Source organism: Notolepis coatsorum (genome assembly GCF_963971535.1).
Source record: "Notolepis coatsorum genome assembly, chromosome: 4".
In the NCBI taxonomy this organism is placed as follows: domain Eukaryota; kingdom Metazoa; phylum Chordata; class Actinopteri; order Aulopiformes; family Paralepididae; genus Notolepis; species Notolepis coatsorum.
The window spans coordinates 188,708,369-188,780,457 of NC_140168.1; positions in this window are offsets into that span (position 1 = coordinate 188,708,369).

Consider the following 72,089-nt stretch of genomic DNA (forward strand, 5'->3'; position numbering starts at 1 on the left):
AATAATAATAATAATAATAATAATAATAATAATAATAATAATATATTAATAATAACAATAATAACAATCATAATAATTCATTGCATTTATAAAGCGCTTCTCAGGAACCCGAAGTCGCTGATAGAAAGTAGAAAGTTATCCAGCTGCAAGCTAACCTAGCTTAGCACAAATTAATGGAATCGGTTGCCTAGCGGCTAGTCTACAGTAGCTTAAAACTCTGGGAGAGTTGTTAGTGGCTAGCCACTACGCATCCACTTCTATTAATTTGTGCTAAGCTAGGCAATGACAAGTATTTAGTTTGAATACATTTCCATCCTATTATTGTTCATTGAAATATTACATTCAGCATGAATTTACACCTTTTTCACACCAGAGGGCGACACTACACAGCTCTCCGGCACCTGTTTACAACATGCCACAGTAAAGCTATTGTCATTGATATACCTATGCATTGAGAATATTTTCCCCCAGTAAATCTCATTAAATTACTGAATTGCTGTCAGAACAATCATATGTCTGCAGGTTAAGTATTTAATGTTTGCTATTGTCTATTACTAGGCTATACCAACATCTTATCAACCAGGAAATTCCTTGTTCTATGCCATGGCTCTTTTAATCATCTCTCCAGCTGTGTTCCCCACCAGTCACCTGGATTGCAGTTTGTTGTTTGTACCTGTTCAATGCGAGGGCCAAAAAAGAGAATATGCGGGGAACATTGATCGTTTAACCGTGATCACAAAGATGTGATCAGAGAAATTTGTCTTTGGCTTCACCACGGTTGCAATCAACAAGACAACACAGTACAGTATCGAGCCCAGCTCTCGGCGTTGCTACCGGCTTGGCCGGTCGTTCATACTAACACAATTGGCAGTGTTAGGGTTGGGAAAGCCGGTGGGTGGGGATTGGACGTTGTGGACAGCGACTCCTACAGGTCGGTTGGTGCGCCTGTACAGCAGAATCAGGAAGTATCGGGGGCAGCGTGAGCCTCCCCTGCGCTACTCCTCGCCACTGAGAGATCGTGCTGTTCAGGTGAAAAGATGCGACAGCTGCCTCCTCGTGTACCGGATGGGACACGTGATGCAAGGCTTGGTCCTCACTGCAGCCGACCAGTGGGAGGCATAGTCTAGCAACGTTCGAGACAGGGGAGGGGAGAATTGAAGGGAGAATTGGCGAGGCGAAATTGGGATGGGAGAAAAATTGAGAAATAAGGAGAAAAAGTGGATAAACAACACAGTACAAACACCATACAGAAACAAAAAACATTGGCCCTAACATAGACAAAATAAAAACAACAACAACAACAACAACAACAACAACAACAACAACAACAACAACAACAACAACAACAACACAGACAGAACTTCGGGTACCTAACCAGTAAAATGAATGAAGCTAAGAATTTTTCAGAGCAATGGAATGTGAAAATGAAATGTTTTTGGGGGCTAGGGGAACTATATAGCACCTTCCAGATGGAAGCTTGTCAAACTCAGTATGAAGGGGATGCAAAGGATCAGACACTATTTGCAGAGCCTTGTCCCTATTCCGGAGTACATATAACTCACTCTTATTGTTTTAGTGGTTCCCCTATAACTTTACTGGCCATGGGTAACAAACCCTGCCAGTTTGTTCTCATCCTTGGCCCCAAGGTTTCCACACCAGCTGTATAGCAATGGACTGGAATGCCTGACTGAGACCTTTATATGTCTCATTGTGACCGGGCAGAGATTTGTCCTCTACTGAGTGCACCCTTTCTAATCATGGAACAAGTGCACCTGGTCCAAATATCCCCCGGGTGGTAGTCTGATTCTACACTTTACAGAACTAGAATCACTGTGTGCATGAATTAATCTGAGACAATAGAAACGCATGCAACGTATATATTACCGTACGTCTTGACGGGTGAAAGTAATGCCTTACGGAGGTTCAAAAGAATGCATTTCGGTTGGCGCGAGGCACTGTATCAGGAATGAAAGAAACGGGTCACCGACTGCAGAGAGGCTCAGCCCAGTCGGCTCGCGGTACCTCTCCAGCGCCGCTAACGTATTCATCAGGAAGCCTTGGTTCACGCTTGTTATTACATTATCGAACTTGATCTGAAATTTGCATGATCTTTTTTTTTCTTTTCTTTTTTCTTTCCTCCCCCTTTCAGCGGTAATCGATGGGTGCTACCCCGGTGAGTTTTAAACCCCCCCCTGATTGACATTGATAAATGGAAGGAGGTGTCGGCGCGACATCCGATATAAATTCTAAGAGGGGAGAGAGGAGACGAGTGGAGGAGAAGGACAAAAGGGAGTGAGGAAAGAAGAGAAGCCCGCAGACGGGACCGGAGGGGGAATTAAAGCAGAGCCTTAAGCAATGAGAAAAATGCAGAAAGCTCAAATGTTTGCTGGGTAGAGGGGGAGGGGAAATGTCGGGATCGGAGCCTGTGAAGAAAGAATAAAAAGAGAAAAGGCAGGCACTCAGGTTGATGTGCAGACACCCAGACAGACAGCCCTTCATCCCTTAACCCCCAGCCAAGAGTTGAGTAGCAAGATGAGAGGAGGAGGAGGAGGAGGAGGAGGAGGAGGAGGAGGAGGAGGAGGAGGAGGAGGAGGAAGGGGGGATCAGCTTGAGAAGTGCTGAAACTAGATTTTTTTTTTTTTTTTAGAGAGAGAGAGAGAGAGAGAGAGAGAGAGAGAGAGAGAGAGAGAGAGAGAGAGAGAGAGAGAGAGAGAGAGAGAGAGAGAGGGGAGGCAGTCTTGGGAGGAAAGAGGCGCTAGAGCTAATCTTCTAAAACAGGGAAAGACATGAGTCAGCCGGATTAGAGAGAGTGGAAATGTAAACCTGCAACAATGTTCCCTCCTCAACACTCGAGATTCGCAGGGAAGCTCTACGAAGATACGGGCTACCTCTCCCACAGCGAGACCTACAGGAGGGACCCAGTGGCGGCCGGTGGGTACTTCGCCACTAGGGGCGCTATACCAAATATTTTGCAAACATGTACAGTACAGTACCACGCAACAGACTCATGGCAAGACGTGAGCGATTCGACTCACGCTCACGGCAATGAATCGGCTCTTATGAACGAGTCGCTCAGCTGTTACTACAACAACACACAACCAGTCAAATAAAGTATAGTCTAGACTCTAATTCACAACTTGAAACACAATATATAAATAGAAAAGTTAGAAACAAAACTCGCCCGTCTCCAAACACAGGCAGATCTCTCCCTCTCTCCTTCTCTCTCTCACACACAGCGCGATGTGGAATCGATTCGTTACACAATCAGACCTATTATATACCAAGAATAACTTCAGTATGAGTTCAGGGCTGTACACATATTTTGCATATTGTTAAACGAGCCAAGGCTAGCTATTAAACTATCGATATTAATCGAAAATCTGGGACCCTGATGTAAACAAGACAAACGTCTTTCTCTGGTCTGCATCCCCTTAACAATTGTGTGTATTGAGCCGTACTGTATTGTACCCATTCTGCAATCTGTTAATAAAGTTCTCATTCATTCATTCATTCAAACATAGACGATATTGAACAAGCCATAATCCACGTATTTTCAATCCGAGAGAGCTGCAGTAGTTAAATCAATGAGCCATCGACATAGTCAGTGTGGTAACGACGTAACGTTATTATTGCATCCAAGATTGATACACGGCTGGCTAGGCAGTTGGTAGTCATAGTCTTGTGTTATAAAATAAATAAACAATCAGCAATGTCTCGCTTCATGAATGGCCAGCAGTAGCCTAACAGTACTGCTCCTAAAAAGAACTATTTACAAACGTTAACGAGAGAGAGAGAGAGAGAGAGAGAGAGAGAGAGAGAGAGAGAGAGAGAGAGAGAGACTCACTGTTTAGTTGAAACGTCCAGGGCAGGAGAGCTTGATAAACGTGTATAATCCACTGATGATGTATTCCAGACCACTGTCCACTGTAGTCTGTCTCCAGACTACATCCGCCATATAGCTTGTTAGCCAAGTGTTAGCTCGTTAGCACAACACAAGTACATTCCTTTGTCCATTTCCGCTCGAACAGACTGCAAACTACCTGGCGTTCTATCGCCATGCTCTAAGACAAAATCTAACCTTAACCAACTTTGAAAGAGTGCCTAAGCTTAACAGTCTAAAGAACTTGCAGTCACGGCACGCTCGTCTAAGACAAACAGCTGCCTGCATCATTCTCACAACAACACAACTATCTCCACCGACCAACCTAGGAACCAACCTAGCCGGAATAACCTAGAATTGGAACATTAGAAATTGGATTCGGCCAATCAGAGATCGTCTCTGTGAAATTCTGCTACGGAAAAAAATACTGGCGTCGGCCAATCAGAGAGCGTCTCCGCGAAATGCGGCTACAGATATTCTTGACGCTACTGGCTAGACCGCTTCAAATCGCGCCCGGATTCCAACATAATAGTCATATTTCAACGCACAACGCGTTATGCACTGATTGGCTGTGACGGATACAGCGATCAAACTGTGACGCGCACTCAGAGCGCTATCGCGTATAGCCCGGGCCGAGAAATACGAAAAAATAATAAAAAAAATAAAAAAAACGTGATGTCACTTCCTGCTCTGGAAAACGAGTGTTTTTGAATTGCGATAATAACGTTATATTGTGCTTTGGAAATACAAACATACTTAAAATGAGTAAATATTATTCATTTTAAACATGTTTATATTATTTATAGGGCTATAAAACAAAAAACAAAAAGATACCTTTTCTTGTTCTACTCTCATATAACCAGGCAGGGCCTAAAGGGGGGGCGGTGCCCTAGCGCCCCCCAGTGGCGGCCGCCACTGGAGGGACCTTCCCCGGTGGTCTGGCCGCTCGGGTAGAAAGTGAAGGTCAGCTGCTGTGTACACACTCAATCTCTGTGGCCATTAGTGCTTAATTATAAAGCTGTTAATGTCCATTATCATAATTGCCTCCGCTAGCTCGCAGGATCCGAAGCCGCGGAGTGAAGTCCTGCTAGAAGTCATGTCCCCAACCCACCCCACCCAACCCCCCTGCAGTTCTCTCCCGCCTCGCCGCCATCCATCGCCTTCCACCTGACCGCCCTCACCTTCTTCCTGTTTTTGAAAAAATTAAAACACAACCCGTGCCTCATGCATATGTTATCTTGCCACGAAAAGGTGCACCATTAATATGCAAAGGCGCGCCATGAATTAGTGATGCGGCCCCTCCCCGCTCAGGGTGGTGTGTGTCAGATTCACTCGGAGCGGAGCACCGGGAGAGAGAGGCCGACTCAGCCGGATGTCGCGGCGTCACCTCCCCCGCCGAACCATCACACGGCCCGCTGTTCCCCCTTAAGAGGGCATTCCATCCTCGTACCGCGGACGCGCTACTGGGCTCCCACGGGGACGCACGCTTTCCCGCATGCGGAGAACCCGCGAAGAGAACGAGAGAGCGGTTCAAGAGCTTACTGTCATCACGATGACAACGCGGACCATATGTTTACATTTCACCCCACCCCCCGGTGATATCATGTTACGCCGTTGATATCCCTCTACTTGGCCCTATATTTTGTTTTCAGAGCTGTCATGGATGAAAAGCCTGCTTCACACAGATACTGTATGTGGTGCTGAATGGTATCAACACCTTAACTGCTGCATCATGAGATACTTGGTACTCAGCACCACACTCTGAAACTAGCTCTCCAGGTGGTATCAGATGAGATTTCAAAGAGTTCTTCCAAGAGTTTGGATGGAGATGTGTCAGGAAGCTTTGTCTCAATGTTGTCTGTAAAGGTTTTTTTTATCCAGAGTAACTTGGTGATCCTTTTCTGTGTTTTATTAAATAATGATTTTCAGATTTTGAGAAATGGTATTTTCATGGAGAACAGTGCAGCTGCAACAGATAGCACTTTAGTGACAATTTTCTGTAATCAAAAAAATAAAATAAAAATCTTAATCTTCATTTTTTATTTTTTTTTAATAAATCTCAAGGCCCCCCCCTGTCATGCCTCTGCGCCCCCCCTGGGGGGCGCGCCCCCCACTTTGAGAAACACTGCTCTATACGATCAATCCCTCCTAGACCTCATTAGTGAATGTGGCTGTGCAGAGCGCATCCCGCATAGCTTGGCGGCGGTGCACACGTTGGACATCCACCGTTACTATTTCTTTCTATTTCCCTTGAGTGATTATTTTTCTTTCCCCCCAGCCAAGGAATGCTCTGAGTGGCGCAGTGCCGGAGGTCAAAGGTTGATAACGGCCAACAATCCAATTTCACAGCGCATGCCTCTGACAGACACCGTGTGATCTTGGCTGGGACCCCCCCCCCCTCTCTGCATATCCTCAAGAACACTCTGAACTTAATCAAACTTTAATTAGCCGGCAGCTTTGGTGATAATTGGCAGTCGAGGCAGGGCCAGAACCCCCGCTCCTGCAAGGCGCGGTCTCTGGACATATCCACGGCTAATCATGGAGGGGGCGATGTGGAGCCATGGCCGTAATCTGCCCAACGACCTGATAAGACCCCGTGAGTGCGCATACTTGCATGGACATCGTGAGGGTATCATCCCTATGTTCCCCGGGTCCCATGTTCCCCGGGTCCTATGTTCCCCGGGCAGTGATGGGCAAGCTACTTGGAAAATGTAGCAAGCTACACTACAAGTTACTCTCAATTAAATATAGCTCAACTACAATGGAAGCTATCCCCAGATAAGTGTAGCAAGCTACACTACAAGAACATGGCAAAAATAGCTAGCTACATCGGCACTACTTTTTTTTTTTTTTTTTTACTTCATGATCAAGTTTCCACCAAACAAATAGACAGGCAAAATAAATCCTCAGTTTGATTGTTTATTATAAAACTGAAACAAGCCCTCGGTCTGGCTTTTTGTGTCATCCTTTTAACATGAACTTGTATTATGTACAAAATCCAGGAACGCAAGTTTAGCTGGGTGCAGCCTCTACAAAAGAAAAGAAAGAGACCATTTGGTTTGATTCGTTTTTATAGTATAGTTTGTTGATTACTTTTGATGCAGTAATGGTCTTTTTCTTTTCTATTCTATCTTTATGTATTATTTATCCCTAAACTCTGCATCTTCTGGCTGCCTGATACCCTCTCCTAGCTGAAACCTGCCCACTTTATCAACCAAAAACACACTTCTTCAATATCTGAATTTTAACTAATAATAACTGTCTTACTGCATTTTACTATTATGCTACCATGTCTATACTACCACCAACTATGCTAATATGTCTATACTACTACAGTAGAGTATGTACTCAAGAGTATAACACTCAAGCTCGACACTGCTAGACAAACAATACTACTTATCCTTGGCTGCTAGATATGTACCACTCCTGCTGACTTGTTGTACACAATTTGTAAGTTGCTTTGAATGAAAGCGGCAGCTAAATGACCAAATGTTTTTAAATATGTAACTCACAAAACATTCCATGGCCCCAAAATCATGTGGGGACCCCCCTGGGGGTCCTGACTCACAGGTTGAGAACCATTGCTCTAGGTGATATTTTCCCTCTTAGTGTATGTACTATTAATGGTAGTTTTTTTTTTTTTTTTTTTTTACCCCCATAATATTGTTCATTTTCTGCCTACAGTGAAACATGTTAGTTAAATCTGTTGACAAAAAGTGCACTGACTTGTGTGCTGTTTGGGAACAGTTGACAATGTTTATGTAAAGCTTTTCATCAGCTTACCTGAATATATGTGTTCTCAAGTTAGTGCTGGAAGTGTGGGATGTTGAGAGAAGCTTCGTTTTTGGCTGACACAATAAACACATGTTTTAGGCGTTTTTTTCAGTCAAACTCATACATTTTTCCAGATAGGGCCATGGAGAGGCATTGTTGTTATTGACATCATCTTCATCAATGCCATCAGCCCTGGAAACATCGAATCCTTCTGCTATTTCGCGCGGACTGGTTCATTCATTCATTCATGGTCTGTGTTTAGATTTCTTTTACTTCCTGGTTTGCCGAGCTGGAGTGGCATGTCCCGCCCTATCCTGTCTCTGATTGGCCTACCCGTAATGCTTTCGCCTAATCGTGAGTCGTCATACTCATATCTAAACCAACCAACCAATCATAGTGGGTTTTCTCCAATAGTATCCAGCTGCAGGACAGAAGAACACGACACTCTCAGGACCGAAGACACCCTTTTTTTTTGTGTGTCTGTTTCTCCGGATATGTAGCGTGTAGCGTTTTGCTGACGCTACGTCACTACTTGATTCGAAAACTAGCTGCGCTACAGAGATCGCTACTTGATTCAAAAGTAGCGACGCTACCATCACGCTACTGAAAAATGTAGTTAAGCTATGTAGCGTCGCTGTCATCACTGTCCCCGGGTCCTATGTTCCCTGCTTGATTGATTAATAGATTGAACATTTTATAAATTTGTATTATTTTATTAATTATTAATGTCCGCCTTGTTTCGAACTGGTTAAGCTTAGGCCCTCTTTCGAAGTTGGTTAAGGTTAGAGTTTGGAATCAGGGCTGGTGGTCTAAAATGTTCAATCAATCAATCAATCAATCAAGCGGGGAACATGGGACCCGGGGAACATAGGACCCGGGGAACATAGACATGCTCCCATCGTGAGTATAGGCTATGTGTATTTGAACGTGTCTGTGTGTGCACGTGCACGCATACGTAATAGAGTGCACACAAGGGCTGTCACATTGTATTAGAATTTAGAATTTAATTTAGAATGTACATAAAATCACGAGATTCGAACTTGAAGGGAGAAATCTATATTGAATATTATTATTTAAAGAAATCGGTCAGGTCATATGTGAGACTGTGCTGAAAATAATGATACCAAACATACCATGGTAAAAAAAAGTTGCCAAAACATTGAAAATAGCTTAGACTTTTTTTTTACGTTTCTTTTTGTTTTTTTTACACTGAAATTAGAATTCGAACTCGTCTACAATTCTGCAACGAATTTCGAATTAGATTTTTTGTTAAAGTGACAGCCCTAGTCCACACTCACACACGCATGTTTTTATTGTTATTATGTTATTATTATGTGTGTTTGTGTGCACCCGTGCACACGATAAATCTGCAACTGAGATTGTGTGTGTGTGTGGGTGTGTGTCAGTGGCGGCTCGCCACCGGGGGCGCTAGGGCGCCGACCCACCTGTTAAATGAGAGAAGAAGAAAAAAAAACGTGTTTGTTTTTTGTTTTATAGCCCTATAAATAATATAAACATGTTTAACATGAATAATATTTACTCATTTTAAGTATGTTTGTGTTTCCAATGCACAATATAACTTAATTTTACAAAGATTAATAATAGTTTTCCTGAACAGGAAGTGACGATTCTGTCTGATATAGACCTTTTCATTACCGTAGCTGCAGGCATTTCTCCTCACCGTATTTCTCTCTGGGCTAGGCGCAATTGCGCCTGGAGTGCGCGTGCCCGCCGTGCACTGGTTCATCGCTGTATCCGTCGCAGCCACGCGCTTTGCGTTGAATATGATGTATTATGATGGAACTCGGGCGCTGGTTTGAAACGACCTAGCAAGCAGCCGAGCGTCTAAAAGCTCTCCCAGATAGCAAAAGGTGTTAATTCAATGTTGATTTATGGTCACAATGCTTGATTTTTGGTTAAGGTCGACGATTGATGTTGAATCACCCATTAACCGCTAAAGCAATTGACTAATGTTGAAAACATATCATTGAATCAATATTGTTTTGTGGTTGCATTTTAATGATTGAAATGCCAATATCTAATAAATGTTGAATCAACGTATGGCTGCTGCTCAACGTATGCTGTCGTCATTGTCTCATCACCCAGACTGCACTGCACTTGTGCCCCGCCACCCAGAATGCACCTGTGCGGCAGCTTCCTGGCAGCTAGCTACCTCATGTCTCCATTGTCTCTCTGCATGGTGAGTACTGCATGGCAATAATGTCGATTATGTTGTATGTTGTATGTTGTATGTATGCTTTCGATTGCAAACGCCAGTGGAGTAGTGCCGTGTTCGTTTTTACATGGTAGAGAATATTATATTAACCGTTATGCATGCCTGCTAGCTGAAGCTAATTTAGCTAGTAGCGTTAGCAGTTAGCTATAATGTTTCTTGATTTTGGTGTTTAGTGATATCCACCTGTTGCATATAAGAATATAAGAGGCCAGGTATCAACGTTAGCTCCCGGAACGATAGCCAGTTAGTTAGCACCAGCCAGGTATCAACGTTAGCTCCCGGAACGATAGCCAGTCAGCCAGCACCAGCCAGGTATCAACGTTAGCTCCCGGCTAACTGGCTATCGTTCCGGGAGCTAACGTTGATACCTGGCTGGTGCTAACTAACTGGCTATCGTTCCGGGAGCTAACGTTGATACCTGGCAACATTGAATTAACGTTTTTAAAATCAAACGTTTTCAAGTATTATTATCACTACTATGTCACAAATACATGTAGAATGTAAAACGTTAGGTTGGCAATAGTTTAGCAATAGGTTAAAAGTGAGTTTATATCATTTTAAGTTTTTTTTTCAACTCGCGTTTTTGACCCGGAAGCGGAAATGAAAATGTTGAACGATCAGAATTGGAATCTTTTTGCGGCCATTTTCAAGAGGACCTCGCTAGCTATCTGCCAGTGTTGAAATTTCACCAAACTACACTTCCTGTGGTCCGCTATGGTCGTTCAAAGTTCGGCGTTCTGAATGAAACATATCAATAATTGTTATGATTCGCGATAATAAGCTACAAAAGGTAACGTTTTTGACAAATATTGAAACGCAGTCAGTTTCTCCACACTATTGTAATCATGTAGGAATAATTAGATCTGAAATTAGTTACAAAATGATTACACTGTGGGAGAAATAAAAAAGTACAGTCGATTACATTAAATATCAGTATATGTTATTATGCACGCTTGGTGATACTATATCCAAATTGAACTCGGCCATTTGAAAGATACTATATGTATATATATATAAATGTGCGAATTGGCTATAATAAGGTAATGTATAAGCATATATTCTACATTCTATAATAATATTTCAAATTGCATTGGTCCGGATGGGAGAATTCAGTACTGTATATACAAAACCTTCAATTTGATTCAATATTCCCTTTATTAATGTCCTTAGATCTTTTGTACACATGATCTCAAGAGGGTACTGAATGAGCTCAGTGGCAGTTTTTTAAGTTTGGTCATTATTATCATGGTTTTATTCACTGTCAAAGATGAAAAGAAAAATCATAATTCATATTTTCCTTTGTTTCATCAGAATTTAAGCAAGCCTAGTAATAGACACAATATTTCTGACACTGAGAATACATTCATTGAGGTCCATAGATGTTCCTAGATACCAAGAATATGCAAATAGCCCTTGTAGAAGTGGAGCAATATTCCATTTACCTAGGTATACATTTTTACTGATTTTCACCTGGGGTGGAACAGGTTAAACTGTTAAATGGTCATTTTAAAACTAATATAAGACATTAATGTATAGTGGTATATTTATGAGGGGAAAGCATATTTGCAACAACTTTTAACATTTATACACGTAGGTTATTGATAACTAATTCTGTTATGAGTGTCATATTACAGTGACATTCATACAGTATCCTTTGATTTCACATAATTTAATTATTATTTCACAATAAAATGCTGTAATCAAAATCCTCTGTAATATCACATCAGATTTTGTAATCTCACAATAACATAGCAATATTTCACATTTAATTATTATTTCACAATAATAGTAATCAAAATCGAAAGGTCATTTGCATATTATTGGTATCTAGGGACATCTATGGACCTCAGGGAATGTATTCACATTGTCAGAAATATTGTGTCTATTGCTTATTTTTATAACGTGATTTTTTTCTGTGGCTTATCTAAATACTAATTTGATGCTATGACTATGTTTATATCGCTATATGCTTCATCTCCCCTTTAAGCTTAGGCACTCTTTCGAAGTTGGTTAAGGTTAGAGTTTGTCTTAGAGCATGGCGATAGAACGCCAGGTAGTTTGCAGGCTGTTTGGCGTGCCACTGGTCCTGCTAATGTTGAATGAATGAATGAAAACTTTATTTAACAGATTGCAGAAGGGGTACAATACAGTATGGCTCAATACACACAATTGTTAAGGGGATGCAGACCAGAGAAAGACGTTTTTGTCTCGTTTACATCAGGGTCCCCCATTTTCAATTCATAGTGACATTTATGACATACACATGATGACATTTATGTCTCCCCCCTTTTTTCTTTCTTTTTCCAGAATCACGTACCAGTTTCAAGAAGCCGCACGTTGCAGCAATTGAAGCAAAGACCTGTTCTAGCCAAGTAAATACCACAATTTATGTACCATTACATTGACTACAGCACCTCATCACTATGTCATCTTATTCTCGGGCTAAAAGACGTAGAGTCAACAAATTACTGAGAGAGACAGAGCAGGCTATCCTCACTGATTATAAGTTAATTGTTGCTGCTAATTCAAGGACAAACCATCACTCTTTAGAGAACTACAACACCCCATCTGGTGTTTCACAGCGTAGACAGATGGCCGGCGATGACGGGCAGCTTATGAAAGGCAAGTCTATTGGACATGGTGTAATTCCTTGTGTGATTTGCTGCTTATTTCTATTTCTCACTTAATGATTTTAACTCTTCTTCTGAAGACCTTACCATCCAGAAGAATAATTCAATGCTGGCTGAATTACTTGTCGTGGTGAAGGATCTATCGAGAGATGTGCAGTTCATCAAGACCGAGTTGGCTGAGGGCAACATATCTGGTGGGACCAGGGGACACTGGGTGGCCACCACAACCACTATGCTCCCCTTCCAGCTGCCAATCGCCAGTGAACAAGACTTCAATGAGGCAGAATCATTACTGATGGAGCAATCAGTCCGTCAAAAGATGGTAATTTTTTGAACTGCATTCATTTATCAAATGTAGATCGTTTCAGTGTGGTCTTGTTCAGGGGAAAAATGTGTTTAGCACTTTCTAGTTCAAAACGTGTTAGAGCTTGTATATCTGCTATTTATGAAACGTTTTGAAATTGTTCAAATATACCGTTTACATATGGACAGGAGGGTTAATGTGGTTAAACCTAATGACTGGCATGGGCTGGAATATCAGTGCATGCATAAAGTGTGTGTATAAACAAGTTGGTTGCTCTGTGTTCATAAAATAAACGTTATGCTGTTTCTAACGCAGGGCCTTCATTTTCTTCTCTCTGATTTAGATTTCTCGCCTGGCTTTGGTAGGAGGCACCAATTCAGAGAACCTGATCAGACTGATGTTGAAAACTGCTATGACCAATGCCCTGGCCAGTGGGTTCAACTGGGCTGGAAAGAAAGACAAGCGTTGTTCAGAAAGCAAGAAGCCATTCAAGCACACCACACTACAAGCCTGCATGTTTGGTGAGCTTCCTCCCCTGCAAACTACTTCATAGGTTAAGTTTAGGTAGTGAGGTGGTGATGCTGGTGATGCTGGTGATTCAGAATATAATTATGCTGTTGCAAAAACTTAAAAAAAAAGTGTTATGTTGGAATAAAGTGATGAAAGTGCAACCTATAAGAAATGGACAACGTAATTGAGCTTTAGAGGTGCATGGATACACATTGTATTGCCTAGACGGTGTCAGGCTAGGCGATTGCTTAATTCTCTTTCTTGTCCAGTCTAACTGGATGCTGACTGTAGCTTGTTACTGTAGACCTACAGAGTGAGTAATTGAGTGATTAAAAAAAATCGCACTCGTGTGAAGTGAGGGCCGGGTGCTCTTATCATCGTACATCATCTCACCCACCTCTCTTCCTCCCTTTTTTATTTTTGTGTCTATCAGCTGCTGCTCGACAGTTTGACCCCAAGCTGACCGACCAGGACTACAGCGAAACTGTCAAGAAGTGGCTTCGTTATGCGCCAGACCGGGAGGGAGGCATCTCAAGGAATCGAAGTGACCCAAACTTAAGTCAAGCGAACCAGAGTCAAACTTAGGGTACCCCAGCACAGCACAGCACACACTGTTTCCCTGGTTCATACAGTACAAGGAATTACCCTGGCATCTACTTGAATTACTTATGCTGCTTCAGCCTGTTCTTGGAACCGAAGTGACCCAAACTTAATTGTCAAGCGAACCAGAGTCAAACTTAGGGTACCCCAGCACAGCACAGCACACACTGTTTCCCTGGTTCATACAGTACAAGGAATTACCCTGGCATCTACTTGAATGACTTATGCTGCTTCAGCCTGTTCTTGGAACCGAAGTGACCCAAACTTAATTGTCAAGCGAACCAGAGTCAAACTTAGGGTACCCCAGCACAGCACAGCACACACTGTTTCCCTGGTTCATACAGTACAAGGAATTACCCTGATGGACACTGTTCTTCCATGGACGGCATCTACTTGAATATGCTGCTTCAGCCTGTTCTTGGAACCGAAGTGACCCAAACTTAATTGTCAAGCGAACCAGAGTCAAACTTGGGGTACCCCAGCACACTGTTTCCCTGGTTCATACAGTACAAGGAATTACCCTGGACACTGTTCTTCCATGGACGGCATCTACTTGAATGACTTATGCTTCAGCCTGTTCTTGCAGTGTTTATTTTTTTTATTTTTTATTTTAACCTTTATTTACCCAGGGTAGGTTCGCTGAGCACAGATGCTCTTTTTCAGCTACGCCCTGCTTCACATTCACAGAGTTCCATTCACACCTGGGAGCTGCCCAGGCCTAACAAAATTAATAGTTGGTTTCAGGTTGCCGACCGACCCTGCCGATTTAGGTGCGACCCAATATATTTTATGAGTTTTTAGAAAAAATTATATAAAAAAAAAAAAAAACGTTTTTTTTATTTTTTTTAATAAAGTTTCATAGAAATCTTAGTCAAACATTTAGTATTATGGATATTAAACATGCTGGCAGAGTACATGCATCCATGTTGTTGTGAACATTTTAATTAAATAAAGAAATTCCCTATCCATAGTCGCCGTGGGAAAGAATAAAATAAAAAAATAAAATAAAATAAATTCCCTACCTACCCATGGCCAAACTGACAACCAACCTGAAACCAACTATTAATTTTGTTAGGCCCCAGTACAACCACAGTCTGACACTGTTGGCCACTGAGCAACTCCACTGGAGCAGTTGGGGGTTTAGTGCCTTGCTCAAGGGCACTTCAGCGGTTGGTGTTAAGGGTATGGGAGAGAGTTATATGGGAGAGAGTTATAGAACCATTAGGGGTGTAACGGTACACAAAATCCACGGTTCGGTACGTACCTCGGTTTTGAAGACACGGTTCGGTATTATTTTCGGTACAGTGGGGGGGGGGGGGGGGGGGGGGGGGGTAATCCAAAAAAAATTGCTTTTCATTTATCTATTTATTTAACTGTATTAAACAATATAAAACGAATTGGCCATAATTGACTGAGCAAACTAATGCTTACTGCTGTAACCTACTAATAACACTTAAGTAAATCTGAAGATTATTATATAGCAGATGCCTTGGAGGATAAGTCGTGGACAACTGTAGATCATCTAAGCTCCACTGTGTTTAAATTCAAATCCTATGCCATTGTTTATATTTAACCCTTGTGTCTGAAAACTAAAGTATTATACTCTTATTAGGGGACTAAATTGAAAAACTCCATAAAAAGATTATGTTGAAATAATTTCCCACTTTCTTTTCCATAAATATTTTATTCAACTTCAGCCCTGATCATAACCATTTTTTATATTATTTTTGTAATGAAATACTCCCACTTTTCTGAAAAGAGTTGTTAAATATGACAAAAAAAAGAATATGTGGTGGTTATGATCGGGCTGAAGTGGAATAAACAATTTATGAAGAGTAAAAAAAAAAATACAAGATAATTAAAAGATTATGCCACATATTATGTTGGCTCATCACTGCAAAGTTATCAAACAAATACGAATCTGATCAGACACAAGGGTTAAGTTGTTGTTCCCTTTCTAATTTCCTCAAACATCTAGTCTAGTTAATGTGATCAATATTATTTGACAATTGATGCTTTTTGTTGGACATTTCAGTCAGTAGTGAGCTCATACTTTGAGCTCATAAATTTATAGTTAAAATGATTGCAATCTTGTCTTCGTTGTGCATGAATGCGTGTGCTCACCACACACAATATGTGTGTCACTATTCTGGCAGTGGCTATATTGTTAATGAAAGCCTGTTATAAGGTCTGTTATTTGTTTTTTGTAAAAAGTTTTAGTCACTGGAAGTTCTGATACCCTAGAAAAAAATTAATTTTCATATTAAAGCCATGTTGTCATTTTTGTTCACACATTTTTGGAAATATAAGAATTTTATTATTATTTATTTAACAATAGTGTGTTTAACAGCAGGAAAAAAACATGTAATGTTATGATGTATACATATCAGCAGCAATATTTTAATGTAAAATGTACATTAATCAGTATTGATTCCTTAACTTTACAAGTTACAAGTAGATGTACAAGTTACAAATGTACAAGTAGAGTACCATTTAGATTATGGTTGAATAAACATTGATGTCTAACATTGATTCAATATAAAATCAACTAAAATGTGCATGTAGATGACCATTTAGATGATGGTTGAATCAACATTGATATAGTATCAGCTATGGTTGACACCTAACGTTGATTCAACGTTAGGGTCATAGACAACGATCTATATAATTTAGATGTCAGGCTTCAACATAGATTCAATATTTCTGCTGAACCCTATTTCAACGTTGATTCACTCATTTTTTGCTATCTGGGCTCTGATTGGCCGATGCGGTACTTTCCGTAACCGCAGTTTGCAACATGAGTTTATGCTGTTGTTGTGTTGTGTGATGCAGATATTTGTCTTGGAGCGTGATGGCAAGTTCTTTCAACGGTTAGGCTTAGGCACTCTTTCAAAGTTGGTTAAGGTTAGAGTTTGTCTTAGAGCATGGCGATAGAACACCAGGTAGTTTGCAGGCTGTTCGAGGCGGACATGGACAAAGGCACTCACAGTACTTGTTGGCTATTAACAAGCTATATTATGGATGCAGTGTGGAGGGACATGCATGGACAATGGATGGACATCAACACAGGCTGGATGGACAATGCCATGGAGTGGATAACAAGCCAACAACAAGGTAGCATCTCTCTCTCTCTCTCTCTCAGCCACTCAGATAACGCTTCTCTCTCTCTCTCTCTCTCTCTCTCTCTCTCTCTCTCTCTCTCTCTCTCTCTCTCTCTCTCTCTCTCTCTCTCTCTCTCTTTCTTTTGGATTGAAAATACGTGGATTATGGCTTGTTCAATATCGTCTATGTTTGAATGAATGAATGAATGAAAACTTTATTAACAGATTGCAGAATGGGTACAATACAGTACGGCTCAATACACACAATTGTTAAGGGGATGCAGACCAGAGAAAGACGTTTGTCTTGTTTACATCAGGGTCCCAGATTTTCGATTCATATCGATAGTTTAATAGCTAGCCTTGGCTCGTTTAACAATATGCAAAATATGTGTACAGCCCTGTACTCATACTGAAGTTATTCTTGGTATATAATACTACATATACTAGTTCTGATTGTGTAACGAATCGATTCCACGTCGCGCTGTGTGTGAGAGAGAGAAGGAGAGAGAGGGAGAGATCTGCGTGTGTTTGGAGACGGAGCGAGTTTTGTTTCTAACTTTTCTATTTATATATTGTGTTTCAAGTTGTGAATTAGACTATACTTTATTTGACTGGTTGTGTGTTGTTGTAGTAACAGCTGAGCGACTCGTTCATAAGAGCCGATTCATTGCCGTGAGCGTGAGTCGAATCGCTCACGTCTTGCCATGAGTCGGTTGCGTGGTATTGTACATGTTTGCAAAATGTTTTGGTATAGCGCCCCTAGTGGAGAGAGAACCAGCAGCCACTACTGGTGTGTGTGTGTGTGTGTGTGTGTGTGTGTGTGTGTGTGTGTGCAAGCGGACCCCAGGAGGAAAGTTCGTTTTCCTCTACACCCCTAGTGTCCACTCAGTTCAACCTTCATCCAACTTTCAACGTCTCCGCTCCCCCCTCCCCTGGGCGGTGCCGCGGTGCAGGGAGGGGCTGCGGAGGGGGCGGCCAGGTGCTCTGGCAGACACGCCAAGCAGGAGCGGTGTGGCATTTGTCTCCGACGCCGTATGCCAAGGGTCACTCTTCCAAGAAATGCCAACTCTCACGCCAGCGTATGTCATCCTCCTCACAGAGGACGCCGCGCCTCGATCCATCAGCGTTTTCCCCGCATAGTCGAGCGGCGTGGGATTTCTTCTCAAAACGAATCGCTTTTCCGGACGTCTCGGTGAACGAGACCGCCGCCACCAGTCTTTTTTCCTCTTTTATTGGACGTGAGAAATCTATGGTGTGCTGTTCATAGGGCTGATTTCTCCAGCGATGACATGTTTTCAAGTGAAAATCCTCACAAGTTTTACAAACAGCCAACTTACAGTGTGTTGTCTTTTATCTTGAGCTGATGGAAGAAAAACGACAGAATACTAGGCGATATGATAGAAGGATTAGGAGAGGAGAAGAGAGCAGGAGGAGAGAGAGAAGAGGATAGGAGAGGAGAGGAGGAAAATAGGATGGGAGGGGAACAGAACAGAGCAGAGGAGTGGAGGAGAGGATGAAAAGGGGAGGGGAGCAGAATTGAGGAGAGAAGTGAGGAAAGGCCACTTTAAATTAGTATAACAACAGGAACAGTGTATTGCACTACTAAAGCTACCTAGCATGTCCTATATGCTCTGTAAATACTATGTACAGATACCGAGATGTCACACCATGTTACCTGTTACCTGTTTATTGCACAATGTTGTTTTTTTATTGGATTCTATTATATGTTGTATCACTGTATTTTTATTGGATTCTATTATATGTTGTACCACTGTATTGCACATTGTCGCGGGCAAGACCACCCGCATTTCATTGTATACTTGTATGCCGTGACAATTAAAACTCTTGACTCTTGACTTGACTTGAAGAGAAGAGGAGAAGAGAGGAGAGGAGTAGAGGAGAGATGACTGCCTGTGGTGTTGGCGTCTTCACAGCTTACTCTGGGCAGTGCGGTCATGGGGCCTATCTACCTCCATGTGCAACACAAAGGGGAAAACCACCTTTCAGCAGCGCCTTCAATGCTCCTACTGTACCTCAGCAAGACTTCAATGCTCCTTCCTCACCGAGACTTCAATGTTCCTTCCTCACCAAGACTTCAATGCTCCTTCCTCACCGAGACTTCAATGCTCCTTCCTCACCGAGACTTCAATGCTCCTTCCTCACCGAGACTTCAATGCTCCTTCCTCACCGAGACGTCAATGCTCCTTCCTCACTGATACGTCAATACTCCTTCCACCCTGAGACTTCAATGCTTCTTCCACCCTGAGACTTCAATGCTCCTTCCATCCTGAGACTTCAATGCTTCTTCCTCACAGAGACTTCAATGCTTCTTCCAACCCGAGGCTTCAATGCTCCTTCCTCACAGAGACTTGAATGCTTCTTCCAACCCAAGACTTCAATGCTCCTTCCAACACTGAGACTTCAACGCTCCTTCCACCCTGAGACTTCAATGCTCCTTCCTCACTGAAACTTAAATTATCCTTCCACCCTGAGACTTCAATGCTCCTTCCAACACTGAGACTTCAATGCTACTTCCACCCTGAGACTGAGGCTAATCGAATATACAGCAGCTTCTCAATATCACACAGTATGTTTTATTCTTTTGGGAGCCTATAGATAAGACAATAAAAAACAGACAAAAAACAAATAAATATATAATACATACTGTATATATACAGTATATATAGATATGAGACATATACTGTGTATCCAGGTGTGTTGTGTGTGATATTGACCAGCTGACATAAATATGATATATGGATATATGTTTGGAGAGCCACACAAAGAAAAAAGTAATAAAGAACCATTATGGTTGGACCCTTTTTGACCTGATGGAGAAAATCTATGCCAACCCAATCTCACTGTGGGTGTTATGATCCAGCGTATCGAATGCCCCGTGAAATGAAATCAATGGGAGTTACTCACTCCCGAGCCTCGTGTCAATCTGCAGAGATTGAAGTGGCAGTGGATTTTACGATGCCCCCCCTGCACCCACTAAGAAGATCTGGGTCAACAGCGACTTGCCGTGGAAAGAAATTTTGAGGAGGGCGACAAGGGGGGCGCAGGCTGAAAGGCAGACTATTACTATGTATATTTTGTACAAATACAGTACAGTTTGAGGGGGAGAGTGTCAGAGTCAGAGATTTATTTGCCATGTATGGACAAATCCACATTGGAATACAGGTACAGAGCAACACTGTGTCTACAACTAATCCCATACAGGAGCAGAGTAGAAACAGTATAGAAAAAGAAAAAAAACACAGACAGTATAAAAGGGCAAATGCAATCAGTCATAGTAGTCTCCCTCCTACAATCGTTTGACCTGACACCCACTGCCATGCCTCCCACCCACAAAGCAGGCAATTCCTTGGATCTCATATTTTCCCGTAACTCCAGCATCATTAACACCACGGTAACTCCCCTACATGTATCTGACCATTCCTTCATATCCTTCTCACTAACTCTCATGCTTAACCGAAAGGTCTTCACCCCAACTCAAACAGTCTCACTCAGACGCAACCTGCCCTCCCTATCCCCCTCCACCCTCTCCTCTGACATACTATCCGCTCTACCTTTGAGTGACACCTTCTCTGCTCTCTCCACAGAGATGGCAACCTCCACCCTCCTTTCAGCCCTTGCAACCTCCTTCAACAAGCTCTGTCCCCTCGTTGAGAAACCTGCCCGCCGTTCCCCACCCAGTCCATGGCTGACAGATCCAGTGAGAGAACAAAGACAGGTCCTGAGAGCAGCTGAAAGGAAGTATAGAAAGTCACGCCTCACTGCTGACATCGACACATATCACAACCTCTTGTTAACATTCTCCAAAACCATCACTAATGCCAAAGCTTCTTTCTTCCACCATAGGATCGAGGCCTCTGCCAAGAATCTTCGCAAACTGCATGCTACCATGTCCTCCCTCCTCACTCCCCCCCACCCCCCCCTCCCTCATCTTTCTCTGCCGAAGACTTTGCGATCTTCTTTGAGGAAAAAGTGGAGAACATCCGCAGCTCCTTCTCCCAACCCCCACCCATTCCAAATGCTGAATCGAGAACCTCATCCTTCACTCTGTCATCTTTCTTACAGAGGCAGAGACCCTGACACTGGTAACGTCGAACCGTCCGACTACTTGCCAGCTGGACCAGCTACCCTCCCCACTCCTCCAGACCATAGCACCAGACATCCTCCCATTCCTAACTGCAACCATCAACTCCTCACTCAACTCGGGGGTGGTCCCCTCCTCCCTAAAACAAGCCAGAGTCACGCCGCTCATAAAAAAACCAACCCTGAACCCTACCGTCATAGGCAACTACCGTCCTGTCTCTCTTCTCTCCTTCCTTTCTAAAACACTTGAACGTGCTGTATCCAACCAACTTACTGCTTATCTCTTACAGAATGACCTCCTAGACCCTAATCAGTCAGGCTTCAGGACTGGTCACTCCACAGAGACAGCCCTCATTGCGGTCACAGAGGCACTTCACTTAGCAAAAGCGAAAGGCCTCTCCTCTGTCCTGATTCTCCTAGATCTATCTGCAGCCTTCGACACAGTCAACCACCAGATCCTCCTTGCGGCCCTCGCAGGAATGGGAGTGGCTGGCTCTGCGCTGACATGGCTGTCATCATACCTCAATGACTGCTCCTACCAAGTGTCATGGAGAGGGACCCTGTCGGCCACCCGCCCCCTGCGGACGGGTGTCCCCCAGGGCTCGGTTTTAGGACCCCTTCTCTTCTCCCTCTACACTAAATCACTGGGTAACATTATCACGTCTCATGGCTTCTCCTACCATTGTTATGCCGACGATACTCAACTCTTCCTCTCCTTCCCTCCCTCAGATATCCATGTCTCTGAGCGGATCTCGGCCTGTCTGTCCGACATCTCCGCCTGGATGACGTCCAACCACCTCAAACTGAACCTAAGCAAAACAGAATTGCTCCACCTGCCGGCCAAATCCTCCCCCCTAACCGACCTTTCAATCACAGTCGAGAATGCAGCTGTGACTGCGTCCCCAACCGCCAAGAACCTTGGTGTTGTCCTCGACGACCAGTTGAACTTCTCTGCTCACATCGCAGCGACAACCAGAACCTGCCGATTCCTCCTGAAGAAGGATCCGCCCCTTCCTGACAAAAGAAGCCACCCAACTCCTCGTCCAATCAACAGTCATCTCCCGCCTCGACTACTGCAATGCACTGCTCGCTGGCCTCCCGGCCACTGCCACTAAGCCTCTTCAACTCATTCAGAACGCAGCGGCCCGCCTGATCTCAAACCTACCGAAGTCTGCCCATGTCACCCCACTTCTTAGGGACCTGCACTGGCTCCCCATTGCTGCACGAATCCGCTTCGAGGCCCTCGACCTAGCATACCGTGCGGCAAAGGGAACCGCTCCCGCCTACCTCCGGTCAATGGTCTCTAACTACACACCCTCAAGACCCCTACGCTCTGCATCTTCTGGCCGCCTCAGACCTACTCCTATCCAAGCTCCGGGAGGGTCATCTAAGAGAAGTCGCCTATTCTCAGTCCTTGCCCCACAATGGTGGAATGAACTACCCACCCCAGTTAGGACAGCCGAATCACGTCCAATCTTTCGCCGTCGACTAAAGACGCACTTCTTCAACCATTATCTGAAAAAAAAAAAAAAAAATAAAAAAAAAATATAACCCTAACTAACCGTACTGTCATGCACTTGTCCTAATAAACTAACCTACACTGTAGCACTCAACACTTTGATGAACATTGTTGCTCAGCTGATAGAGTTGTGCCCTTCCTGATGGCTTGTCGTACAGAACTTGTAAGTCGCTTTGGATAAAAGCGTCAGCTAAATGACTAAATGTAAATGTAAATGCTAATGTTGATATCAACATCCCCTAAAGTGGTAAAGTGCATAATACATAGAGGCACAATTTACAGTAAAAGTGCATATAATCAAAGTGCGTAATGCACAGACACACAGAAACAGCACTTCCACAACCTGACTAAATAATACACCAAAATAAAATAGGATAATATACAAATCTAGCCGTTGTCCCCAAAGCCCTATGTTCCCCCAGCCCCATGCTGTAGTGCAGCACAATGCGCACAAAGGGGATCTCTCGCTGCGTCCACCAATGGCTCCAGACCGCGGTTGCGACCATGGGAAATAGTTACAGAGGATGAAAGCTGCTGCTTCTGAAGCCACTTTCCTGTCACACCAGAGGCACAGAAGTTGCCTAGAGCTAGTGTGTTAAAGCTCCGGGGCTTTGAAAGGGGAAGTGGATTAGCTAAATAGGAAGGACCGCCTTCACCTGGAGCTTGTTGGTCTCCAAGGGGGGACAGATACTACCTGTCTACACTTCCAAAATCTGGGTTCATGTTAGGGTTCCTTCGGAGATCTGGAAAGTCTTGAAAGGTATGACAATTATTGTTTGAAACATTTTGAGATATTTGTTTGGGTATTCCACTAAATAGTCTGTTTGGATGACGTATCACAAAGGTATCCGTCGAATGAGGACAGGTGGCCGGCTGTGCGAGACTCCTCGTACTACGTGAAACAGTGAGAATCCCTAAAGAATAGAGACCTCCTATTGTATCTCATATTCACTGAACGAGCACAAATTAGCAATAGCTGAGAGCTTTTTAGGCGATATGCCACTCCCGTTCCCACACACCCTTCCAGCCAATCGGCATGAACACACACACACACACACAAACACACACACACACACACACACACCTAACCTTCATGCTGAATCACAGCCTCATAGGGGCAGAGCCTGTGGCCGCTTGAGACCGGAGAAACTTTTGTGGACCAATCGACAGAGTGACCTCTAGAGATGCTGGTCGCTGGTCAACCCCAAATCGCTGGAATAAGTACATATGCACATGACTCTCCCAGGGCTGTCTGTCCTCTTTCTCTTCCTCACCCATGTCCAACACCGGTTGCAAGGGGGAAGAGGTCTTGATTGCCAAGTCTCACAGAGTATTTCCCACCCCTTTTCAGTGGCTGGGCTGTGCGAATGACGTTTAGTGAGGTACGTGAGATCTTCTAAAACACATACACATATATATACACCTATGAACACAAAATATGTTAAAGGGGACATGCATTGCTATTCCTAGCACTATTTGGGCAACTTTACACAATTCCTGTGAGTCTATTGAACACATCAGTAAGGTTTTATTCAAAAAGATTCATTGTTTTATATTTCTAATCAAGTACTCAAAGCCAAATTTTTCTCACTTTGGATTTCAGGCTGTGTTGGCTCCGCCCATAAGCACTTTGAGTGACAGTCATCCACACAGTCTGCGACTGGCACAGAGAGAGATAGAGAGAGACTGAGGGGGATACTAATTAATTTCGCCGTGGGGGGGGCATAATCCCACGGGACGATGCATTGGTAACTTGTTTCAAATGACAATATATACCTCTGTGATTATTATTGTACGGATCGGAATACGGGCATGCGCGTGGGAGCATGCGCAAAGATATTACAGTGATATGCTAGTGCTCCCGACTCGAGAGAGAGGGAGAGAGAGAGACAGAGAGAAAGACGACAGCACGACCCACGTGTGTGTATGTGTGCTCTGTCGCGAGTGTGTTTAAACTAAGCAGGGGCCGACAGCTGAGGAGAGATCGCTCAGAGAAACGCAGCGTATGAGCCTCTCTCTCTCTCTCTGTTTCTCCCTCTCTCTCTCCCTCTCTCTCGCTCGCTCTCTGCCTCTCCCGTTTAAGGAAGTGTCATGTTTCACTATGCGCTACAACCACAGAGCCAATAAGATCACAATCAGCTCCACCATCTCCCAGTTACGTCACTGAGCGAGTCAAATCAGAATGACCCAATTAACTGGAGGAGGAAATGGTCTCAACTGAATGAGAGCAATCCGCCAATATGGTATTTAGAGACACAGACCCATTGATACTAACCCCTATTACTATATAACAATGCTAAACACTTAAAAAAGCCATTTATAATGCATGTCCCCTTTAAAGATGGGGACAATCTGTGAGGGCTGGTCCAGTACTGCACGCTTCTCAGTGCCAATTACCATCACGCACCTGAGAGGAGTTTCCAATCAGCTCGGCGGGAGCACTCAAACTGGGTTTGCTGATCATTTCTGTGTCGGGTCGTTTTGTCACCACGTACTCTACTGCTGTTCCCTCTCGTGTTCCTCCAGTGCGCCCTTGGAGGTTGTTGCTGTGTTCTCTCTCTGCCTCCGTGGACCCGTGCCTCGTTTTCCCACTTCGACCTTGCTTCTGGTGAGTCTTTTGGAAGACTATTTTTCTATGAATTGATATCCTCGTTTTTGCCCTGGACTCACGGCCTTCTTCTGTTTTTTGTGTGTTTCCTCAAACACTGAATATTTGTTGATTGTGTTGTTACTGGACTCTGCCTGTGTGTTTCCTCAAACACTGAAGAATTGTTGATTGTTTTGTTACTGGACTCTGCCTGTGTGTTTCCTCAAACACTGAAGAATTGTTGATTGTTTTGTTACTGGACTCTGCCTGTGTGTTTCCTCAAACACTGAAGAATTGTTGATTGTTTTGTTACTGGACTCTGCCTGTTATTTTCTACGTTTTGGAACTAATGACATTCTCCGTTTCTATTTTCACCGCGAGTGGGATAGCATGAAGCTGCAGAGCCGCAGAGTCAACTCTGCTAAGGGCAGTGCTGCAGAGCCACAGAGTCAACGCTGCTTAGGGCAGTGCTGCAGAGCCGCAGAGCCCAACTTGGCTAAAGGACATTCCCCTCAAGAGGATTAACATTGTGGTTGCACATTTCTGTTTTGTGAAAATAAATACGCCCTTCGGTTTTGGCTAACTCTGAACTACCTGTCTGTGTCGTGCTGTTGGGGTTGTTTACAAACCATAACATTACGACCCAACCATGTCGACCTCAGCCGACACAGACAGTGTTAGAGCAGCCTTGGCAGGTCGTCAGATCCAGCTGACCAACGGCCACACCCACCAGCTAGTGGCGGCTGCGGCTGCTGTGCGGGGCCTCCGGGCCCAGGTCCAGCCACTCCAGACTTCTCTGGACATACTAATCACCCAGCAGACTGCGCAGGGAAATCAGCAGGCAGATGTTCTACACCAGCTGCAGACTCTCAGTGCAGCATTTAACACCCTGCTTTTAAACCCACCATTGGCAGGAGTCCCAGCCGGACCACCTCCCACCGCCGCAGCTGACCCTCCACCTCCCAACCCCGCTCCCCGGGAGCCTCATCTCTCCAGCCCACGACTGTTTGACGGTAACTTCGAGGACTGTGCCATGTTCATCATGCAGTGTTTTTATTTATTTTTTTCAACTTCTTTTTATTTGAATAACAGGTGTACAGCATATACATGTCCCACAGCACACGGCAATTATCTCACCCTCTGGTCCCTTCCCCCACCTGCGGCCAACAAAACGAAATAAAGACAGGACAATAATAAAATTAAAATAAACAATAATAAATAATAACAACAATGACAACAACAACATCATTGTTGTACAACAGACAGGCCTCTTACGCGTCTGTTGTACAATTTCTTCCACTAGGGAAACCCACCTCCAAAAAATACACAACCGGGGACAGACATCCCAAGACCCCCGGCCCCCACCCCTCCCAACCAAACAGCAAAACCACCAATCGACACGGCCAGCGACAGCATGCGGATATATTCACATACCGCCACTAGCCGTATCAATCAATCAATCAATCAATCAATCGAGAAAACAGCGGAGACCAAAGGTCCCGGAACATCCGCCCCCGGCCACGCTCCTCAAAGGTCAATCTCTCCAATGGAAGAAGCTGGGATATCTGATCTTGAAACATCTCAAAAGTGGGCAAAGAGTAATTTTTCCAAAACAGGAGAATACATTTCTTGGCAAAGTATGTTATAACAATCAGCAATCTATATTTTTTTGGATCCATCTGGATCTTGGGTCATTCATTTAGTAAGTAGGCACATGGAGACAAGTCAAATTCCGTTTCCAATACAGATTTAGTAAATGAATGAATACAATTCCAGAATTCTTTTAGTTTATCACAGTGCCAAAACATGTGTAGAAATGTTCCTTCGTTAGTTTTACATCTAGGACAGTTTAATGAGTTATCTCTAGACATTGTATGCATTTGTATTGGAGTTAGATACAATTTATGGCTTCTTTGATTTTGTTACTTGTAAATGGAAAGTGTATTCTATCACAAATATTTAGCCATGTATTGTCTTAAAATTTCATGGTTAGGTCTGTCTCCCAGATCCTCAATAAATGCAAAAAAGATGAGTGACATTCTTTGGAGAAGATGTCATACAATTCACAAATTTTACCTTTAATTGTGGTCGATGACATTAGTATTTCTTCTATTTCATGTAATTCTAGTCTTAGTTTATTTTCTCTTCTCAGTATATGTATAATATTTCGCATTTGTAAATATTTAAAGAAATCAGTATTTGGGATGGCATATTCTGTTCTTAAATCCATAAATGATTTTAACTGCATATTTGTGTGAAACAGGTCTTTGAATCGACTTATCCCCAACTGAGCCCATTTGAGTATATTAATTGATCTTAGATGTTTATCTAGATCAGGATTGTGATAGATAGGAGAGTATATGGAGGTACAATTGGTGATACCAAGTTTTATTGAGCAGTCCTTCCAAGCACATAGTGTGTTAAAAACAGTGAAACAATTACCTATGTTTCTTATCTTTTTTAATTGTTTTATAAATATGAGAGAGTCCAATGGTAACGGGTCAACCAATTTAGCTTCTAGCTGAAACCACTGTGAGTCCCGTCTTCCCAACAACCATGACAGTACATTTCTTAATTGGGCTGACCAAAAATAATGTTGGGGATTGGGGAGACCGAGACCTCCCATGGATTCCGGCTTCATAAGTGTCAATAACTTTATCCTAGGCATTTTGTTGCACCAAATACATTTTGAGATGGGTCTATTCATAGATTTGAAAAATTCTGTAGATAAGTAACATGGTAACATTTGAAAAAGGAAATTTAGTCTTGGAAGGACGTTCATTCTTATTACATTTATTCTTCCCAGCAGAGATAATGGGAGCTGGACCATTTACACAAATCAGTTTTTATCTTTTCTATAAGAGGACAATAGTTTTCCCTGTACAAGTTCTCTAGTTGCGGTGTAATGTTTATTCCCAAATATGTAAACCCTTCTGGAGACCAATTAAAAGGATATGTTTTATACATAGTTTCTGTTGGGGTCATATCCAGGAGACAAGCATTTGATTTATTAAAGTTTAACTTATATTTAGTATTTTCCAAATTGCTCTATTTCGTTATATAAGTGTGATAAGGACTGTTCTGGGTCTTTTATGTATAAAATAATGTCATCTGCGTATAAGGATATTTTATGTTCCTCATTATTCATTTTCAGTCCTTTAATGTTAATATTGTCTCGTACACATGACGCCAACAATTGAATCACCATCGCGAAGAGTGAACTCGACAGTGGGCATCCTTGTCTTGTCCTTCTCGTTAGGGCAAAAAAATCAGAGGAAGCGCCATTGGTAATGACAGCTGCGTTAGGATTTTTATAGATTGCTTTAATCCAAGCGATAAAATTCTGTCCCATATTAAGCTTGTTATTAAAAGAAAGTTCCATTCAACCCTACAAAGGCCTTCTCTGCGTCCAGCGATAGGAGCAGAGAAGGGCTCCGACTGGTGTCCAAATGATTTATTACATTCAAAAGTCTCCTTATATTGTCAGTAGAATATCTCCCTTTTATGAAACCTGGATTAATCAATTTAGGCAAAATATCTTCTAGTCTTTTTGCTAATAATTTGGTTATAATCTTGTAATCGTGATCTAAAAGACTAATAGGTCTATATGATGAACAATTTAAATGATCTTTGCCACTTTTGTGCAATACTGTGATATGTGCTAGATTCATTGATTGACAGAAATTATACATCATTGCCATAAAAATGGGATGAAGTTCAGTCCAAAATTCTTTATAAAATTCAGCAGAAAAACCATCTGGTCCCGGGCTTTTATTTATGGGCATTAACTTAATTGTGGCCAGAACCTCTTGTTTTGTAAATGATGAGTTGAGGTATTGCTGGTCTAATTCAGACAATTTTGACAATTTCTTATTTTGTAAGTACTGGTCCAGTTGTTCTTGTGAATGAGAACTTTGAGATTTGTAAAGTGTATTGTAGAATTCAAAGAAAGCTTGATTAATCTCTTTAGGTTGATATGTTATATTATCATTGAGATGCATTGCTTTAATAGTTCTTTCAGTTTGTTCTTTCTTTAATTGATAGGCCAGTAATTTACTTGGTTTATTGCCAAATTCGTAATGCTTTTGTCTAACGTAATTCATTTTTGTTGTAATTTCATTTGAAATATTAAGGTTTAATTTGGCCCTGGCCACAATTAGTTGTCTCCAATTGTCCTCTGTAGACGCTGTCTTATGAAGCGCTTCACATCTTATTACTTCTCTCTCAAGTTCTTGTGCTTGTGCTCTCTTTACTCGCTTTTTAAATGAACCATATGAAATGATTATTCCTATTAAAGTGGCTTTTGCAGCCTCCCAGATAATGTTAGGGTATGTAAGGGTTATTTTCCTTTATGTAGTTTGTAATCCATGTTCGCGTTTTTTATTTAAATTCTTCATCTTGGAGTAATGAATTATCAAATTTCCATTGTTTGGTGAACGAGTTGTTCCTATTAAACTGAATAGTCAGGTATATTCTGGCATGATCTGATAAAATGATTGGGCTAATTTCACAATCCTTTATCATGTATATATATTTTGAGTAAATAAAGGCATAGTCTATTCCAGTGATTCCCAACCTGGGGTCCCCGGACCCCCTGGGGGTCCGCCAGGGGGCGCAGGGGGTCCGCCAGACCACAGATGATTTGAGTTTTTTATTTTTTTTATTTAATTTTTTTTATTCTTTCAGATAAATATTTAATTAGCATATTTTTATCATCAGAAGCATGAATAGTCTCTCCACTACAATAAAAAATAAAAATAAATAAATAAACATCTAGACATGATTGAACTTTCTCGGCTCGTCTGCAGTCAGCCGCCAGAGGCGAAAATGTGTGACAAACGAAAAGGAGATGATGGCAGCTCATCTGCAAAAAAAGTTAGGACCTACAGCAATTGCGAAAATTACATCACCATGGGCTTCACTGAGGGACCAGACAAACGACCTGAGTGTGTGATTTGTGGAGAAAAGTTGGCAAACTCGAGCCTGAAGCCCAGCAAGCTGAAGAGACATCAGGCGTCTAAGCACCCAGAAACCGTTGGGAAGGATCCAGACTTTTTTCGGAGGAAAGAACAGTCTCTCAAGGCATACAAGCCTGTTGATGTTAGAGTAGCGTGGAGCAGGGGTGGCAGTGATTTACAGAAGGCTACCGAAGCCTCCTTTAAGTGTTCGCTTTTAATTGCAAAAGCAAAGAAACCGCACAATATTGGCGAGCAGCTCATCAAACCAGCCTGCATCAAAATGGTTTAGAAACTGTGCGGCCCACAGGTGGCGGATAAACTAAAATCAGTACCACTCTCGAACAATGTAGTGAAAGACCGAATTGATAAGATGTCAAGTGATTGCGAGCAGCAGCTGTCAGAAAAGCTTAGAAAGGGTCCATTTGCCATATAACTTGATGAAACTACAACTGTCGCAGATGAGGCTGTGCTCATCGTTTATGTGCAGTATATCGAAAATGAGGATCTGAAGCAGGACATTCTCATGTCAGTCAACCTTACTACCACCACTCGAGGTGAGGATATTTTTACTGCAGTGGATTCTTACTTCATTCAACATAAATGCAAACCGTTCACCATTAGGGCCTGATTTGAGAGGATGAATACAGGATTTGAATATTGGCCAACATTTTGAAATACATATGGTTCAAGATGAGATTTGTTGATTGAAGGCACAAGTCAAAGAAGCATAGTGGGTCTAATTATGATGCATATGCCTGTGTATAAGCAGTTTGTTATGAAAATGTCATTAAAATGAAAAAAAAAAAGTATTAAAATGACAAAAGAATAAGTATTTTATGGTATTTTATTAGGATGGGGGTCCAGGAATTTCATCAGAGATGTTTGGGGGTCCCTGGGGGAAAAAAGGTTGGGAACCCCTGGTCTATTCTACTATACGAGTTATGTACATTTGAGAAGAAGCTGTAGTCTTTAATGCCTTGATGTAATTCACGCCAGACATCAATTAGGCCACTTTCTGCACATAACCCTTGAAGAACTTTTGAGGATTTGGAGCTATGGTTAGTCTGACTACATTTATCCAATGCTGTCATTGTCAGGTTAAAATCTCCCGCCATCACTCCAAAACCTTTACAGTTTTCATTGAACAGCAACACCATGTCAGACATAAATGTGGGTTTGTCTGCATTGGGGGCATAAACGTTCAAAAAAGTAATGGATGTTCCCCAAATGCAGCCTGAAACCAAGACAAACCGTCCGTTTGGGTCTGTAATTGTTTTTTCTACTGTAAATGGTATTGTTTTGTTAAAGGGGAACTATCTTATAAATGGCCTTTTTCAGTGTTTAGCATTGTTTCCTAGCTATGTGGACTTATATTAATAGGATCTATGTCTCTAATTCTCATATTGGCGCATTCTTCCAATTCTCCTCTCACAATATTCACCCTCACTGAACTGAGTCATCTGAAAATGTGCTGATTTGTGATGTCAGAGAGACACCGCTGCATGATAATATTCAGGCGGCGCAGTGGTTTAGGTGCCCAGGCTCAAAACGGCTTAAGATCTTGAGGTAGAAAAATGCTGTTTTTGAGGACTTCATTAGAAATACAAAACAATGAATTAAAAAAAATTTAAAATTACAGAGGTGTTCCATAAACTCACAGGAATTGTGTAAAAGTGCCCAAATAGTGAAAGAAATAGTAAAATAGTTCCCCTTTAATCAAAATAGCCGTTCCTCTGCTATGACTTTTATATGATGAGAAATAGACCTGACCTACCCATTCTCTTTTTAACTTTGCATGTTCAGTGTCTGACAAATATGTTTCTTGTAAAAAAGCCACATCTACTTTTTTTTTTGAAGGGATACATTTTGTTTCCTTTTAATAGGATTTCCCAAGCCTTTAATGTTCCACAAATGTATTATTATATCTGACATGGTAGTTGGTGCAATCTTTGAGGATTATCTGTGACTGTATACATTTGCCTCAAAAATATTGCTGTTGCTTTTATTAATAAACATAACCAAAAAAAACAACATAGAATACAAAACATACATAGAATACACATACATAGAATAAAAAACATACATGAAATACATCAACCCACCCCAGCCATGGTTTTCTGAACCACAACATTTACCCCCTTACTCCTAGTAGGCCATAGAGAAACAATAATGGAAAGAACTAAATAACTGAAAAATAATTAAATCTTTCTTATATTGGCCCCTGGAGCACTTGTCTTCAGTGTAATCACTTCCTTTTTATTTATTTTTTATTTATTTTTACACCCCCTCCCCTCTTCACTTCCCCCCATGTTGTTAAATATTAGTTGGTCACCTGATATTACTGAATGGGGAGGGGTGTTTCTTATTAGGCAGACTTTAAAAAAAAATTATTATACTGCTGAGAGTTCTCCTCTCTACATACTTTTTAACGTTCAGTCATTGTGACCTTCTAATGCTTGAGAGAAAAATATCAGTGCAAAACAAATACATATAACATGTGTGCCATTCCTTGAACCCCCCTCCCTTCTTTTAGTCATGGTATCGTCCGTATGGTGTCACACGTTGTTGCAAGAAGTACCGCTGCCAGTAAATACATGTTGAGAAGAAAAGAAAGAAAACAACCGATCGCGACTGTATTGGCAAATCAATACCCCTTCCTCTGGGGTTTCAAAGTCAAATGATTTGTCCGTATTATAACAGTAATAATGAGGGGGTGCAAACAAACAAAAAACAAACAAAAAAACGTAAATGTCATCTTATTACCTCCACCCTGGGTAACAGTTTACAAGGCAAAACTCAGTCCAGCTCGTCAGCGAATGATTCTGCCTCTTTTGGATCGTCAAACAGGACAATTTTGCTTTTATGGAAGATTCGAAGCCGGTGAGGGTATGCAAATCCTCGAAACATGCCCTTTTCGATGAATATCTTGGTCATCCGGTCAAATTCTCTGAGTCTTCGACGCACCTCTGCGGGCAGGTCCTGGCGAATGGTGAGTTTGGCTTCCCACTCTGCGATTGTAGACTTCTTTGCTGCTTGTAGGATCAGCTCTTTGTCCCCGATTCGTAAAAAGCGGATTAGGACTGGTCTGGGATATTTCCCAGCGTGTGGTTGTGATTGTGGTCGTGCTGGGCGAAACACGTGTTCCAGTTGAAGTGTTTTTTCCAATGAAAGCTTGAGCCAGCTGGGTAGTTTGTGCTGAATGTACTCAGGTAGAGTTTGGTCACCCTCCGATTTCTCTGGAAGCCCCAGCAAAACCCTCTGTTTTCTAATTAATCCGTTTTCATCTCCATTGTTTTTAATATCTTTTCGGCTCGGTGTAACTCTCGCTGGGTTGTTTGCAGGGTGTCTTCTAGTGTAGAAAGCCTCTCTTCTGCTTCATCCAGGCGCTGCTTGTGTTTGTCGACTGCTTTGTTTGTTTTAGTCAGTCCTTCTTTAATCGCAGATACTTGGTTTGTCACCTTTTCCAGACGAGTATCGATACCGTCTAATCGGCCCAGTATCGCAATGCGTTGAGATTTTAACTCTGACATAATTTCGACCAGAGTGGGGTCGTTGTCATCTGTTTCAATTGTTTGGTCGTTGACACCTGGTCGCTGGCCTTTCCTTGTTGTTGCCATCTTGCAAATCACCACGTTTTAACAAAAGCCTTTACTTAGTTTAAGTCGAAACAAAATTATTGAAATTGTCCTTGAGTGGAGGTAAGAATTGTAAAATGAATCACTGAGACAGTGTAGAGCTCTTAGTTCAGGCATCCATCTTGTTTCCCAGCAGCCGTACCTCTTGATGAGGTTTCATCATGCAGTGTGAGTTAGTTTTCATTCATCAACCCAGCAGATTCACGACGGAGGCAGCTTAGGTGGCTTACATGACTAACCTGCTCACAGGCCGAGCAGCACGTTGGGTTACTGCTTCCTGGTCCATGAGGGCTAACTTCTGTTTTTCCTACCCAGATTTTGTGTCAGAGCTCCGAAGGGTTTTCCACCACCCAGCTTGTGGCCAGGATCCTGGAGCCCGGTTGGGCACCTTCCAGCAGGGCAGTGGCAGTGTCACCGACTACGCGCTGGAGTTCAGACTGGCTGCAACCGAGAGTAATTGGAACGACTGGGCGATTTGTCTCACTTTTCTGAAGGGTCTCAACGAGGCTGTGAGAGACCAGCTCGCCACCCGGGAGGATCCCGATTCGCTCGAGGCCCTAATCAGCCTCGCCATCCGCATCGACGGACGCCTCCGGGAGAGAAGGCGCAAGCAAGCCAGACTAGGACCCCCAACCGTCCCCCAGATCTCCCGCACTTGTGACTGGACTGCTGCTCGTCCTGCCTCCTCCGCGACTGGTAGCCCCTTCACCTCCCGGCCTGTGACCAGGGAGGAACCCATGCAGCTGGGACGCACACACCTTAGGTCCGGCCTTTGCCTCTACTGTGGCCTTGTGGGACACCGTGTCTCAAATTGTCCTACCCGGCCAGGAGGACTAGGCTTGCTGGGACCCCGGGAGATCCTGGTGAGCCGTTTTTCCTGTTCCCACACCCCTGCACCACCTAACCATCTGACGAGCGTCACCCTGGCCTGGGCGGACCAACGGGCGACGGTGGGTGCACTCGTTGACTCGGGGGCTGATGAGAGCTTCCTGGATTTTGAGTTTGCCACCCAGGCTAACATTCCGCTTGAGAACCTCGAGAGGCCCTTGGAGGTCTTCGCGTTGGATCAGCACCGCCTGGCCGACATCACTCAACGCACCTGTCCTGTCCTCCTCACCATTGCTGGTAATCACGTTGAGAGACTCCAGTTCTTTATTACCAGGTCCCCTTCAGTCCCAGTAGTTCTGGGTCGTCCCTGGCTCGCGCTGCATGAGCCCCACATCGCCTGGTCCTCTGGCACCATCATGGGGTGGAGCTCCTCCTGTCATGCCCAGTGTCTTCAGGCTGCGTCCAGTCCATCACCCCGGAGTTCCCCTAGTGTGCCGCACCCAGACCTCTCTACTATCCCCCCTGATTACCACAATCTCAGGGAGATTTTCAGCAAGTCCCGGGCTCAGGCCCTTCCTCCTCATCGGCCTTACGACCTCCGCTCTGGGGCTCCCCTTCCCGGCAGCCACCTTTACAGTCTGACCGTCCCAGAGAAGGCAGCGATGGAGGAGTACATCTCCGAGTCCTTGACAGCAGGCCTCATTCGGCCCTCGTCCTCCCCGGTGGTGGCCGGCTTCTTTTTTGTTAAGAAGAAGGACGGAGGTCTCCGGCCCTGCAATGACTATCGCCAACTCAACGAGATCACCATCAAGAACAAGTATCCTCTTCCTCTCATGAACTCCACCTTTGAGCCCCTCACCCAGGCTACCGTCTTCACTAAACTGGATCTCCGGAGTGCCTACCATCTGATCCGGATCTGAGAGGGTGACGAGTGGAAGACCGCCTTCAAGACTTCCAGGGGTCATTACGAGTATCTGGTAATGCCGTTCGGCCTCACCAACGCTCCGGCGGTATTCCAGGCGCTCATGAACGACGTCCTTCGTGACATGCTCGATGAGTTTGTGGTGGTCTACCTTGACGACATCCTCATCTTCTCCAAGACTCTCGAGGAACATGTCCATCATGTCCGCCGAGTACTTCTCCGCAACCGGCTCTTCGTTAAGGCAGAGAAGTGCCGTTTCCACTCCGACTCCGTCGATTACCTTGGCTTCATCGTGGAGAGTGGCCAGACCTGAGCCGACCCTCGCAAGATCCAGGCCATGGTAGAGTGGCCGGAGCCCTCTTCTCGGAAGGAGCTACAGAGCTTCCTCGGTTTTGCAAACTTTTACCGGAGGTTCATCCAGAACTACAGCCAAGTGGCGGAGCCACTTACCAAGCTGACCTCTCCCTCCCTGCCGTTTGACTGGTCTCCAGCGGCCTGCGCTGCGTTCCGTTCCCTCGAGAACAGATTCACCACCGCCCCGGTCTTTCTCCACCCAGACCCCAAGAGGCAGTTCATTGTGGTGGTGGACGCCTCGGATACTGGACTAGGGGCTATCCTGTCTCAGCGGTCGGTGACGGACCAGAAGGTCCATCCATGCGCCTTCTACTCTTGTCGTTTCCTTCCTGCTGAGATGAACTACGACATAGGGAATCGGGAGCTGTTGGCAGTGGTAGCTGCCCTTGAGGAATGGCTTTATTGGCTGGAGGGGGCCGAGGAACCGTTCACAATTTGGACGGACCATAAGAACTTGACGTACATCCGCGCATCCAAGCGCCTCAACGGCCGGCAAGCAAGGTGGGCCAGCTTGTTTGACTTCTCTTAGACTTTTCACCCTGGGTCCCGCAACACAAAAGCTGACTCTCTGTCCCGGTTACACTCCAAGGGGGATCCAACTACTGAGGATCCGACTCCCATTCTCCCTGAGGTCAGGGTGGTGGGAGTGGTCACCTGGGGCATCGAGACCGTGGTCAAGCGTGCCTTATGTTTCCATCCCGCTCCGAGCAACGTACCTTTTCGTCGCCTCTTCGTCCCCGACTCTGTCCGGTCCCGGGTTCTCCAGTGGGGCCACACCAGCCGGTTTGCCTGCCACCCTGGCGTCCACCGCACCTTCTCCTTCCTGGCTCGTTGGTTCTGGTGGCCCACCATGAGGAACGACGTCAGGGAGTTTGTGTTGGCCTGCACGGTCTGCGCCCGCAGCAAGGCCTCTCACCAGGCACCTGCCGGTCTACTGCAGCCACATCCCATTCCGTGCCGCCCTTGGTCCCATGTGGCGCTGGCCTTCCACCCTCCCAGGTAAACAGTCATTCTGACGGTGGTGGATCGCTTCAGCAAGGGGGTCCATCTTGTGGCCCTTCCCAAGCTTCCATCTGCTCCCGAGACAGCGGACCTCCTGACGAGCCACGTGTTTCTCCTCCATGGTTTTCCCCAGGACATCATCTCGGACCGGGGGCCCCAGTTCACTTCCCAGGTATGGCGGGCCTTTTGTAAGGGATTGCGGGCCACTTTCATCTGGTTACCATCCACAGACTAACGGGCAGACGGAGAAAATTAACCAGAGCGTGGAATCTGCTCTCCGGTGTGTTGCCGCCAAGAGGACTGCATCTTGGAGCCGGTTCCTCCCCTGGGTCGAGTATGCCATCAACTCCCTGGTCAGCTCCGCCACCGGCCTCTCGACATTTCGAGGCATCTCTGGACTACCAACCCCCTCTTTTCTCTGCACAGGAGTCGGAAGTGGCAGTTCCCTCCATGCAGGTTCATCTCGACCGGTGTCGTCGTGTCTGGGAGATCACCAGGACTGCGCTGCTCCGGGCATCGGAGCGTGCCAGTCGGGGAGCTAACCGACGCCGGATCCCTGCACCGACTTACCATCCAGGGCAGAGGGTATGGTTATCCTCGAAGGATCTCCCGCTTCAATCCACCACCAAGAAGCTGAACCCCCGGTTCGTCTACCCTTTCGAGATCCGTAAGGTGCTCAGTCCCACGGCGGTCAGTCTCAAGCTTCCAGCATCCATGCGCATTCATCCTGTGTTTCATGTGTCCTGAGTAAAGCCTGTCTCTCTCAGTCCCCTGATGCCTCCTGCCCCAGATCCGCCTCCTCCCGAGATGGTGGATGGACACCCCCAGTGGAGGGTCCGCCGGCTCATGGACATCCAACGCCGAGGACGGGGGTTTCAGTATCTGGTGGACTGGGAGGGATACGGTCCTGAGGAACGGAGCTGGGTCTCCCGCCAGCTCATCATGGACCCCGCCCTGATCACCGACTTCCATCGTTCCCATCCGGAGAAGCCAAGGCCGGGCAGGTCGCCGGGTGGCTCCCGTGGAGGGGGGTGTACAGTGAGGGCTGGTCCAGTACTGCACGCTTCTCAGTGCCAATTACTATCACGCACCTGAGAGGAGTTTCTAATCAGCTCGGCGGGAGCACTCATATACTGGGTTTGCTGATAATTTCTGTGTCGGGTTGTTTTGTCACCACATACTCTACTGCTGTTCCCTCTCGTGTTCCTCCAGTGCGCCCTTGGAGGTTGTTGCTGTGTTCTCTCTCTGCCTCTGTGGACCATTGCCTCGTTTTCCCACTTCGACCCGTTTTTTGGAAAATAGATTTCTATGAATTGATATCCTCGTTTTTGCCCTGGGCCCCGTTCCCCGTACCTGGATAACTGAGTTAGCCGGATAATTTCCAGTCTAGCCTGACTTAAGCCAGACCTTCCTGTTCCCCGACGCTCGATTGTCCAAATCACCATGACAACAGATCAAAAAGTTTGAGCCTGGTCGAGAGCAGGGTTAACTTCAGTTAGCCGGATGAACCATGGCCACGCCCCCGCAAAGAAATGACAGCTCGCTTCCTGAAATGATTCTCACAGTCTAGAGATCCCATTTATACCATTCTGAATTATGTTTCTGTGCTTCGTTTACCTAGAAGGGGCTTTTGAAATGTATAATAATAGAACTAAATGCTGATAATAAATCATATTGAGCCTATAGATTTACTTTGTCCTAAATAAAATAATGCACGTCATATACGGCGCTCGGAGTCGCGATACACGCTGCATGTGGTTATTTTAATAACGGCGCATTGCAAATGTGAATCCCGCGGGGATATTTTTTATGAATGAAACCTATCGGCCGTTTGGCTCTGATTAGTTTCATATATTCTCCGCTGTAGATTTGCTTAACGGAGCGCCCGGATTGTGTTTCATTCAAGCATAAAATTGAAGTGTCCATGCGTGGATTGTGGTTTTTGTGTGATATTGTAACTGTGATTAAAATGTCTGATGAGATGCGCTGTTTGATGGATTTGAGAAATTTAATGAGCCGTTGACGTCACATTAATGCATTTGAGAATAAAGAGATAAAACTTAATTCAAAAGAAAAATATTCTAAACACGGGTCTCTCGTCCATTAATGGATAAACAATGAATATATCCCGTCTGGCACAGTGGCGCAGCGGCTAGTGCTTAATCCTGGCAACCGGGCGACCGGTGTTCGAAACCCAGCGTTTCCAATATTCTTTTTTTTGGAATATAATATTAATGATTATACGCAAAAGTAGCCTAGTTTTAAGTTAAAATATTATAAATCTACATGCATTGAGGATGTCATTCTTTATATAGCTCTCAACGTGCACCAAATTGAATTATTCCTACATTGCAAAAAGAAGGAAAAGACTAGGAGAAGTGGGATTCGAACCCGGGCCGTCTGCGTGAAAGTCTAAACCACAAACCGTCACACCACAGTGCAGATAAGTAAAAGATCCACCATACATCAATCAATGGGTAAGAGAGCCGTATCCTTATTCTGTTGAACTAATTATTTTCGCTAGCAAGATCTCATTTGATTATTCATCCATAAACCTACTGCCAGCAGGCAAGTTTAAAGAAATATAATCTGATTGATTGGGGTAATGAGGGACTTAAAATTAGCCTATAGATTATGCATTTAACTTGTCGGCGAGGCTATTGAGCCGTACTGCAATCTGTTAATACAGTTTTAAATCAATTAATCAATCAATGCCGTTAGAAAATCAGGATCTCTGCTATCGACACGTGCTGGCTTTTCAACTGAAGCGGCCGCACGCACTTATCCTGGGTCTCAAGTCTGGTTCGAGTTAACGAGACTGAATCCACCTTCGAGGAACAGGAAAATCCCGGCTTCAAACATCGGGTTAATTGAATCTGGATAATGGGACTCTTGATCGACTTAGTTGAACCAGGTACAGGGAATAGGGCCCTGGACTCACGGCCTTCGTCTGTTTTTTGTGTGTTTCCTCAAACACTGAAGATTTGTTGATTGTGTTGTTACTGGACTCTGCCTGTGTGTTTCCTCAAACACTGAAGAATTGTTGATTGTTTTGTTACTGGACTCTGCCTGTGTGTTTCCTCAAACACTGAAGAATTGTTGATTGTTTTGTTACTGGACTCTGCCTGTTATTTTCTACATTTTTGAACTAATGACATTTTCCGTTTCTATTTTCCCCGCGAGTGGGATAGCATAAAGCTGCAGAGCTGGAGAGTCAACTCTGCTTAGGGCAGTGCTGCAGAGTCGCAGAGCCAAACTTGGCTAAAGGACATTCCCCTCAAGAGGATTAACATTGTGGTTGCACATTTCTGTTTTGTGAAAATAAATACGCCCTTCGGTTTTGGCTAACTCTGAACTACCTGTCTGTGTCGTGCTGTTGGGGTTGTTTACAAACCATAACACAATCTCCGGTAATTAGACTGGTATGGTCTTTGTTAATTATAATAATTATTATTATTTATATTAGATTAAAACGTATTCTCATCAGACTAGTACAGTACAACAAAATTAAGTTTGACATCCAACCAGAGTGCAACTGTAACAGTAGAGTGCAATAGTAAATATACAATGTACCAGGGGCGGCTGACTGATTATGGCGATTTGTGTGACGCCCTCCCTGCCATGGGTGATTTAATTTGAATTATTTACAAAATAATGATGATGTATGATACATATATTAATAAAAAATCCTGCCTCTGAATATCATAGTCCAATCTGCCGCAGCATCTTATTTTGTTTTGGAATGAATCTCACACACTAAAAACAGATGGGTCAATTCTATAACCCAATTTCTTGGTTAATCGTGTTGGGTTAAAATTATGGGTTAATTCTCTGAGCATAACCATTATTTGGGTTATTGAGATTTAATTTTGACCCAATTTTGACCCAATTTGTGAGTTATAATAATTATGGGTAAATTTTCTGAGACATAACCCATGTGTTGGGTCAGAGAGCTGGGTGTTTCCGCCGGGATCTGCAAAGCTACACCCCTCCCCCACTGGGAACTATATGTTCCAGTCAGTCAGACGGTCATGTTCACAGTCAACACGGTCCCACGTTCACAGTCAACACGATCCAACAAACCCTCTTCACGATCACGGAAAAGACTTCACTGACTCAAGGTAAGATCTCGTTTCGTTAGCACAGTTTTTATATCTCAACCCATCCATTGTACATATTGCGTCGTGTTAACCATGCACTGTGAATGTTGTGGAACTAAATTAGCTAGCTCTTCACAGCTATCTGTCGCGTCATCAGCTAGCTAGCTAGCTAGCTATCCACCGCAAGTTGCAACTTAGCTACTCATTTCTATAATCGGTTCATCTCTAACCTTGTAAAAATATGTGGTAACCTCTATTAATAAATAAGCCACACGACACGACACATAAATCATTACCGTTCAAGCATGCTACCGAAAGTGACCAAGTTTATGAGTATTACAAAGGTTCTGGCTAGTAGCTAGGCCTAGTTAACCAGTACTAGTAACGTTACTGTTATTGCTAATTTAACCGTGTTTTGGGTTGTAATGATACCAGATTAACTGGAGACTATCTATAGCTGTGTAACGTTATATGATTGATATCTTTATTAACCATATGTGTGTAATAAAGCTGTTGTCCTCTCAATGCGGTGACATAGCTGGTTCGCTAGCTAGCTACATACTGAGATTTAGCGCCATTTTGCGCCATTTTGAGGTCTACATTTCCATCATCTCTCTAATGTCCCGCGATTCGGGCATCAATTTACAACATCCTATACTAAATTAAGCAGTAGACTGCGGAAGCCAGACATGTGGTGAGGCTTTTTACACCTGAAATCAGTGCTAAATATTCTAGGCTGCTATGTCAGCAAGTATACTTGGCCTATCGTTCACACGTGGCTGAGTACTTGGGCACGCATGAGGCATTAATTAATTGCAGATGTGTTCATTTCCACATTGCTTTCTCTTTTGTTTCAGGCCAGTCTTGATGGACAGCTTTGTCGCAGAAAAGCTTATTGAGTGGCAATTGCCAGAGCTCACAGACAGTTTTAAAGGTGAGAATTTTTACTTTCTTGACCATGAAAATGTTTCCATGACAAAGCAGTATTGTATAGGGTTTCAACACACATGCAGGCACACACACATTATTCTGTTCTTCATCTTGGTTATCTGGTCCTGCCAGCCTGGTCCTGTGTTGGAGTTAGCTGCCACTGGATGGCACTGAAATTACTGTAAAAGTATTTTTGTTTTCTGTCTTTGTCTTTCAGATCAAGATATTGATGAGGAGGCGTTTCACCTTTTAGATGGCGAAACAATCCGGAACCTCATCCCCAAAATAGGCCCCAGGCTCAAGTTTTCAAAACTTTACAGAGAATTTGTAAGTGATCACTAAGTGTTCTAACATCAAGGCAGATGGCGTATACATGCTTTAAATGCAAAAGGCTAATTCCTGGTGATGCCAAGTCTCTCTTTTCACATTTACGAGTAGCACACAATATAAACGCTTCATCCACTTATTTCCAATGTTGTGAGGGAGTTTGTAGCAGAACATTTTCTTTCATTCGGTCTTACAGAAAGTACTTGCAAGGAGAACATAACGATAACCAGGCCCTGGCCCAGCCACCTAACGTACCAAATCAGGCTGCTAATACTTTCAATGCTGAAGAGCTAGTACGGCAAGTTGAGGGTGAACAAATGGCGGAAGATGAAGATAATGATGATGAATGGGACGAACTAGAGCAAGAGGGAATCACAGAGAGAGTAGCCCATTTTATAGCTCATCTTAGATCAAAATCTTCCCAGACCTTTACAAATATAAATGTTGTGGTTCAGCAAACCTCAAGTTTAATTGGAGATTTAGTGAGCAGACTACAAACAAAGACCATGTCGCTTTTCAGTCAGTTTGGGCATGATCAAAACCCACAGGTAGAGGAGCTCAGGCAGGACTTTTTAGATGCAGCTAACCCTTTCGAGGGTCTGGAGACAGACTATAAACAGATTAGGTATTTTACTAACTCTGGGAACTTCATCCAGCCAATTGAGGAGTGTTTCTCCGATAACCAAACCTTTGTACAGCGGAGAGACTCTGCCACTGGCACCGTTCGACAAGTTGCTCTGACTGATATCTTTCAGCGTATTCCACTAAAGCGTCTTCTGGTCAAGATACTGGAGCTTCCTGGTGTTTTACAGGCCATGATGGAATGGCAACAGAGAGAGAGTGATGCTCTTCAGGATATATTTGATGGAGATTTCTGTAAAAATCATCCACTCTTTTTGAAAGAGGTGTCAATCCCATTGCTGTTATACAATGATGATTGTGAAACTGTGAACCCCCTCGGGTCAAAGACTGGGGTTCACAAGTTAGGATTTATATATTTTATCTTGAAGAGTTTGCCACCAGACATCCTATCCAATTTGCAGTCACACTTCTTGTTGGCAGTCTATAAATCAGATGATGCAAAAACCTATGGCATTGATGCAGTGTTGCGCCCTATTGTGGAAGAACTAAAGTGTCTTGAGAGGGATGGCATAACTGTTAACACGCCTAGCTTCCAAGGCGTTGTAAAATTCGCCGTTGTTCAGGTAGTGGGAGACAATTTAGGATTGAACGCAATACTTGGTTACATAGAGAGTTTTTCGGGGAACCATGTGTGCCGTTTATGCAAAATACACAGAGATGTCTTGAAAGTACAGACACAGGTAGACGATACGCTGTCCCGAGATGTGAATACTCACGCAGAGGATTTACGGACAGACAACCCCTCTCAGACAGGCCTTAAAAGAGACAGTGTCCTCAACAGTCTGTCTTTTTATCATGTTACGGACAATATGGCACTCGACATAATGCATGACATTCTCGAAGGGGTAGGGCGATACGAATTTAAACTTGTGTTAAATGCACTCATAGAACAAAAGCTTATCTCACTAGATAAGCTAAACTATCGTATCACCAGCTTTGATTATGGATTTTGTGATGTGGGAAACAAGCCCTCTGTAATAAGTAAGAATGATTTAAAGAACCTTGGAAGCCCTCTGCATCAGTCTGCAGCTCAGATGTGGTGTCTACTAAGGTTACTTCCAGTAATGATCGGTGACCTTATCCCTACAGACAATAAGGAATGGGAACTTCTCCTACTCCTATTAATGTGCATGGAGATCATCTTCTCTCCATCTGTTACTCATGCAGCAACACAGTACCTGAGTAAAATCATTGAAGAGCATCACTCTCTTTTCCTGGATCTATTTGCTCTGCATTTGCGCCCAAAACACCATTTCATGCTTCATTATCCAAAAGCAATTGGACCATTGATCCATTTGTGGGTAATGCGCTTTGAGGCAAGACATGGATTCTTCAAACAAGTCAGTCATGTCACTTGCAACTTCCGCAACATTAGCAAAACCATGGCTTATCAACATCAGATAATGCAATGCTACAGTTTCATGTGTGGGTCTGTGTTAAGCCACAACACAGAAATTGGTCCAGGGTATACTACCTTTCTGGCTCATTTTGAAGGCTATAATGAAATTCAAAGTGGTCTCACAGGAATCCCCCTTTTTGCTGAATTGTATGTACCGGCCAGGGTCACTGTTAAGGGTACAACATACAGACCAGGCATGACAGTGTTTATGTCCTATGACCAAGATGGAGAGCCTCAGTTTGGGCTTATTAAAGCCATTTTGGTTTTAGAGCCATCTGTAAAGCTAGTTGTTCAGAGGTGGGAGACAATGGGGTTTGAGAAGCATTTCTTTGCTTACAGTGTGATCCAAACCAAAGATTTGTTGGCTATCGATGTGAAAGAGCTGCTTGATCATCACCCACTACATGCAGTCCAGTCATACAGAGATGTTGACACTGTATTCATCTCTCTGCGCTATAGACGTTTTTAGACTGTGAATGGCCATCTGAATGGCCACTGCCACTTGTAAATAGTGAGGAAAAAAATCAGGAAAGAAACACTGCCTTGAATTACTTGAAACACAGTGATAGCCTACAGTATATATTCCGAACATATTTTGAATAGTTAGTCTTTAGTTTCATGCTGTGGACTGCCTTACTCTGCTACAACTCTTCGATGACTGAGATACATTGTTGGACTGCTGGGATGGGGAAACTCCTTGGACTACTGAGATGACATTAATTGTTGTAAGTAAGAATGTGTTTAATTAAAATGGTTCTACAACTAAACACTAACCACTTTAAACCCTATGACAAAATAAATCTTCACCAGTATTTAAATGTTTCCATGTGTGTAGGCTATTGGCCATCTTGGGTGTCAATCGGTTAAATGGAAAACGACACTGCTGACTTTTGTATCTGTACACAGCAACTCACTTTAACCTAAAATGCCTCTAAGCTGATAACCTTTCTTTGCTGCAAAAGGCTTTGAATGCTGAGCCACCTGCAACAAGCCTTGTTGCTACCATATCCCCCATGGAGGAATCTGCAGCTTCTGGATCAAGCCAGGAGGTCTCCACCGTAGAGGAATCGAGGGCAGCAGACCAGATTGTGATTCTACGACCGGTTCCACTATTTGTAAGTTGTTCAAGAAGCATGGATGGATCTGGAAGCACTTGGAGCCAGTACATATCTCAGAACTTCAATACTTAAACTAACTCATCTATACTCTTGTCAGTATTTTATCTAGCTAATATTTGACTAGGGTAATGTTTTTAAATATCAAATGTTGACCCTTGATTTGTGACACGTCCGAAATCTGAAGTCCTTGAACGGGTTCTCAGCCTAGGCTCCCGCCTATCCCCTGTGTTTTTGGCGTGAGGCAACAACTTCAGATGTGTAGGCTACACCGCATAGACATGCCGCTAGTACATCACAAGGAAGAAATCTGTATGCTGCCAGAGTTAAATTGGTTGATGGTACTACAGCACATCCTTAACAGCTGTCATGTTTCTGTCATGTCTCTGCAGGATATCGTAGCGGCTCTTTCTGCCGCTCCCAGCTTTACAGTGGGGTCTGGAAGCTCGGAGTTGCTTAGGAAATTGGTGTCACCGCGCATTGGTGTCACCGCGCATGCGCACCAGGCAGCCAAATGCCTGGTGAAATGCTGGTGCGCATGCGCGGTGACACCAATGGCAGAAATACACGGCTCGCTCTGTAAGTACCACTCGCTTTCGAACAATGTTTTAAACTGTTTATTAGCAACTCCGAGCTTCCAGACCCCACTGTAAAGCTGTGTTAAACCCATATTGTACGCTGGGTATTGAAATTCATATCTGATATATTTTTGACCGACCCCCAGCCCCCCGATCACGCTTGGTAGTTCTTTTTTAAACTCGTCGCGGCACACCAGCAAGTGACTGCGGTCACAAAAGCCCCAGGCTTGCAAACCGCAGTCACGAAAGGGGCTACTGTCAACCCAAGATTCACCTGTATTTAACATTCTTTCTTTGCTTATTTTAGGTTGGGACAAATATGGTGGAGTACCTCCAGCAGGCAAGACCCTCTCCCTCGGTTTTGGTGCTGGGAGAACCACACACATGTTGTGCTCAGGCATTCGTGATCTATGCAGGTCGGGCACACCCTGAAAGCACAATGCTCGGGGCAGTTGATACGTGTTTTAAAGCATTTTATGTATTTGACATAAAGTACCCCAGGCAGTGTGTTCATGCATGGGAGTTTCTCCAGCACGTTATATATAATATTGAGGGACCAGAGTCCAAGCATGTAGCATTCTTAAGGACAGCCGTACGTAACGCAAAACGTACAAATGAGGAGGAGGTGGAATAGGTGAAGTAGCAGGAGGGAAGGTGGGGGAAGAGATGGAGGAGGAGGGAGATGGGTAGACGCTAAATCCCGTATTTCTATATGTATATATTAGTGCTGTCAATCGATTAAAATATTTAACACGATTAATCGCATGATTGTCCATAGTTAACTCGCGATTAATCACAAATTAATAAAAATGTTCTACCTTAAACGGATCTTTTTCAAGTTTCAAGTTTTAATACTCTCTTATCAACATGCGAGTCAACAAATGCTTTCGTTATGCAGTCATTTAACACAAAAGGATGACCCTCATGCATTGCAAATTTGCATCAAATTCAAAACAGAGTGATGCACAAAATAACTTAAAAGAAAGAAAATTCATTAAAACAATGAATAAAGTGTACATGAAATAATAGGGGAAAGAAAACGTTAGGAACTTGTTACATTCACCCACACAAGGGCTGAGTAATCGCACACACATGTTGTGCTCAGGCATTCGTGATCTATGCAGGTCGGGCACACCCTGAAAGCACAATACTCGGGGCAGTTGATACGTGTTTTAAAGCATTTTATGTATTTGACATAAAGTACCCCAGGCAGTGTGTTCATGCATGGGAGTTTCTCCAGCACGTTATATATAATATTGAGGGACCAGAGTCCAAGCATAGCATTCTTAAGGACAGCCGTACGTAACGCAAAACGTACAAATGAGGAGGAGGTGGAATAGGTGAAGTAGCAGGAGGGAAGGTGGGGGAAGAGATGGAGGAGGAGGGAGATGGGTAGACGCTAAATCCCGTATTTCTATATGTATATATTAGTGCTGTCAATCGATTAAAATATTTAACACGATTAATCGCATGATTGTCCATAGTTAACTCGCGATTAATCACAAATTAATAAAAATGTTCTACCTTAAACGGATCTTTTTCAAGTTCCAAGTTTTAATACTCTCTTATCAACATGCGAGTCAACAAATGCTTTCGTTATGCAGTCATTTAACACAAAAGGATGACCCTCATGCATTGCAAATTTGCATCAAATATAAAACAGAGTGATGCACAAAATAACTTAAAAGAAAGAAAATTCATTAAAACAATGAATAAAGTGTACATGAAATAATAGGGGAAAGAAAATGTTAGGAACTTGTTACATTAACCCACACAAGGGCTGAGTAATCGCACACACCCCCCCCCTCTCTCTCTCACACACACTCTCCCAGCTCTCTTTCTCTCTTGCCCCTTCCCTTCTCTCTCACCCCCCTCTCTCTCTCTATATCTCACACACACACACACACACACACACACACACACACACACACACACTTCAGAAACAAACATAGTATCAATGAGAGCATCAATAATACACCTGATAGTCTAGTAAAAAAAAATCTTAAAAGTTAATCGTGAGTTAAAAAAAATAGTGGCGTTAATAGAATCGGGCGATAACGTGTTAATACCGCGTTAACTTTGACAGCCTTAGTATATATGTGTTTTGATCTATCAATATCTGGGGGAGTGTTCCAACAGGGCAGTAAAGCAGTACAAACCAGATACCGATATGTATTATTTATTATTTATTATTTAAACAGGAAATCAGTTTGACATGAAAGCACTTTTTGATGTCCACACGCCGTGACATGTATATGCAACAAGTGTAATACATTTTGAAGTTAAATGTATTCTATGCCTTGGTCTGTTCTTTTCATTGATTTCAGCACATTTAGACTGTTATACCTTTCAATCAAGTATCTGTGCCAACCTAATGTAGTGTACTAACTATAGCAGTTGTGTTAATAGGCCCTTTTCACAGCAGCCATCTTGACACAGCAGGGTAAACCTACATCCTGTGAACCAGACTGACAGATGTGTAACTAATCATGTTGCTGTGTCCATCTGTTGGTCAATCGTTGTCAATCTGGCTCACAAGATGGCTGCTGTGAATAGGGTCTATTTGACCCTTTTGATGTAACCCAAGATTCAGTCAAAGCAACTATTTTGACTCTTAAATGGGTCGTTTGTATAACCCAATACGGGGTCAAATCAACTAGGAGGTTGGGTTATTTTGACCCTTAACCATATATACCATAATAACCAATAATATTGGGTCAAATTAACCCACACACTGGTCGGGCCCTTTTTGACCAGTGAATTGGGTCAAAAATAACCCAAATTGGGTCAAATTTGACCAATCTGTTTTTAGTGTGCAGAATCACTGTCTGACACTCCATGGGCGACTTATCTCTGCCGATCACCCCTCAGTCCTCTCGTTCATTCATGTGTTGGCATTATTTTTTTCAAACATCAAAACCTCCAATGCATTTCTATGGGTGGTTTTAGTGCAAGGCTTCATGTGCTTTTGTCATACGTAAGTCACACTAGGCTTAGCACGTGGCATTCATTTGACATCACGTCCGGAATAACGCCAACCAGGAAATAACAAACTAATAGTTGTTGACTTGTTGTTGTCGTCGAAATTGTATAATAATCACAAGATACATTCAGTGCTGGATCTAACTAAATTGATTTATGGAAATACATTTATGAAAAGTTCAAGCCCGGACCACAACGCTTCTCGAAGGGTTAGCGCGACTACCGGCAGCAAAATAAAGTGAGTCTCAGCCTCTGCGTTATGATATTATGATATGAAAATGTAATTGTAGTGCTGTCAGACCCGGATACGGGTTGTCTTTTCCCTTTATTTTCTGAGTGCTTCGTTTACATGTTAAAATCACAACGATTTTCTTCTGGGGGACAATGCCCCCACACACCCCTACAGGGGTTTGGTTTACAAACATGTCACCTTTTTCACCTCTTATCAGTTTACAGGTCTGGTTATATACTGTAGTTACTGAAACTGATTGAACATGGCACCGCCCCACCTAGAATATCTTTCACCAGCCACCACTGCAATGTACAGGTGATTAAACTGGGTACACAATATACAAATTAGTACTACTGAGTGTAGTGCTAATCAGATGTATGTACAGAGTTGTAGTACAATATGTGATACAGGTGTAAATACAGTATGGTAGTAGTCATATTGGCCAGCAGCGTAAAGTGAGAGTAGGACATTACAGATATAAATATAGACGTATCTACTAGGGGTGGAACGGTTCACAAAATCGACGGTTCGGTTTGTATCACGGTTTTGGGCTAACGGTTTTCGGTTCGATTCGATATACGTTGTTTTTTATTTTAAAAAATATGTAACACTCAAAAATCTAAACATGCTTCTCATTTATTAAAAAATAAAAATAAAAACGTGTACAGTGTTACAGTGTTTACAGCCTTAAATAATGTTTGGCACACAAAGACCGAACTGATTGAAAAATATAGGCTACATTTGAAGTATTAACTTCAATAATTAACTTTAATAAACTATATGCTCACCCAGCACTAGACTTTCTTTTCTTTAATATAAACACAAAAAAACAATGTCAACAATATTTAAATTCCCTGATTGGCAGTTCTTAATGGAAAGATTATTTTTCCGCTTAAAATTAAAGTGCAGTATTTGAAATACAATGAAAGGAACATGGCTGGATTTCTTATCAAAGGGAAAAGTGTCACTGTTATTTAAAATAAATAAATACACAAATTAGAAGGCCATCAATGTAAATTGCAGCATCAATCAAACTAACACACACACACACACACACACACTGTACTGTTTCAAAACTGTTTCAAAACTGTTTCAAAACTCCTCTGTTCATTAAATTTTTAAAATACGTACATTATCTGTCTACATTTATTTAGACTAACATTATTTAAATATTGAGTGCAACTGTGGTGGATTAATGTAATTCGGTGAGTTGGAACTATCTATGGGTTGGGGGACCGCACAGACATTTTAGCGTCACAGACCTTCTCGACTCTAACGTTACCGGAGTTGAATAGAGTTGATAAGATGCAGTGGAAAAGAGACAATAGTCCCGGTTGGAGTTAGTAAACACAGTTGTATGTTAGCCTTCTTGGATGTTGAATAAACGCCTAACATTGTCTTTAAACACCCCGCCTCTCAGACTCCCATTTTCTCCTCTGCTAGCTACTGTAGTAGCTACGGTAACATTTCATTGGCTGTATTAGCTGGCGGGCTACCATAGTTAAAACGTGCGTTGTGTTGTACAAACTGCTAACGTTATGGCAAGATGTGTGTAGGCCTATGTAATGTTAAAGGCTATGTTTTTAAAGTCGTAATGAAGATTGATTTATATTGCGCATTTACACAAACTGACTAGCACCTGCAGTGCTGCTGCTGCCTGCAGCCAGCGCGCCACCTCTCTCACCTCCGTGCCAAATGACGTTTTTTTTTTTTTGCGCATCCCCTGAACCGTACAATACACAGACGCCCCGAACCGTGGAGTTCATGCCGAATGGTGTACGGGTTCGAATGCGTATCGTTCCACCCCTAGTATCTACAGATATGTTGAAGGACTATGTGCAGGTAAATACAGACAGGTGTGGATATATATATATATATATATATTTATATATATATATATATATATATATCAGTGGCGAATTCTCAGGGCCTTCAAGGTATTCAGAGAAGGCCCTGTGAGCCTCTATGCATGATAATAAAATATATATGGTATATATACAGCATTTGTACATGCTATCATACAGAGCTATGGATTATATGCAGGTGTATAAGTATATAGAGGGGTTATATGCAGGTATATTCAGACAAATCTATATATAGAATAAGAATATAAATGTAAATATAGATATGCTGAATATATACGGAATATACAACACTTAATGCTATCGCATGGGTAGACTACTGTACAGTATGAGGTGGGTAGTTAAGATTATAATCCATTGTATGTATTTGTAACCAACTAAGATGTTTACAAGAGTTGTAAATGTCTTACTGTCATATCCAGTGCCTTGCGAAAGTATTCAGACCCTTGACCCGATTTACCCACATTACAAATCGCTGCTGTCGGGACAAAACCTCATAAGTCAATTTTTTGAAAAAAATAATTATTATATAAATCAACTCCGTAGATCATCCTCCATATGTGTGTGTGGGTTTTACAAAGTTTAAACAATGGGAAAGCATTAAACCGATCATCTGTCTAAACCTCCTAACTCTATTCACCCTCAAATCTGTGTTAGTTTTTTTCATCTGCTGAAAAGTTGGGTTTTTGGAGTTATGAGGTCTTGTCCCGACAGCAGCGAAATGATAGTCGACAGATTGTTATGTGTGACATTTTATTTTAAAACAATGATACTCAAAAAAAACATTATTTTAACATGTTAACCCTTTCACTGCCACACTACCAAATGGTTAACACTTTCACTGCGAAATACATACGGTTAACCCTTTCACTTTCACTAACCTCATTGCGGTGGAGAGGTTTGCGTGTCCTTAGGATCCTGAGAGCTATGTTGTCTGGAGCCTAGTGCTCCTGGTAGGGTCACCCATGGCAAACTGGTCTCAGGTGAGGGAACAGACGAAGAATGGTTCAACCACTGCCCGGTGGGCCTGAGAGGGCAAAGGGCTAAGGGAGCACTACCCTGACAAAAAAGCACCTCTGGGTAGGCCAATCCCCCGCTCAGAGGTTAACTTTTGATTACGAAAACACTGACAGATAACTTGAGCGCAAGGTCTCCCGGTGGTGGATCCGAAATGGAAAATATGACGTCTGCTAGCCAAATCCTCTGGGAAGCTAGGAGATTGAATGTCCTCCCAACTAGGAAACCTACAAAGATTGGAACATGGAACGTGCACACCATGTACGAAGCAGGGAAAGCTGCCAACATCGCAAAGGAGATGCAAAGTTACAGCTTACACATACTAGGTTTAAATGAAACAAGATGGATAGGTTCAGGAGAGAGCAGATTAGCATCCGGAAAACAGATACTGTACTCTGGACATGAAGAAGAAGGCGCCCCACACATGCAGGAGGTAGGCATCATGCTCTCAACACTGGCGGAGAAGGCTCTCATTGGATGGGAACCAGTCTCCTCCAGACTCATCACAGCAAAGTTCAGAACGTCTCATCCAAGAATCACACTCAGGATAATTGTGGCATACGCACCAACCAACGATGCCACAGAAGAGTCAAAGGAGGAGTTAAGTGGGAGAAGAAAACAACGGATACGTACCAGTCATGGGACAGCAAGGAGGGGGCTGCAGAAACAAAAATGGGCAGATGTTTTTGGACTTCTGTGCAGACAACAGCCTGGTAATTGGTGGAACCTTTTTCCCACATAAAGAAACTCACAGGACCACATGGGTGTCCCCTGATCAGAAAACATGCAACCAAATCGATCACATATGCATCAGGAAGCAGTTCAGACGATCTCTGCTCGATGTGCGAACAAAGAGAGGTGCAGATGTGGGATCAGACCACCACTTAGTCATAGCAAAGGTACAACTGAATCTGAAAACGGGGACCTCAGGAAACAGAATAACAAAGTATGACACCAAGAAACTGGAAGAAAAACTACACCAGAAGCACTTCCAGATCACACTGAGGACCAAGTTCCAGGCCCTGGCTGAAATGGGCAGTGGGGAAGAAGAAATCGACGAAAGCTGGGAGAAGATCAAAAACATGTGGCAAACAACCTGCGAGGAAAGTCTGGGAAGAAGAAAGAAAGAAAACAAAATGTGGATCACCTAAAGAACATTGGACAGCATGGAAGAGAGGAAAAGGGCAAAGGACCACCTCAACAATGCGAGGACGAGAGCAGCCAAGGAGAAGCACACAAAGGAATACAACAGGATCCATAAAGAAATAAAGAAAAAGGTCAGGGCGGACAAGAGATGCTACTATGAAGAGCTTGCTACACAAGCAGAAGAAGCAGCGGGGCACAGAAACATGAGAGAGGTATACAACATCACCAGGAAGCTTTCGGGAGAAGGATGATATCAGAGAAGCCCATAAAAGACAAGGCAGGAAAACATACTATCCACAAAGGAAGAACAAACAAGGAGATGGGTAGAACATTTCACAGAGCTGCTCAACAGAGCACCAGCGATCATCCCAGCAGATATACAAGCAGACACACTCCCACTGAAAATGACCCCCCCCCCCCAACAAAAGAAGAAACTAGGAAAGCAATATCACAATTGAGAGATGGTAAAGCAGCAGGACCAGACACCATTCCGAGTGAAGCATTCAAGACTGACATCACTACAAGCATCAAAGCATTCCATCCCCTCATGAGGAAAATTTGGCAAGAAGAAAGGATACCCAAAGATTTAAAAGAAGGCTACATAGTGAAGATACCAAAGAAAGGGGACCTTGCACTATGCAAGAACTACCGGGGGATCACGCTACTTTCAACCGCCAGCAAAGTCTTCAACCGGATAATTCTAGATAGGATGAAGACTGCCATTGACATGCTCCTCAGAGACCATCAAGCAGGATTCCGGAAAAAAAGGTCATGCATAGACCAGATCGCCACACTGAGGATGATCATCAAACAGTCCCTGGAATGGAATAGCTCCTTATACAGTACATCAACTTCATCGATTTCGAACAGGCCTTTGACAGTCTAGATAGGAACAGTCTATGGTACTTGATGGAGCACTATGGAAACCCACCGAAGTACATCAACATCATCAGAGGATCATATGACGGGATGACAAGTAGGGTACTGTACAGAGGGGAGCCCTCAAACCCGTTTGAGATAAAGACCGGAGTGAGACAAGGCTGCCTGCTGTCCCCCTTCTTGTTCCTGCTGGCCATTGATTGGACCATGAAGAAGACAACAGAAGGAGCCAGAAACGGCATCCAGTGGACACTGATGCACCAGCTTGAAGACCTCGATTTTGCAGATGACCTAGCTCTCTTATCACACAGTCACCAGCAAATGCAAAAAAAGACCAACAAACTAAAGGAAACAGCCTCAACTCTAGGAATGAAGATCAATAGGTTAAAAACCAAGATTATGAAGATCAACACAAAGTGCCAGCAAAACATTGAACTAGAGGGAGAGGCCATCGAAGAAACTAACTCCTTCACCTACCTTGGGAGCGTAGTAGATACAGCGGGTGGCACAGAAGAAGACATCAGAGTGCAAATCGGAAAAGCAAGAACGGCATACAACCTACTTGGTCGAGTAGGTCTTGCGAAATAGAAACCAACACAAAGCTGAGGATCTTTAACTCCAATGTTAAATCAGTCCTCCTGTATGGCTCGGAGACCTGGAAGACAACCGTAGGGCTGAAGCAGAAAATACAGTCCTTCATTAATTCCTGCCTCCGCCGCATTCTAAGAGTGAGATGGCCAAATGTCATTACAAATCTGGACCTGTGGGAGCGCACAAAACAACTACCCCCGCCAGAAGAAATAAAGAAGAGAAAGTAGATGTGGATAGGCCATACCCTGAGAAAGGAAGACACAAACATCACGCGGCAAGCCCTACGATGGAACCCACCTAGAAAGAGGAAATGCGGCAGGCCTCGAAACACCTGGCGCCGTTCTTGGGAAGGGGAAATGAAAGAGGCTGGACTGGGATCGCACAACATCGTTCGGGAGGCCTAAAACCATGCAACATGGAAAGAAATCGTCATGGCCTATGCTCCGCAGGGAGTGCAAAGGCTTAAGTCAAGTAAGTCAACCCTTTCACTGCCACACGACATGTCTGGGTTAACCTTCTGTAGTGTGGTAGTGAAAGGGTTAAGCTGTAGGGTTAAGCTGTTTTTATCATAAATCGATCAATACAGACCATATTAGATCCCCACATGGAAAGCCACACTCATTGGCTACAACCCTGTCCAAACATTTTCAAGATCGCCAAATGATTGACATAGCTAGAGCCCTGTGTACTTTGTACTCTGCCGTGTACTTTGGTGCGTGCCTCACATATCGGCATGTAACTCTAGAACCGCTGAACGGATTCCGTTGCCTGAAACGACAATCGACAGGTAACAAATAGGGCTTTAATTATATATATATATATATATATATATATATTATATATAATATTAAAAGCAATGCACACCGAGCCGCTAGAGGTCGGCAAAGTGGCGCGTCACAAATCGTCCTCAATAGGGCCCACATGTTGTTGGATGTTAAGAGTTTCTAATGTTGTGTTTATTTTTCAAATGTAGCCAATAGTAAAGACCTGGCTTAACCCTATCAAAACAGCAGTCAAAGTGTATATTTTCATTTTTACCGATGTTTTTAAGATTTACCGAAAATATGAATTTATCGGAAAAATCGGAATACATTTTATCGTAAAATCGTGATGAAACCACTAAATCCTGATTTAACACTGCCATTGGAAAGAGGAGCCTTTTCCCTATCCATAGATGTATGATTTGGCCATAATAAGGTCAAGGTCAAGTTCAAGGTCAAATATGAATTTATAATTAAAATGGATTATAATTTATTACTGTATCTACAAATCCTTCTGTTAATCATCTTCCCTTTATTAATTTGCTTAGATTTTCTGTACACTTGATCTCAAGAAGGTGCTGAATGAGCTCAGTGAGTGTAATCAAAAGAACCTCAATGTTTTCATGGTGTTATTCACCGGCAAATATGCAAAAAAAATCATAATTTATATTCTCCTTTGGTTCATCACAAATTTACTCAAGCCTAGTAACAGACACAATACTTCTGACACTGGGAATACATACCGCCAGGTCCCTAGATGTTCCTAGATACCAAGAACATGCAAATTGACCTTGTAGAAGTGGAGCAATCTTCCATTTACTTAGGCATGTACCTTTAGGCGGAATTTCAGAAAATAGGGCTACAGCTTAACAGGTAGTGACATTGGTTTTATGTTTGAAAATATATTTAATAAAACTTTGCATAAACCAACGCCTGTGATCTGGAAGCTTCACGTTCACACAGATGGCGAATCTTTTTGCAATTAATGACTATACTTTTTGGGGCTGGAGATAACTGTCTCAAGGGAATTATATCCCACTTTACCACCCAGCTGTACCTTCTTCACTAGAAAATGCAAAAGAGCTCAAGGAAATGCATTAAGGGCTGAGATACTGTAAATAAAATAAATGAGTCTAAATGGAGCAGTGTATTAATTTATGTTTCTGTTTAATTATATTGCTGAAAAAGTACATACTGATGGTTTAAAAAAGTTTCATGGTATTTAAAAAAAACACTAAAACAGAAAAAAGGTAAATTAGTTTGGAATGATGACTGGTGATGAGGAAGAATAATTGTATTTGTAGCACACATTGCTAAATTATAATGCAACAAACACACATGCATTTTTTTCGGGTTGTGGATTAAATTCCCTCTCTACGCATGACCCACAGGGGAGAAGGGGGGGGGGGGGGGGGGGGGCATTTTGCCACCCCTGATTGGCCAGCCCAGCTCTGCTCTCGGCTCTGATAAGATTTTTTTTTATTATTCTTATTTTATGAGTAATTAAAAAAAGATGTATGAGACTAATTAACAAAATGATTAAGTAAATGTAATTGTGGTCTGTACCAGTTTGTGTTTTACCATCATTATAAAAGTTTGTTCATTATTTACACTGGCGCACTGACTCGTTCTCGACTTTCCGGCGCCAAATCAATCTGTATGCTTGAAGCAAAGATTTTTCCTCCGTATGGAAAGGCCTCAAGACCATTGCAAACTATAAGCCGAAGTCACTACAGGCTCCTGATAGCCTCCCCCTTGCGAGCAAGCTAAATACATTTTATTGTAGGTTTGAGAAAGAGGTTCCCCCCGCCCTCTTCCTTCACCCACTCGGCCACAACCTCCATCCCCCCACTCCTGGAGCGCTTTGTCCTGGCCCACCTGAAGCTCATTACAGATCCTGTGCTGGACCCGCTGCAGTTCGAGTACAGAGCCAATAGATCCACAGAGGATGCTGTGAACATGGCTCTGCACTATACGCTGGAACATCTGGACTGCGCAGGCAACTATGTCAGGATCTTGTATGTGGACTTCAGCTCAGCCTTCAACACTATCCTTCCACCCAAGCCCTGGCAGCACATCACCCCCACCCTCATCCATCTCTACTGGCTTCCAGTCAGGTTCCGCATCACCTTCAAACTCCTGCTCCTCACCTACAAATCCCTCCATGCCCTCGCCCCCCGGTACCTGTCTGATCTCCTCTACCAGTACACTCCATCCCGGAACCTACGATCCTCTGATCTAGGTCTCCTCTCCATCCCTCGCACCAGGTTACGGACTTTTGGGGACAGAGCCTTCAGCGTGGCATCCCCTACCCTCTGGAACTCTCTCCCCCCCGAAATCCGCAACGCCCCAACCCTGGACACCTTCAAATCCGTTCTAAAAACACACCTCTTCACCAAGGCTTTCCCCATCAGTTAGTTTTAGATTAAATTAGGTCCATTATCCCCTACTTTCCCTCATCCCCTTTTCCCCCTCCCCCCCCTACTTTCCTTGCCCTATTTTTTGTCCTGATTGTAAAGCGACCTTGGGTTCTATGAAAGGCGCTATATAAATTTGATCTATTATTATTATTATTATTATCCTGGAGCACCAGCTATCCCTGCTGCAGGTGCCGGCCTCCACTCACAGGTGGATTACCGACTTCCTGTCCAACAGGTCTCAGCGGGTGAAGCTGGGGAAGAGCATTTCCAGCTCTAGGTCCACCAGCACCGGGTCCCCGCAGGGCTGCGTCCTGTCCCCACTACTGTTCTCCCTGTACACCAACAGCTGTGCCTCTCTCCACCCCTCGGTCAAACTCCTGAAATTTGCTGACGACACCACCCTGGTGGGTCTCATCTCCAGGGGGGACGAGTCGGCCTATAGGAGGGAGATCGAATGGCTGCAGAGCTGGTGCAGCTGCAACAACCTGGAGCTCAATGCTAAAAAGACAGTGGAGATGGTAGTGGACTTCAGGAGGAAAGCAGCCATGCCCCCTCCCATCATACTGGGAGACACCCAGATTCCTTGGCATGACCATCTCCCGGGACTTGAAATGGGAGCTTAACATCACGGGCCTGCTTAAAAAGGCCCAGGGGAGGATGCTCTTCCTCCGGCAGTTGAATAAATACAAACTGCCGAGGGCCAGTGTTCAATAACTCGATGAGAGGTTCGTTGGATACATTTATCACACAAAACAGCGACCCGACCGAAGCAGCCACAGCAGAGCCTCGTGGGGGGACGAAGCTAGCAGCACCAGGGCTGCCCCCAACCCCATGGAATAGTTAGTTATTGCGACGCTGAATTCAGTATGCAGTAAAGGAATATAGCATCAGCCAAAGGACATATCGATCTACCAGATGGCGTTCAATAACTGGGACATCCTTTTTTGAATCAAGGTTATACCGGACGGGCACCGTCAGGACAGACGTTTCCATATGGAACGCATAGAGAAGTGCCCGCATGGCGTGGGATATTTATTCAACGTCAAGGTGAGATCGAGGCGGAAGGACATACACACATCATGAGGACGCGGACAGTCAACTCAAGGAAAGAGCAATTTGTGCAATTTAAACGCTAATGTGGAGTGGAAATTAGGAATCGCTAATGGGAGCTAACTGGAGTGGCTCTGCTGGTAGCCACCCGAGTGCTAACACACTGCTAGCGGCACTAGCCAACCAAGTGCGTCTGCATATTTCTCGCATGATGAATTGAAGCTAACAAGGTATCAGGTGAGACTAGTCATTTAATAAGCTAACGTTATGATACAGAAGGCTAACGTTATGATACAGAAGGCTAACGTTATGATACAGAAAGCTAACGTTATGATACAGAAAGCTAATGTTATGATACAGAAAGCTAACGTTATGATGCAGAAAGCTAACTGGCTAAGTGGCTCTGCTGCTAGCCACCCAAGTGCTAACACACTGCTAGCGGCGCTAGCCAACCAAGTGCGTCTGCATATTTCTCTCATGATGAATTAAGCTAACAAGGTATCAGGTGAGACTAGTCATTTAATAAGCTAACGTTATGATACAGAAGGCTAACGTTATGATACAGAAGGCTAACGTTATGATACAGAAAGCTAACGTTATGATACAGAAAGCTAACGTTATGATGCAGAAGGCTAACATTATGATGCAGAAAGCTAACGTTATGATACAGAAGGCTAACGTTATGATGCAGAAAGCTAACAAGGTATCAGGTGAGACTAGTCATTTAATAAGCTAACGTTATGATACAGAAGGCTAACGTTATGATACAGAAGGCTAACGTTATGATACAGAAAGCTAACAAGGTATCAGGTGAGACTAGTCATTTAACACAATGGGGGTATATATCCGTGTTTCGATTCCACCCGTTGTGGACAGAAGCACGGATAAATCCGTGGCAAGTTGTTATTGCTTTTATTCCATTTTAATAACCTATTCAAGGTCGCCGAGCGGCACTGCAGATTTACCCTACTCTATGAATTCGAGAAGGTGCAATACCGGCCAGATCCTCTTAGGGGCGCTATCGCGATAATGCAGTGTGCCCTGTGGCTGAACGGATCAGTATTTTTTTTGACTTTCAATGGAGATTTCAGTTAGCAGGATTCTAGATGTGCAGCATGTAGCTTGGATTACGTTTTGCATCGCAGATTTCACCATGCAATAAGGGGATTTATCATCAGCCAATGGACATATCGATCTACCAGATGGCGATCGATAACGGGGAAATGCTCAGGGGGATCCCACCGGACCACGGTAAGATCTTTTTCACGTAAAGTACATCCCGATCGGGCCTTGTTTTGATAGCCATCCAGGCGTTCGGCCTATGAGGCTAATGAGGCTAACGCGGTTATTGGTAATCGATAATCAGAAACGACGTCCCCCGCCCCCCCCCCCCCTTTCATGCATACATGCGTGAGGATCGTGCCGATCATATGCAGTTTGAGTTTTAACTGGAGCGTATCTATATGCGTATCTATGCAATCTGCCAACTCAGAATCATTGGTGAAAAATCGATAGACCAACAGAAAAAGCTGTATATTTGCTTCATCGATTTCACGAAGGCCTTCGACAGAGTTGAACATACAATATTGATGAGAACAATGGAAGAATTCAAAAAACCAGTTTCTGACCGAAGAATAATTGCCAACTTATACTGGAGGCAGCAGGCTAATGTTAGAATATGAAAGGAGAAATCAAGAGACTTCCCGTGGAGAAGGGTGTAAGACAAGGACGCATCTTGTCCCCTGTACTCTTTAATATGTACAGTGAATCACTGATGAAAAAAGGTCTGAGAGGGGGGAAAGGAGTAAAACTTGGCGAAGAGAACATCACCAATATAATATACGCGGATGACACTGCTATAGTCTGTAACTGTCAAGAAGATCTACAGGCCATGATGAATACGCTGAATGTCGAATGCAAAAACTATGGAATGTCGCTAAACACAAAGAAAACTAAAGTAATGATCATTGAAAAAACACCAGGAACTGTTTGTAAAATACAGGTGGATGGAGAAAAACTTGAACAAGTGAAGGAGTACATGTACCTTGGAAGCTGGATCAGTGAAGGTGGAAGAGCTAACATGGACATTAAGAGAAGAACCGGAATTGCAAAGGGCGCATTCTGGAACCATAAAGAATTATTCAGAAGAAACATAAGTTGGAAAACGAAGACCAGGATTTTGGAAACGTATGTCAATCTTTTCATACGGAGCAGAAGCATGGACGCTGAATGAAGAGGCAAAGAGGATGATAGACTCTTTTGAAATGTGGACGCTGAGGAAGATGCTGAAGATAACATGGAAGGATAAGATCAAGAATGAGGAGGTACTGAGAAGAGCGGATATGCAAGGAGGACAGCTGCTGGAGAGGTTGAAAAAGAGAAAGATGGAGTTGTGCAGGCATGTTCTGAGAGGATCCAACGGGGAGATGTTCAAGAAGGTGGTGATGGGGAAGGTGGATGGAAAGAGAGGAAGTGGAAGACCAAGAAGAGGCTGGGTAGACAACGTCTGTGATTGGAGCGGAGTGAGAGGCAGAGTCACAGAGTTGGAGAGAAGAAGTGGGGACAGAATGGGTTGGAGAGTGATAGGCAACCTTCGGAACGAAGAAGCCACCTAATGATGATGATGATCTATAACCGAAATGGCATTGGATTTAACGTTATTAGCTATTAGCCCATTATCTCGGCTTCCAGGAAATATACTAGACCAAATCCGGTATAATGCTTATATTCACAGCGCTATAAAATGAGAACGTATTGATGACATTTTTTTTTCTTTAAGCCATTTTGAAGGGACGGTTTATGGTCTCAATTCACAATGAGAATGGACAGATAGCAATACTATAAAGTATAGATTTAGCTCTACAAACAGCCCCACGTCTGTTTACATTTCATGGTCCTCTTGTGATTAATTAGACTCATCCCAGTGGCCGCGAAAGTGTTAATAAGCTAACGTTATGATGCAGAAAGCTAACGTTATGATACAGAAAGCTAACGTTATGATACAGAAAGCTAACAAGGTTGTCAATTGAGAGACGTGTCATTTAACACATTAACTGCCACGCTTATATCCATCAATGTTTGATCACTGCCACCTGTCTAAGCCTATGGATATGTTTACCTTCTTTACCGGGCTATAACTTTTTTAATTGTATTGCTAAATTGACATTACTATGGCCCATTCAACATCGATTATCTATTGTTCAGGATGTAGGAACGTTTAACTTTTTGATTCACACATTCATACAAAAATACCGTCTAGAATATAAATATGTTTTTATCGTTTCTGCAGTAATTCCTAGAACGTGAGATATAGGCATAAATGCATATATAGATTATCAAATGCCGTTTGATACCGATCCATGCTATATAAGAAAATTCAACTGTACATGGTCCTAAACGTTATGACTGATCATGCGCGGGTGAACGGGGGGGGGGGGTCGTTTATAATTCTGTGATCGTCGTTAAATGCTTCATGTAGTATGGGTGATATATAGATCAGAGCAGTTTGTATGGATAATAATAATAAACAAACAGGCTGAAAGTAATGTCAGCCTCCTCTTACCGTTGGGCGATGACACTGGAGCAAAAAGATCCCAGTTAATTGATGGGGATCGAGGCGATCCATTTCCGGTTTGTATAATAATAATAACAGCCCAAATCATGTCGATTATTGAGTTATGGCAGTGATCGCTACACATGGACGTGTGTCTTGAGTCCCGCAACGATAAGCGAGTGGCCGGACGTATTTAGGAGACGCACCGATATCCAAACGGCATTTCCGGTTTGGCAACTCGCCGATCATCCACCAGGCGGCAGTATTGAAGCGTTGCAGAGTTGTGCCGAGTACCAGAGCATCAGACCAGCCTCCGTGAGGGAAATATGAATACCATGGCGAAAATATGAAATATGATCAAAATAACGTCGTACGCCGTGATCTGGCAGAATTCGCATGAAATTCAAACCCGTTGTACGACGTTTTTGGCGCAGAAAGTGTTAATAAGCTTGACTATTTAATTTAATAAGCTCCCAGTCAGTGTTTAGCTCAGCCAGGGGGGATGGAGACTGCCAGCTACTGCTAGCTGACGTTACTTTCTCTGGCAGCTACATGTACCTGCTCATAAATGCATGCAGGAGTGGTTTGCTGAATTTCCCTGGCTGGAATAATAGTTTGTGTCATGGCCAGGCTTTCTGCTTCGCCTGCATTTGGTAACACTCACCATGAGCAAGGGTTCAGGAGGACGACAGGGTTTCAGTCGTGGAAAAAAGCTACCAAACCTTTTCGCGGACATTGTACGACCAGTCGATCCATCTTGATGCCTCAGCCTCAAGCTTGAGCTTCAATTAATCGTTTAAGGTAGGACTAATTTATTTTTTTGTTTGACACATTTAATTTAGTTACAATGTTGTGTTACCAACAGACATGACATGTTGCTGATGCTGCCGTGCTGTCTGCTCCGCTATGTGTGTGATATAGGTGATGCTAATAGCTCACTGCTCCGCTACTATGTCTGTGATATACTGATGAAGCCAAAAATAGTCATGGAACCACTGTTTGGGGACCGTTTGGGCATCGTTAACGGTAACAATGACCAGCGAGGGCGCTCGAATACAGCTGGTGACAACGTGCCTGCTCTCTGTTCATTCAGGAAGAGCTCCGCCCTCGACAAAGGGAAAGAGAGGCAGAGAGAGAATGAGAGCGAATGGACAAAATGCACTGTGTTCTGACCACATACATAGTATTATATTGTATGCCTCGTTTTATAAAATGTCCTTGGAGCGCAAGCGATTGATAACTGTCAACGTTGAAACGGCACGAGCTCTTATTTATTTATTTTTTAAGCAGGCCGCTTTTATTATGAAATTCGTATTATGAAACAGGAAACACCTCGACCATTGTCTTCAACTTAGCTCACTACGATCCAACCTATTGCATGGCACCACAGAGAGACGTTGTAGTATCGGGGTCTGTGATTTGCCTAAACGTTTGGCGCTTCCTGAATCTGCAGCAGCCGTAGTGGACGGGCGAGTTAGACAGATAATATCATTTGAATATTATTCTTTTGGTAAAGTTTAATTTCTGACTACAGTACAGTATGTATTACTATCTATTACCTACTATGCTGCTATGTCTATACTACTATCTACTATGCTACTATGCCTTTTTTCTTTTTTTGTATTAAGATCTGATGAACAACAAAGATAATGTTTTTTTATTACTTTGCTTGAGTTGTGTGACGTTCCAAATTGAAATTAATAATAAAACAAATGGCTGCAACCATGTCCAGACCACTTTCTTACAAAATCAGGTGTAACAAATGTGTGCAAATGCAGTATCACATTAATAACTGTCCTTTATGACATAAGCATTTATAACGGAACTAGTCAACTTGCGTACAACGCAACAAAGTATCACTGTATTATACTACAACTCTATACATACATCTGAGTAGTGATTAGCACTATTACTCAGTAGTACTAATTTATATATTTTACACAGAGTTTAATAACCTGTTCATTGTATATCACTATTGCACTTTACTGTTACATTTGCACTCTGGTTGGATGTCAAACTTCTTTAGGTTGTGTGTTGGAGGACATGGTGATTTGAGAGGACCGTGTTTTGAATATGGTGTAATACTTGCTTATAAACACACAATACATTAATGCACAACAGACGAGAGAGAGCTTGCAGACATGCATCGCTGTGGCAGAGGCTGGTGTTGTGCTTGTCTTTCCTGTGACAAAATGGCATCCAAGGTAATAAAAAAAGTCAACCAACGAACTAGATTCTTGTACCGGATCTCCTCTCTGGTAAACAAGAATACCCTGAAGACTCTGGCAGGAGCACTCATTCAAGGGTACTACGACTATGCTTGCACCTCATGGTACCAAAGCACCTCAAAGGCGCTAAAAACAAGATTACAAACATCACAAAACAAACTGGTCAGACTTCTACTTGACCTTACCCCTAGAACCCACCTCACCCCTGCCCACTTTGACAACCTAGGATGGCTTAGAGTAGACGACAGAGTACAGCAACTTGCAATGGGCCTGGTCTACAAGATACACTATATACGACTAAGGTACCCATGTACATGTCAAAATACTTCCCAAAGGTCAGTGAATACCACAACCACAACACCAGAGGAAGCTCCACAAATCATGTTAAACCCAGGCCAGCATAAATGTCCAAACAGATATTGAACTTGAAAACAAGAGATCTAATGTGATTAAGATCCATTAACACAACAGACATTGAACTTGGAACACATGAGATCTAATGTGATTAAGATCCATTTACACAACAGACATTGAACTTGAAAACAAGATATCTAATGTACATTAAACTTGCAAACAAGAGATCTAATGTACATTGAACTTGAAAACAAGAGATCTAATGCACATTAAACTTGAAAACAAGTTTTCATTAATTCATTCAGTCTGTCTCGTCTCTCCCTCCATCCCAACATGGGGGTAGAGTGACTATACTGTATATGTAGGTGTGACATTGGAATGCGGCGCAACCCCCCCCCCCCCCCCCACACACACACACACACAGTATCACAAACAGTACTGTATTTGCAAATCTGGTATGTCATAAATGTATGAATGTAGCAGTACTGTCTATCTGTATATCGTGTATGTCATATATGTTATGACGAATTGAAAATGGGGGACCCTGATGTAAACAAGACGAAAGTATTTCTCTGGTCTGCATCCCTTTAACAATTGTATGTATTGAGCTGTGTACTGTACCCATTCTGCAATCTGTTAATACAGTTTTCAATCAATCAATCAATCAATCAATCAATCAATGCACAAGATAAAAACTTTCCTGTGTAGCAGCTGCCAATGCCATATATTCTGCTTCACATGTGGGATAAAGCAACTGTAGGCTGTTTCTTAGATTTCCAGGAAATAACAGGTCCTGTCTGACAACAATCTGTTTGTGAAGGTCTTGAGAGGTGAGCGTTTGCTTTTACCCATCAGCTGGGTAAAAATTAGATATCTTACTTACATAAAAATCATTAAAATGGTTGGCAATATCACATGGTTTGGTTAGGACAATTCCATATGACTCAACAAAAGGTGTACAGACATTGGATTTTCTACCCATAATTTGATTTAAAACATTCCATAGATTTTTTTAACATCATTTCTCACATCATATAACCATTGTTTAAAATATTCCCTTTTTTTCCACCTTATTTAACTTTGTGACTTGATTACATAAGGAACAGTACTTTTGTATGTCATCTGCAGAACTGGAACACACTGATCCTTTTTTGGCTATGTCTCTCTCATTCATTAAAATCCTTAAGCTACTATCTATCCATGGGGCTGATTTGACTGTGAACTTTTTTAAAGGAGCATGTTTATCTGCTACACTCATGTACCTCAACATAAATAAGTCCAGTGCAACCTCTGGGTCATCCTCACAACATACCTCCTCCCAGTTTATACCCGACATTTCATTAATAAAACCTTCTACATTAAAACTCTTATATGACCGTGAGACAATAATTTTTGCTTTGGCTTTTGGGACCTTCGTCATTCTGGAGACTGCTATGATGTTGTGGTCACTGAAACCTACAGGAACAGAGACTGCCTTTGAGCATTGGCCTGGCACGTTTGTATAAATATGATCAATACATGTAGATGAAATGCTACCATCCTTATCTATACTTCTAGTGGGAAGAATGACAATTTGGGACAGATTACAAGTATGTAATGAAGAGAGCACCTTGTTCCTATTGGTACATGGCTTTCCCAACCAGTCGACATTCATATCCCCAAGTAAGAATATTTCTCTGTTTTCGTCCGATATCCTATCGAACATATTACACAAATCATTAACATTATGTAGCATTTGCACTCTGAGGTCTGTAGAAACTGCAAACTAGAATTGGTTTGAGATGGGGCAGGTGAACCTGCACACAGATAGCTTCAATGTTGACCTTCATCAGATCATATTGTGTTTTGACAGGTAATTGATTCTGACCATAGATTGCCACACCCCCACCAAACCTGTTTCTATCTTTTCTAAAAATATTAAAACCTTCTATAGTTACAGCAGAATCAGAGAAGGAATCATCATGGTGCGTTTCAGAGATGGCAAGGATATTAATCCAGTTAGCTTTGACCATACATTCAATTTCATAGCACTTATTGCTCAGGCTACACACATTCATATGAGTTATAACCAAACCCTTATGCAAGCCTAGCTTAATACAGGAAGTGTCAGTAGGCCTACCGACCATAAAGCAATAGTCTCAATGGGTTTCAGAATAACCAGGGAGTGATACTGGAGTCCCTAAACAGTGGTTGTTTGTCTATAAAATGCTCCAGCTGAAACAGCTGTTCAGATGGATCCAGAGTTTCAATGCATAATCCAGACATAGTTGCATTCCAGATCCACCCTGTTGTTGACATGTCCTTAATTCTTTGAAAACATAACGTTACTGAAATGAATAAGGAATGCAATGTTCGCTAGCTTACCAACGTATTTGCATTCAACTGTAGCTCAGTACTGAGGCGGAAGTGACCATTTTTCAAAGTAAAAGAAAACAGCTTTTTGCGCGACGGATAAATGCAATTTCACGGAGAGAATATGTCTGGTGGCCATATAATACTGTATTATATCTTACTTGAATGAACAAGTCTCCCTCCCCACTTTACCAGCGTATTTTAAATTCACAATAAACAAGTCTCTCAATCTCGCGCCGTCCCAACGTTGGCAGTGGCTCGTCTGTTATCAACACAAAGGCACAGTGATGAATGAGGAAGTCAACAGACCGCCGCCCGTCGACTTTGCGCCTCCTGGTGGCATAAAACAGAACAGCAGCCTGGTTTCCTAATGAATTCCAATGATGTGACATCACCATGCGCCCGTCGCGGCAAAGTGTCCATGAAAACTAAAGGCTTCATCTGTAGGTGATTCTGGTAGCTCTCTGCTCTGCTATGTGTGTGATATAGGTGATGCTAGTAGCTCACTGCTCTGCTATGTGTGTGATATAGGTGATACTGGTAGCTATCACACTATTGTTGTTCAAAATTCTTATATGACCATATTTCCAAAAATGTGTGTACAAAAATGACAACATGGCTTTAATATAAAAAAAATATTTTTTTCTTTCAAGAGGGTCTCATCATACTTCCACAGTGACCAGTTAACCGTTTACACAAACATTAAATAACAGACCTTATAACAGACCTTTCATTAACAATACTATATATAGCCACTGCCAGAATAGTGACACACGTATCGTGTGTGGTGAGCACACGCATTCATGCACAACGAAGACAAGATTGCGTTGTCTCAATCATTTTAACTATACATTTATGAGTTCAAAGTATGACTGAAATGTCCAACAAAAAGCATCAATTGTCAAATAATATTGATCACATTAACTAGACTAGATGTTTTTGAGGAAATTAGAAAGGGAACAACAACTTAACCCTTGTGTCTGATCAGATTCTTATTTGTTTGATAACTTTGCAGTGATTATGTTTGTAGCCAATATAACATGTGGCATAATCTTTTAATTATCTTGTTTTTTTTTTTACTCTCTTTCATAAATTGTTTATTCAACTTCAGCCCGATCATAACCACCACATATTGTTTTTTTTGTCATATTTAACAACTCTTTTCAGAAAAGTGGGAGTATTTCATTACAAAAAAAATATAAAAAATTGTTATGATCAGGGCTGAAGTTGAATAAAATATTTATGGAAAAGAAAGTGGGAAATTATTTCAACATAATCTTTTTATGGAGTTTTTCAATTTAGTCCCCTAATAAGAGAATAATACTTTAGTTTTCAGACACAAGGGTTAAATAACAATGGCAGAGGATTTTAATTTAAACACAGTGGAGCTCAGATGATCTACAGTTGTCCACGATTTATCCTCCAAGGCATCTGCTATATAATAATCTTCAGATTTACTTAAGTGTTATTAGTAGGTTACAGCAGTAAGCATTAGTTTGCTCAGTCAATTATGGCCAATTCGTTTTATATTGTTTAATACAGTTAAATAAATAGATAAATAAAAAGCATTTTTTTTGTACCCCCCCCCCCCCCACTCTCTCCCATACCCTTAACACCAACCGCTGAAGTGCCCTTGAGCAAGGCACTAAACCCCCAACTGCTCCAGTGGAGTTGCTCAGTGGCCAACAGTGTCATACTGTGGTTGTACTGGGCAGCTCCCAGGTGTGAATGGAACTATGTGAATGTGAAGCAGGGCATAGCTGAAAAAGAGCATCCGTGCTCAGCGAACCTACCCTGGGTAAATAAAGTTTAAAATTAAAAATAAAAAAATAAAAACACTGCAAGAACAGGCTGAAGCAGCAAGTCATTCAAGTAGATGCCGTCCATGGAAGAACAGTGTCCATGAGGGTAATTCCTTGTACTGTATGAACCAGGGAAACAGTGTGTGCTGGGGTACCCTAAGTTTGACTCTGGTTCGCTTGACTTAAGTTTGGGTCACTTCGGTTCCAAGAACAGGCTGAAGCAGCAAGTTATTCAAGTAGATGCTGTCCATGGAAGAACAGTGTCCATGAGGGTAATTCCTTGTACTGTATTAACCAGGGAAACAGTGTGTGCTGGGGTACCCTAAGTTTGACTCTGGTTCGCTTGACTTAAGTTTGGGTCACTTCGGTTCCTTGAGATGCCTCCCTCCCGGTCTGGCGCATAATGAAGCCACTTCTTGACAGTTTTGCTGTAGTCCTGGTCGGTCAGCTTGGGGTCAAACTGTCGAGCAGCAGCTGATAGACACAAAAATAAAAAAGTGAGGAAGAGAGGTGAGATGATGTACGATAATAAGAGCACCCCTCACTTCACACGAGTGTGATTTTTTTTAATCACTCAATTACTCACTCTGTAGGTCTACAGTAACAAGCTACAGTCAGCATCCAGTTAGACTGGACAGGAAAGAGAAGCAATCGCCTAGCCTGACACCATCTAGGCAATACAATGTGTATCCATGCACCTCTAAAGCTCACCAATTACGTTGTCCATTTCTTATAGGTTGCACTTTCATCACTTTATTCCAACATAACACTTTTTTTTTAAGTTTTTGCAACAGCATAATTATATTCTGAATCACCAGCAGACAGTCATGCCTCACTACCTCAACTTAACCTATGAAGTAGTTTGCAGGGGAGGAAGCTCACCAAACATGCAGGCTTGTAGTGTTGTGTGCTTGAATGGCTTCTTGCTTTCTGAACAACGCTTGTCTTTCTTTCCAGCCCAGCTGAACCCACTGGCCAGGGCGTTGGTCAATGTTCCCCCTAAGGTGCGCCCGTGCGCGCGCGCGCACATGGCCAAATGCTCCCGCGCACATCTGAAATCTGTCGCGCAGAGAAACGTTTGTGTAAAAAAAAAAAAAAAAAAGACGTTTGTTTGGATGCACGTAATTTACATGTTCTGGGTTGGCTAGCTCTTGGATACGATCCAACCTATTGCGTGGCACCACAGAGAGACGTTTTAGTATCGGCGTCTGTGATTTGCCTAAACATTTGGCCCTTCCTGAATCTGCAGCAGCCGACGCGGAAGTGAAAGCGTTTTAGGGAAAATATACACGCGGACGGGCGAGACGCGACAACAGGAATAAGTTGCAAAAGAACAGATCTGACAGCCAGCAAGTGAAAGTGCTCATTGACAATGTACTACTCGGCATACAAATGAACGCATCGATGCTGTCTGTTCAACAGATCCATGATCATGTGGCAAAATATGTGAGTATCCCAGAACACTGGCGGAGCAAGAACTATGCCTTTGAGTTTGTGAAGTCAATCAGTGCAATTGTAAAGAATGAGACTATGTGCAATATTCGAAATGCCCCGTTTCATACTTTGATAGTAGATGAGAGCACAGACATCACAGTGTACAAAATGCTAGTTCTGTATATAAAATACAGGGAGGAAAATGATGTCAACTACAAAACTGAGTTTGGTGGCATGATGCATCATTCAGTTAATTAACGTCATGCACTGCTCCAGCTATTGTTGAGGCCATCACGCAGTTTTATTCCAAACATGAATTAGACATGCAGAGAATGGTGATGCTGACCTCTGATGGTGCCTCAGTAATGCACTTTAGGGAGTGCAATTAACACTCCCAAATAGTAAAAATGTTACTCTGAGCAGTGTTATTTGTCTAATCCCCTTAGTGTTAATTTAACTACAGGTGAATAGGGTAAACAAATTAACTAATAGATATCACAATGAAACTTCCCCAGTTGATTACTTATATTAAGACAAGACTTTTTTGTATTACAAGTTTTTTGAAATTCTGTTTAAATATGCAAATGAGGCATGCTCTACTTAAATATACACTAATTTGCATATAATTCCAGGACAGAAATCTGAACATTGGATAAAGCCATTTTCAAAATTATAGTTTCATTTTGTTGACATATTAGAGCCAAAGGTTATTACAGAGGGGATTTTGGATATCTCTTTTTATCACTCCATAAATCAGAAAATACTCCATTCAGTCCATTTTTATGGTAAAATTCCATATTTCGCCATGTTTTTAGGAATAAAATGTGATATAAATCAGGGTATGAATGCGATATCAACAAACCCTTCTGTAAATACCTTCAGAACATAGATATGAATAGAACTGGAAGGTTTGGTGTATGTGAGTGCTGCATACAGTCCATTACAAATTGTCTGTTAGCAATAAACAAGTGGATGAACAATAACTTCCTAAAATTAAACGAAAGCAAGACCGAAATTCTATTGATCGGCCCAAAAGCGAAAAGGGAAGTGCTTTGTAAAAACCTGGGGAGTCTGTCATCCTATGTAAAGACTGAGGTTACAAGCCTAGGTGTCATCTTGGACTCAGACCTGACCTTTAAGTCTCATATAAATAAGGCCATGAAAACGTCATTCTTCCACCTAAGAAACATAGCGAAAGTAAGACCTTTCGTAAATAAAAAGGATGCAGAGAAACTTATTCATGCTTTTGTATCAAGTCGGCTTGACTATTGTAATGCACTGTTCACTGGTCTTCCCAAAGCAACCATTGGGAAGCTTCAGCTTATCCAAAACTCTGCAGCTCGATTACTAACTCATACAAGGAGAAGAGAACATATCACTCCAGTCCTGGCCAC